The sequence below is a fragment of the Gossypium raimondii genome, chromosome 11, assembly GCF_025698545.1.
Source record: "Gossypium raimondii isolate GPD5lz chromosome 11, ASM2569854v1, whole genome shotgun sequence".
Classification (NCBI taxonomy): Eukaryota; Viridiplantae; Streptophyta; class Magnoliopsida; order Malvales; family Malvaceae; genus Gossypium; species Gossypium raimondii.
In genome coordinates this window covers 50,028,784-50,100,872 of record NC_068575.1, presented here as the reverse complement: position 1 = coordinate 50,100,872, position 72,089 = coordinate 50,028,784, and the positions used below count along the sequence as shown (strand labels likewise).

General features: G+C 33.7%; 3 protein-coding genes across 3 annotated transcripts; 1 reads left to right on the top strand and 2 right to left on the bottom strand.

Moving 5' to 3' along the window:
• Positions 1 to 10,414: 10,414 nt before the first annotated feature.
• On the bottom strand, positions 10,415 to 12,619 carry LOC105803313 (uncharacterized). The gene is made up of 2 exons (XM_012635433.2): positions 11,598 to 12,619; positions 10,415 to 11,182 (listed from the first exon to the last, which is right to left on the bottom strand). Exons 1-2 carry the CDS (start codon positions 12,262 to 12,264, stop codon positions 10,632 to 10,634), a joined length of 1,218 nt encoding a protein of 405 aa, XP_012490887.1. The 5' UTR covers positions 12,265 to 12,619; the 3' UTR covers positions 10,415 to 10,631.
• Positions 12,620 to 42,986: 30,367 nt separating this feature from the next.
• LOC105803314 (cytochrome P450 CYP82D47) lies at positions 42,987 to 44,977 on the bottom strand. Its single transcript, XM_012635434.2, has 2 exons — positions 43,948 to 44,977; positions 42,987 to 43,825 (listed from the first exon to the last, which is right to left on the bottom strand). The coding sequence occupies exons 1-2, from the start codon at positions 44,899 to 44,901 to the stop codon at positions 43,193 to 43,195; spliced, it is 1,587 nt and encodes a 528-aa protein (XP_012490888.1). The 5' UTR covers positions 44,902 to 44,977; the 3' UTR covers positions 42,987 to 43,192.
• A 24,727-nt stretch (positions 44,978 to 69,704) lies between these two features.
• LOC128034832 (uncharacterized) lies at positions 69,705 to 70,446 on the top strand. The gene is made up of 2 exons (XM_052623686.1): positions 69,705 to 70,340; positions 70,438 to 70,446. Exons 1-2 carry the CDS (start codon positions 69,705 to 69,707, stop codon positions 70,444 to 70,446), a joined length of 645 nt encoding a protein of 214 aa, XP_052479646.1.
• The last annotated feature ends 1,643 nt before the right edge of the window (positions 70,447 to 72,089 follow it).

The following is a 72,089-nucleotide window of genomic DNA, read 5'->3' as shown; positions in this document are numbered from 1 at the left end:
CTTGATGCATTTCCATTGTAATCTCGTGAAATAAGACTGATGCGATCTACTCTCTGTAACTTCAGAGAGATAAGATCCTTTATTTTAATCTGCTCCACTGTAATCTCAGGGAGATAGGATTACTAGCTTCAATCTGTTCCGCTGTAATCTCAGGGAGATAAGATCTGAAATTCTTCGGTCTGTTCCACTGTAATCTCAGGGAAATAAGACCTGACACGATCTACTCTGCTGTAACTTCAGAGAGATAAGATCCTTCATTTTAATCCACTCCACTGTAATCTCAGGGAGATAGGATTACTAACTTCAATTTGCTTCGCTGTAATCTCAAGGAGATAAGATCTGACATTCTTCGGTCTGTTCTACTGTAATCTCAGGGAAATAAGACCTGACGCGATCTACTCTGCTGTAACTTCAGAGAGATAAGATCCTTCATTTTAATCCACTCCACTGTAATCTCAGGAAGATAGGATTACTAACTTCAATCTGCTCCGCTGTAATCTCAAGGAGATAAGATCTGACACAATCTACTCTACTGTAACTTCAGAGAGATAAGATCTTTCATTTTAATCCACTCCACTGTAATCTCAGGGAGATAGGATTACTAGCTTCAATCTGCTCCGCTGTAATCTTAGGGAGATAAAATCTGAAATTCTTCGGTCTGTTCCACTATAATCTCAGGGAAATAAGACTTGACGTGATCTACTCTGCTGTAACTTCAGAGAGATAAGATCATTGGTTTTAATCCGCTCCACTGTAATCTCAGGGAGTTAGGATTACTAACTTCAATCTGCTCCGCTGTAATTTCAGGGAGATAAGATCTGACATTCTTCGGTCTGTTCCACTGTAATCTCAGGAAAATAAGACCTGGTGCGATCTACTCTCTCGTAACCCGGAGAGATAAGATCCTTGGTTTTAATCCGCTCCACTGTAATCTCAGGGAGATAGGATTACTAGCTTCAATCTACTCCGCTGTAATCTCAGGGAGATAAGATTTCTGGCTTCAATCTGATGCGATCTACTCTGCTGTAACTTCAGAGAGATAAGATCTTTTATTTCAATCCACTCCACTGTAACTTCAGGGAGATAGGATAGTGTCTTTGATCTCGCTCATTGTAATCTCGGGAGATAAGATCTCCGCTTCAATCGCTCCACTGTAACCTCAGGGAGATAAGATCTGAAATTCTTCAGTCTACTCCACTGTAACCTCAAGGAGATAAGACCTGATGCGATCTACTCTGCTGTAACTTCAGAGAGATAAGATCATTTATTTTAATCCACTCCACTGTAACTTCAGGAAGATAGGATAGTGTCTTCGATCTGCTCCGCTGTAATCTCAGGGAGATAAGATCTCTAGCTTCAATCTGCTCCACTGCAACCGATGGAGGCAAGGCTTTGTTTTCGATCTGCTTCGTTGTTAACGCAGGAAGGCAAGATCTGCTATCTTCAACTAGCTTCACTGCAACCGATGGAGGCAAGGTTTGTGTCTTCGACCTGTTTCGCTGTCAATGTAGGAAGGCAAGATCTTTTGTCTTCAACCAGCTCCATCACAACCGAGAGAGGCAATGTTTGTGTCTTCGACCTGCTTCGCTGTCAATGCAGGAAGGCAAGATCTGTTATCTTCACTGATCTGTTCTCTAGGGAACATGACCTGTATAATGAACCTAATTATGCCTAATGATTAGGATGGCATGATCAAAATGAATCAAATACTCCTAACTAGACATGTATGGATGGTGTTTGCATGAATGCAGAATTTTATTCTTCGAAAATGATCCCTCTTAGGTTATCATTACTCAAAGTTTATTAAGGCTTTGTGACTAACGTGCTACGATGCCTTCTTGCTTGATTGGCTTTTCTGAAGAAACATTTAATCTGATTGCCCCCACTGTGAACGTCAAAGTTCAATCCACTGTGACATAAAATTTGTACCATCAATCTCCCACTGTAACCTAAGGGTAGAAAGATATGGCTTTTCTCAATCTTCTCCTATCACAATTCAAGGATACAGAATGTAAAGCTCTTTGGTCCTTTACCCCATTCCCAAGGTGTCATACCAAATGCTCATGTACAATTGCAAAATTTTCTTCTCCCAGAAGACCTTTTCTTTTTGCCTGGTGAACATCACTTGTTGGTTCATTGAAGCTTTGCTACCAACACGACATCTTGTCATTTTGCTCAATCAATGTTTGGACAACAAAATCTGAAAGGATAGTCTTTAACTTAGACCCTTCCTTCTTAGATATTTCACTCTTTAAAGAAACAATAGTCCTGTTTCAGGTTCCTATATTATTTAGAAACTTCTAGAGTAATATGCAAAACTTTCATTGTGAAAGTATCATCATTCCAATGCAACATACTAGTAAAAAAGAATATAACGATGGATGAAATAGAATTGATTTGAGAGAAAGTTCGAAATGAATGAATTATCAAGGGTAGCAAGAATAAAAAAGGAATTGATTGGAACACGTATCTTGAAAAAGAATGAAGTATTCCAAGAACAACAACAAATTCAATATATAAATAGTATGAAGGTTAGGTGCCCCAGATATCGCAGCTTGAACTTCTCTGTACAAACTTTCTGAAGACTTTCCTAAGTTTAACATGTGTTTAGGAGATCTATAGGACTCTGTCGATGCCCCAAGATGTCGCATTACCCTTTCAGGTATAGTAAGATCACTACATGCCCCTAATCTGATCACTTTATGCCCCATTCTGATCAATATTTGAGCCGCCCTTCGGGTTTTCAACTCAAATCCCCTTTGGCCTAAGGTGCCCTTTGCGGGTTTTCCCCTTAGCCTCTCCATTTTTACTTTTTCATTTTTTTCATTTTTCATTCATTTTTTTATTTTTTTTGTTTGACTCAAAGTGCCCTTTGCAGGTTTTCACGTTGGTCCTTCCTTCTTCTTTAAACGAAGTGTTTCTTAATTGGATCCGAGTTTATAGGATTGGCAATCTCACTCAGGATCAGTGCTCCTCTGAAAATGGTCTTCTTTACAACATAGGGACATTCCTGGTTTGGCATTCATTTCCCTTTAGAATCATTTCGTTAAGGAAGAATCTTTTTCAACATTCAGCCCTCTCGTGGAATTATCTGAGACGAGCCTATTTATTATGGGCTCATATTATTTATTTATGGTACATCCGACCTTGATGAATAGCTTTTAACCCTTTTCCTAGGGCCAACTGATCACATCGCGATTGGATCCCTCCAACAAGCAATAAGGGGATTTTAATAGGTAAAACTACCTCAATCCTATAGACCAAAAAGAGAGGTGTTGCCCCAGTACAGATGTTCGACAAACAATGAGGGCAAATGGTAATTTCTCATGCCAGTCCTTGTTCACCTCTAGGTAATTCGGTGACAAAACATGGTGTCTGATTCTGAATTGATTTCAGACCCTAGTTATCGTGCTATCATTTAAGTTCAATACATTTTCCAATACCATCCTCTCTGAAATTCTGTATCGGTATAGGATAACCTTGATCCATGAAGTAGCCTCTCAAAATGAAGCAATGCCCATTAGAAGTCTTCGATAATGGTGATGTCTATGCCCCATTTTGCTCAAAATTTGAGTCGCCCTTTTTCGGGTTTTCAACTCAGATCCACCTTTGGTCAAAGCGCCCTTTGCGGGTTTTCGCCTTGACCTCTCCTTTTTCTTTTTCTTCTTTTTCCTTTTTCTCTTTTTTTTCTATTTTGACTTTGATTTTTTTTTGATTTTTTTGATTTTTTTTGATTTTTTTGATTTTTTTTGTCTGAACTCATGAGATTAGGCAAGTCCTGGTCATACTTTTCGACCAGAATCAATGTTATTCTAAAGTCTTCCACATAAGATATTCCACTTTTATCTTGTATGTGAAAAACCTTCTTTGGTACCAGATTTCTTTCATAGAGCCTTTTTGGGACGCAACTACGACAGAAAACTTTGGATCTTTCTCTTTAATCAGGATAAAATCCAACAACATCTTGAAGGGATGGAAACCCGACTTCAAATGGGCAAAGCTATGCTGACTCAACGAGAGAGCATTGCCCGATAAAAGAATTACATCGTTCAGACCGTAAATTTCGACATCGTCTTTGTTGTGCGTGGTTTTATTATAAGAATCGAGGCATACCCCGGTATGATCATACAAAGACATCTTTGAACTCTAGAGGTAACTCAATAAGGTCTTGCTTCGTCTCTGTGGTCAGGTCAATTCTAGTCTTCATCAAGCTCACAATTTCTAATGATTCCTTGAGAGGTAGGATCTGTTTGTCCTCTTGTTCTACCATCCTCAACAAGTCCGGAGATAGGCTACAATCTATGTCATCTTCAAAGGCGTGAGATCCCTCTAAACACATGTCTCGCTCAAAAGAAGATTCTAAGTCTGTAGCAGAGTCATTCACGTAATTGATATTTGGGGACTCATAACAAGTACCAAAGAATATGCAAAAGAATATATAAATTTATGAATAATTATTTATACAATATGATTATGAATGAATGATGGCTTGGAAAAAAAAATCCAAAAGAATGAAAGAATGTAGAATTATTCGTAAAGAATGAAAATATTGGCTCAAAAATAATCGCAAAGATGTATTTCATTAAAATAATAACGTTCAGACATAAGCCTATTTCACAAAGGAATTTCTATCATTTCTAGGCTAAAACAACAAAATATTCTGAACATTACTCTAGATAAGCCCTAAAAACTATAGGGATTTCTTCCGCAGTCTAATTGCTTAGAACACTCCAGATTTATAAGGGCAGATATCTAAAAAGGTTCCTTTTCATTTGTGTCTTCAAATATGTCATTGGTGTGAACACTTGCCAACATTGAGCATATGTTTTCCTCCTCTTTAATTTCCTCACGAAGCTTCATCCCCTTATCGTCCATCATGTCCTGAACCAAGGCCTTGAATTCCACACTCTCTTGGGTCTCGAACCCCCTCTCGTGATGGAAATCGCAATGGTTCCGTGTCTTTCCCTTATTTCCTCCTAAATCAGAAATAACTGATCCCCTTCCTACCTTCATGTCTACCCCATTATCAATATGACTAGGTAGTAGATTTTCTGCGCTAGACGAGTCATCAAATCTGACAACATCCATATTAATGAGTTTTTCAACCAATTTCTTGAAGGCAATGCAATTCTCTATTGAATGCCCCGTAATTCCCGCATGGTAGTCGTATTGTACGTTCGTGTCATACCATTTGGGATACAGAGGCTGTATGGGTTTTAAGTAGAAGGGGGACACCACATGTGCATCAAATAAGCTTCGGTATAACTCACTATATGACATCGAAATTGGTATGAACTGGAGCTTCTCAATACCTGGCTTCACTACAGATTCTTGCTTTGAAGACCTCTGATGGCTGGTGGTTTCTGTCTTTGGTCGGCCCGCAGTGATTGGTTTTGAGTGGCCCTTGTTATACCTGCCCGCATTATCCCATTTATTCCCCTCCTTCTTTGGGGCCTTTGTGGTACTTAGGTATTCCACCTTCGCCTGCTTTGTTTCAGCCAGGTTGTCGAGAGCAACAGGAAAATTGTTCCTCACTTTGGACCTTGGGTCCGTCAAGCAACCCACTGGTGTTGTTGTACCAGTCTGATACCGTTGTGATCTGATAGTAAATGGTGCCCCGTGTGAACGCCCATCTGGTTGGATCTGTGCACTTATCGGAGTACAATCTAGGGAATAAGCAAAATCCTCATTATCAACCCCCGAGTGGTCCATCGGGTCCTTCCTTTTTTCTCCAGCTAGCAATCAGTTGAACTGACTTATCATGGTTCTCTGTAATCCTAGAATCTGATCTCTCATCTCTTGTTGAAATTCAGTCAATTGCTGCTGCATCTGAATCTGCATTCGCTCTAATTTTTCCAATCTTCGTTCCATTTCTCTAGTCTTTACTTGGATATCGTAAAGGCGTTTGGTTGGTTGGTTTTCCAGGTTAGCTGAAATAAATTTACTCGTTTAGACTCTTTCAATGGATTTTAATGCATGTAATGCAATGTAATGCAAATGCATGAAATCAATGCCTAAAGAGACGTTGATTCTGATTCAATTACATTTAGGAAACTTTTCTAGAAAGTAAATTCCCTTACATAAAACGGATACATGTACGGCCTCACCCTCATATTCCAAGAAACAACATCGGTCTTTTTCTTCATCCGCATGTTTGAGGTAATCTCGCCGATAGATGCCATTGCTAGCTCATTTTCTTGATCTTGGTTGCGATCCATCATTTGCCCATCTTCATAAGGCTCGTCAGCTTGTCGAAGGCTTTTGGACAATCGTATCGAACCCTTAGGCCACGAAGTAAAGATCACGAACTCTTCCATCGCCCTTCTTGCGTTTCTCAGAATATATTTGGGAAGTCATATTGTTTTCCACTTTATCAAGGAATCCGTATTCCATGACAAGCCTTCTAATTTAGTAATCGGACTTGAATCAATATCTCTTTCCTAAGATGCAGATGCGATGCAATCATAATCAAAGCACAATAAGAGGGGTTAGTACAAAAATAAACAAGGAAAATGGAAAGTACCTATTCGGGTGACTACTAGGGGTTTGGAGTGGCTCTATCTAGGCTAAGTTCCTAAGTCCACTATATGAGGTTTGGCTCTAAAGATAAGGTACTCGAACCAGCAGATTCCTCGATCTTCACCCATTATAGGATCATACAGACTGAGTTCGGTTCAGGGGAATACATTTCCCTATGGCTGCACGGAGATGAAAATCTCACGAAGACATAGGTACGGATGTATCCCGAAAGTGATTCACTATCCTGCACGGAGGTGAAAACCTCACGAAGGACTAGTTTCTCACTCCCACTTAAAAGGTGTGACCAAAGGTCATGCAATGCAATGCAAAAGATACCAAAATTTAAACAAACAGAGCAATTATAAACCACAATGATGAAAATTATAATGAAGAATGAAATGTCATGAAAGGATCGTAAATTTAAACCAAATTTTCAATTTTCGACAAAAAGACAAAAAATAATCAACTCGTGGCTCGACTCACTTATTTTTTGTCCCCAGCGGAGTCGCCAAGCTGTTGACACCATTTTTTTGGATTGAAAACGGGGTCGACTTGGATTTTGAAAATAAAAACGGGAGTCGCCACCAATCCTTTTTGAGGTGTGATTGGGTCACCTTGAAAAAAGTTGTTTTTAATAAATAATTTGATTTTATGAAAACAACGATTTTGGTCCACGAAATTTAGAAAACGGGTTCGGAGTCGATTCACATACGAGGAAGGATTAGCACCTCGATCGCCCAAAATTGGTACCTTAGTTGATTACTTAATGTTTTAATGTCGAAAATTGAGAATTTTGGAAAATTTTAAAAATACGATCCTTGTTAAAACGTTGAAAATTTTTAGAAAAAGAAGCATGTTTCACGTTATTCGAGAAAGAGGATCATATCCAGTAAGTTAGGACACAATGTCTCGAATTCCCGATACGCGAATGAAAAATGCTGAAATTTACTTATTTAGAAGATTTTTTAGCCATCTCGGATTTAAAAATAAGGTCACGACCAGTAAGTTAGGACGTGATCTATTTTAAATCCCGAGATCATTTAAAACTTGAGTTTAAAAAGATTCGTATATTTAGATTTATTGCGAAAATCGAAACCCAGTAAGTTAGGGTACGATTCTCTCAAATCTAAACACGAAATAGTATTTATTCAAAACAAATTTTGTTATATCGAGTAAAATAAAACACGAAGTCGTAGTAAACAATGTGAAAACAAATTACATTGTTATTATGCATGACGGAACCATAATGAATACGAAAGTATAAAAATGATACGAGCAATAGCACAATATAAGATAAATAAAAGATCAAATTTACAACATACCAAATAACAACGTATATAAACGAATAAAATTAAAACATTCATTCAAGATAATAAATGAAAATGAAATAAATAAAAATGAATACAATTAAAAATATAAAGGGACATATATGTATATAGATATAAATTAAAATATGTATGCATATGTGAATTATAATATATATATATATATATATATATATATATATATAAAATACCTATGTATAAAATATATTATAAAATATAAAGAATATAAACAAATTGTATATTTTGAAAGTATAAAGTATAAGTAAGTATATATATTATAAAGATGTATGAAAGCATATTTTATGTACATGTATTTTAAAAATATATATATATATATATATATATATATATATATATATATATATATATATATATATGGGTGCGCAAATATATGTATATAAATTATAGAATACAAAAATATTTATATATATGTTTGTATGTATATAAAATAAGTTACTATAAAGACATGTAAATGCATGATGTATATGTGTGTGTATATGTATATATAGAGAATAAAATAAAGCTAAAAATAATATGCAACTAATTAACAAACAAAATAGTAACTTGAATACGTATAGGGAAAATAAAACTAATAATATTTAATAGTAATAATAATAATAATAATAATAATAATAATAATTATCATAATACAAAAATAACGAACAAAATAGCAAAAGTACTAAAAAGAGGACCAAATCGAAATAAAATAAAAAAATTGGGCAGATTCGAAATAAAAAGACTAAAAAGACTAAATTGTAACACGCACTGAAAGAGGAGGGACCAAAATGGAAATATTCCCTCGCTGACCAAACGACGCCGTTCCAGTGAAATGCACGCACATGGTCGAGGGACCAAATGGAAACAGACGCGAAAATTCATGGCCAAAATTGAAAATATGCGAAAAACTTCCTTGAAAGCGCCACAAAATCGGAGGGACCAATTGCGCAAATAACCCGAGAGTCAAAAACACGCGGATCCTCCCCTAGGGTCGGGTCACCGCGCGGGTCAAGGCCAAAACGGCGTCGTTTTGGCGCCTGACCCTAATGGCAAAACGGCGTCGTTTTCTATTGCTATTTAAACACCTTTTTTATTTTTTCATTTGAGCCACTGTTTTAAAAAAAAATTCAAAAACCTTTCTTTTTTTCTCTCAAAAACCTGACCCTTGGGTTCTCTTAGCGCCGACTTTGCGCTCGCCGCACCGCCACCACCTCCGACGGCCGACGAAGCACCGGATCGGCATTTGAAACTCCGTCACGGTGAGTTTTGTCTTCTTTTTTTTTCGTTAAGTAAAAATAAAAAGTAAAAATAGTGATAAAAATAAAAAGGAAAGATTGAAATCAGAAACAAAACTTGAAAATCACCTTTGACTTTTGCTTTTTATTTCTGTGAATATGTTACAAGAAAGAAAAGAAAAAAAAGAACCCCCCTTTTTTTACATTTGTTTCGGCTTTTTAAAGCCTTCTTATTCTTTATCATCTTGTTCATTTCTCTCTTTGCGTGTTTCTGTTGTTTGCGTGTTTGCAGGTGGCGATAGGACGTGCGCGGCGCAAGTGGATGATGGGACGTCCGGCGAGGCAACGGCGGCGCTGGCAGAAGACCAAAAGTCATCAAATGCGGCGCCTAGGGTTTTAGTTTCTGAAACCCTAGGCAGATAATTTTTTAAAGAAGTTGGGCCTATTGGGTTATGGGGCTCGGTCTGTTTAATTTTGGGTCTGCTGGTATGGGGTTTGATGAATTTGTTGGGTTGTATTTGTAAATGGGCTAATTGGGTTTAGTTTGTTGGGGCTGATTGGGTTTAGTTTGTTTGGGTTATGTTGTATGGGTTTTGGGTATTGGTTTTTGGGCTGGGCAAATGTTGGGTTGTACAATGATGATTTAACGTGCCACGTCAACTTATCGTTACACCATTAGCGACAATTAATAGCTCAGTGACTAAAATGTTACAACACGATAACATAAGTGACAAAAACGTAACATTTCAAACATAAGTGACTAAAATGTAGCCTAAGGTAAACAAAAGTGACCATGGGTGTAGTTTACCCTAAAATGAATTAGTTAAAATTTTAAAATTTTATTTTAAAAGGCGAAACTAACCTCATGTACTTAAGAAAAAGACCAAGCTTAACCATATTTACTTAAAAAATTAAGAGATGATATTATAAAATTAAATTAAAATGACATTTGTACCCATAGTTATTCTGATGGCTCCAAAAAGAGTTAGTATCAGGAGTTAATCGATACCAGCTCAGTTAGAAAATTACGTTTATACTATTAATAAAATTTTGATATCACAGGTTAACTAGGTACAAACTCGCGTAAATTAAATTAGTAAAATTTTAAATTTATCATTCAACCAAAATTCTATTTTTTGATATTTTTTATTCATTTCATTGTAATTATTTTAAATGCTTTAGTAATGGTATTCGACAAATTTAAGAAAACTTCCGTTATCAGTACATTCCGAACATGAAACCTATTCAAAGACCAAAAAAAAAAACCTTAGGAAAAATATTTAAGCAAGCGATTAAGCATGCCGCGTAACGATTAGTAAAATATATAAAAGAAACCAGTTAAACAAATGACCTAAAATATTCTTGTCAGTTAATAATTGGAGTTGAACCCTTTCGCAAGGAAAGGAAACGACGAGTCTCATCCATTCAGCTTCGGGAGAAAAAGCTCATTCACAAGTATACACCCATAATTTTCAGCCCTCTGCAACTCCCAAGCTCTAACAAAGTTTAAAGAAAAAAAAAACACTAGAGAGAGCAGACAAAGAATTAGATATGGCTACATTTGTTGTATAGCGGGATGAATCACGGTAATGTGTCTCAGAGGATGCGATACATCACTACCTCCAGCATGCTGCACAAACTCGGCCGGTGAGAATAAGCTTCCATGGCACACACAAATGATGCTCACCTCTGATTTCGTATATCTGTACAGAAAACCGTTTATGGTTTTGCCATCGGGGCCATTGCCCGTCGTCGAAACGCAAGGCATGTTACGAAGGGAAACGATGCCGTCGTGAATAGGAGGAGCTGGAGGCTTGGGAGGTTTTCCCATCTCCCCCTTGTTGGTATCTTTGGTTGAATTGATGGTTTTAATTTCGGGTTTCGGTGGTGCTTTCTTAAGGTTCAATGAAGTGGATTCCAAGGATGGCGTCTTTTCGATGCCGCCTTTGCTACATTTGTCCATGCTTTGGGCGGAGTCGTTTTGGTGGGAGGTACAACTTTGTTCAGACCGCCCCTTTTGATTGCTTCCAGCAGAACAATTTATTTGAGTATGTTCGGCCGGTTGACAAGGACTTGTGTTGGTCCCTGATTCACTGCTTCGACCACCTAAATAACACAAGGAAATCGATATTTGGACGACAGAGTATCAAATGTAATTAACACGAAAAAACAAGCTGAGAGAAGCAATTTACATTTATTCGACACCCGAGTTTCATTATTGTTCAATTAATCAATACATTATTCAAAAAAACACATTTCTGAAATCAAAATCAAGCAAGCGAACCCTTATTTACATACAAATTAATTACTAGACCCTAACTTTAAGGTTTTAATAGAGATATGAATCAGATTGATAAAAAAAGTGGGTGATGCAAGCTACGATTTCCATTCTAGGGAGCCACATCAAACAATTCTACCGTATTTTCATGACTCTTCAAAACTTGCATGAATTTGCAGGATTGATATATGAAAGAGAATTAGTGGTACAAGACAAAAAGGAAAACTTGCAAGTATATGTTACCTTGATTAGAAGAGCTTTGAAGATCCGAAACCACAGAGGAACTATACATGGGAGACTCGTTTGATCCAGTTTTCCTATTCCTTTCATCTTTGCTGCTATTCTGCTCAGAATCATATCCATTATTTCCATCATGCACACGACCCGTCTGAAACCCGCCATTCATCGCCACGCCCTTCTCACCCCAACAAGGCACCGTATTTACGCAAGGATAGGGGAAGCCATTGGCGAGTGGCACAAACTGGAGATGAGGGTAGGGACACGGGACCCGCACCGGAAGAACTGGGTACGCCGCCGGCGGATTATTTAGTTCGGTGCTCAGATTAAGGTTTACACCACCAAAAAATTCTTCAACTTTGTTCTTCTTACATTCTCTTTCCTCTGTTACATCGTCGCGGCATCTTGATGGTATTGTTGTCCCTCTTTTCTGCTGCTTCTCTTCTCGTTTCTTCTTCGCTTCTTGTCTCCTTAAAGCTTGAATCTTGCGTTTCATTTGTGGATCAAAAACCAAGTTTTCCCCGAGATCTACAACCGGCACATCATTGGGTTTTGTTTCTTTCTTGATGGGCTTTAAATTCTCGGCTTTTCCAAAGCTTCCTCCGATTGATAATCTCAGCTCCAGCTCAATCTCGTCCTCTCTTAACCCCATAATCCCACTGTTATTTTCCATTTTAAAAAAAAGAGAGAGTTCAAAAGCACCGTCTTCCGGCTAAAACCTCATGTTACTAATAAAGAAACAATAAATAAAATAAGATAAATGCAAGGGGGAAAAATGTACTGTCTTTTGTACGGGTACTGGCTTTTGTAGACTGTTTGGATTCAGATTTTGAGGGGAGAGAAAAAGGGTAGGGGAAGAGGAAGAGAAGAGGAGAGGAAAGGCCACGTGTCGAGCTGGGAGAAGAGGAGAAAATCGGTTGGTGTTGACACGTAAGAGATTTTTTTTGTGAACATATTTAACGGGAGGGTTAAGTAGCATTAAGGTCGGCATAGCACTAATTTTTTTAAACGTCCTCAAGGGCCTCAAATTAAATCCTCATTGGCTTCCCTTTTTATTCCCCAACAAAGTTAAATTTAGCGGGAAATCGCTGGTTTAGTTATAATCAAGATGAGGATGACACGTGTTCCACGTGCATGGAGAGGTGAGGGACACGCCACGTTTTTTGGCTTGGTGGTGTGAGTTGATGAAACAAAACAGGGGAAGCTTTCTGACACTCTGGCAGATACTGCCACGTGGGGGGAGATTTCGCTGTCCCGAGGATCTCGACCGTCTCATTCACTTTACGAATCCCCAGGAATCGGAAAACTACGTCGCGGCTTCTGGGGAATACGAAACGTGTAAAATCTCGTGAGGGTAGAACCGGTTTTCCCTGCGTTACATAATCTATTATGAAGACACGTGGCTGAAGGTTGTCACGTTGTTGCGTTTTCGCAGCTTTTGGGAGGGATGTGGGTCATATGACACACGTGGTGAGAGATCTCTCGATAGAAACACCGACACCTGTTAAGCTTAAAAGCCGGTTGGGTTTGAAAAACAAGGGGGACGTACGCGGCCAGACGTGGGGCCGGTCTACAGCGAAAGTGGAGGAAGTGGGCGCATGAAGGCCACGTGGCAATGTCGATGAAGGAGCAGAGCAAATGACATGTGTTTAGTTTATTTTTTATCTCATGCTACAATATCGTTATAGTGTCTAATCTTACCGTCACCATTATTTTTACACAAATCACAGGTAAACGCATCGCCCATCCAAACTCAGCTTAAGGTACTAAGCTTTCCACACTTGTCTTTCTTTCTTTTTCTTTTTACATGAAAATGTTTATTTTTTTAAATTATAAAATATTAAATTTTAATTTCATTTTTATATTTCGTTCCAATTTAAGATTTAATTTATACATATTTTAATTTTGACATAATTTAATATTTTAATTTTTATAATACCATTAGTTAGTTTTAAATACTTAATTCTAATTAAAATGATAAATATAAATTTTAAGAATTGTTAGCATAGTTAAAATCATTTGTTAAATTTAAGTCTATTACAATGATTTTTGTTACATAAATATTATTTTTTAAAATATCACACCAATATAAAAATATTTTAACAATATTGCAAATGAACTTAAATTTGAAAATTTGAAAATTAAAAGGTCTAAATTCTTAAAATAAAATATAAAATTAAATTTTAAATATACAAACACAACAAAAACTTATAAAAAAAAGTTATAATATTTAAATTTCACACCATAATTTAATTAAAAGAGAAGTAGGAAATCATACACGAAACATGAAAACCATAATAATTAGGGAGAACAGCTTTGTTGGTATTGTGATGGGACATGTCATCTGACGGAGGAGCAAAATGCTAACACCAACATCGTTTTTTTTTTCTTCATTTGACACTAAACACCATAAAATATTATAATATTTCTATTAACAATAATTTTTTTAGGGTAATTGATCACTCAATTTGTAGAATATTTTTATTTTGGTAGTTTAAAATGAAATTTTGTAAGTGTTTTTGTTTTAGTCATTTAAGTATTAAATTTCTAACGATAATTAACTATACACACCACATCATGTTTATACTTTTATTTTAGTCTCTTAACTTTCAATTTCCTTTCATTTTGGTCATCCAAAATATATTTTTAAGTAATGATTAGGAAAATAAAATCAAGGATTAAAGTAAAAGCGATTGAACTAAAATAATATACAAAATTGTCAAAATTTCAAAACATCAAAATAAATTGAATAAAAATTTTTATCTATTGAAAATATAAACTGATTTGTTACTATAATATTATAATAAATTAATTTAATCTCATTTTAAAATTTAAAATTTTATTTTATGTAACATCACTAACCCGAATTTGTCGCCGAAACGGGGTTACAAAATATTACAGGAGTTAACAGATCAATCAATCAAACATTTCATATAATATAGCAATCATATCAGAAATGAATTGAAATCAAACATAATGTCCCTTATATGAGCCATCGGGGCCCAAAATACATGTTAGAAACAAGTCGAGACTAGATTGGGTACTTAAAGAATTTTTTTGAAAACATGAAAAATTTTCAAAGATGCAGGGACACACGCTCGTGTGGCCAGGCCGTGTGACTCACACGGTCAAAAGACACATTCGTGTGGCCAGGTCGTGTGACTCACATGGTCAAGAGACACGCCCGTGTCTCAGGCCGTGTGAGCATTTGAAATAGGGGCACACGATCGTGTCCCAGCCCGTGTCCATACCTGTGTAACTCCCTGACTTGGGTCACACGGCCAAGCTACATGCCCGTGTGCTAGGTCGCATTGACCATACTAACTTATGCAATTAAAAGATACAGGGGATACACGACCGTGTCACCTGGCCGTGTGTCACATATGGCTAAGACATGCGCCTGTGTCTCTGTCCGTGTAGACAAAAATAGGTCATTTCCAAGCCACAATTCTCACCCAATTTGGTACCTACCTAAACACAACAATTTTGGACATAAAAAAATATAATAAAGCATTCAAAACAAGCCAAAATTATGTCTTAAACATGAAATATTACCACATACAACCAATATGCCCTTAGGCACCTCAAATACCAATTTAAGAACATGTCAACCAAGTATCGTAAGTTACCCAGATGACCAAATTCATGTATGCATATTTAAACCACATTTTACTTTCTTTCATTCTACCATATCACTCACACATTAAACATGACAAGTCACTAATATATATACATCAAAATATACCAACACAAGCCATTCAAATGACTTGTCTCAACAAAACATTTATATACCAACATTGACCAAAATAACTTATACATGTCATTATATCCGATATTGATTTACTAAAAGTACCAAAAGAGTCGATGGATAGTATGAAATAGCTTCGACTAGCTTCCAACCTGAATAAGCTTTCAAATTACTATGAAATATGGAAAATGACACAGAGTAAGCATTTAAGTTTAGTAAGTTCGTATAATACAGAATTTAACTTACCATTTAATCACATTTAAGGTAAGCATACAAACATATCCAAACCAATTTGGCCAAAAGCCTAAACACATATTCTCAACATGTTAGCCATGTAAATTACATATAAGATCCAACACACATGGATGAATTAATCAAGTAATCACATTTCATGAATTTCATGTATATACCGGTAATAGTTCATATCGAACATCATATAATTTCATAATAGAATTGTGCTCGCTGAATTATTTAGAATATCGTTGGATACACGGGTGGTACACACGGGGTGTACTGAACTGTAATCTGTCAATTCATATTCATATATGCTCATACGAGCTGTAAATGGGAAGCTCTTCTGAGTTGAATAACGGGAAGCTCATGAGAGCTGTGGTGTGCCTGCAATGCATGCAAGACTCCAACCAAATCGGTAACCCTAATGACATTGTCATTTGTATCCTACGAATTCCTACGGTTCAAACAGGACTCGGTAATTGTTAAATATACAATCGGTATTTATTCATGGCAATTTATAATTCACAAACAATAAATCAATTAAGCATATATTAACGTACAATTTAATTACACGAACTTTCCTTGATAAATGTATGTAGATATGGAGGCAACTAATCTGATATTTTCTCTTTACCTCAATCTAGCCCTGTACGAGGTCTATCTGGATCTATACGAATGAATTTAACTCAATTCAATATAATTCACATTCAATTTAGTCCAGCACATATTTTTGGAAAAATTACTATTTTGCCCCTATACTTTTAATTTATTACAATTTAGTCCCTAGGCTCAGAAAATAACTACGATCTCAAAAACATAGAATTCATCAAAAACGAGACAAGAATGCATACCTAATTGAGCAAAATAAGTTTGCTAAAACTCAAACTTCCATGGCTAGGGTTTTCTTTTTATTTTTTTTGGTGGATGATGATGAAAATGATAATAGTTTATTTTATTTTATTTATTTATCACTTAAATCATTACTTTCCAAAATTACCCTTAATAATTCATTAAATTTCCAATGATGAATAGTTATGCTTAACCACTAAGCCTTTTAATGGTCTATTTACCATATAAGGACCTCTAATTTCAAGTTATTTAACTATTTAATACCTTTAGCTATTAGAACTCAACTTTTGCACTTAATGCAATTTTGTCCTTTTCATCAAATAAGGTATGTAAACTGTAAAATTTCTTAACGAAATTTTTATCATACAGTAGATTATATAATAATAAAATAAATTTTTCTCTGACTTCGAATTTGTGGTCACAAAATCACTATTTCGATTTCACTGAAAACAGGCTGTTACAACTCTTCCCCTTAAAGGAATTTTTGTCCTTGAAAATCTTATCAGTAAAGAGGTTCGGATATTACTTTCTCATAATTTCCTCGGGTTCCCAAGTAGCTTCTTCTATTCCGCTTTGCTACCAGACAACATTTACTAAAGCTACATTTTTATTTCTCAAATTTTTTACCTCTCGTGCTAGAATTCAGATCGATTCTTCACCGTATGTCATGTCCAGCTGGATCTCGACATCCATCAGGGAGATAACATGTGAAGGGTTAGATCAGTACCGTCGTAACATAGACACGTGAAAGATATTGTGAATCTTTTCTAGTTCTGATGGTAAAGCTAATCGATACGCAACAGGTCCGATTCTTTCAGTAATATGATATGGCCCAATAAATCGTGGACTCAACTTTCCTTCACGATCGAACCGAAGAACTTTCTTTCAGGGCGAAACTTTCAAAAATACTTTGTCACCAACTTGAAACTCTATATCTTTAAGTTTAAGATCCGAATAAGATTTCTGATGATCTGAAGCTGCTTTTAAGCTATCTCAAATCACTTTCACTTTTTTCTCAGTCTCGCGAATCAAATCAACCCCATGTATCTTTTTCTCACTGAGCTCAGTCCAATATAACGGAGTTCGGTATTTGCGACCATACAGAGCCTGATACGGTGCCATTTTTATGCTTGACTAAAAACTATTATTATATGCGAATTCGACTAATGGTAAATGTTTTTCCCAATTGCCTTCAAACTCTAACACACAACATCGCAACATATTTTCAAGAATCTGGATCACACCTTCGGACTGACCATCAGTCTGAGGGTGAAATGTGGTGCTAAAATGCAATCACATCCCAGAGCTTTCTATAACTTTTTCCAGAATCGTGATGTAAACCGCGGAACTCTATCCGAAATAATGGAGACTAGCACTCCGAACAACCTGACAATCTCCGAAACATATAACTCTGCTAATCTGTCAAGTGAGAAATTTGTACATACCGAAATAAAATGTCCAGACTTCTTTAAACAATCAACGATTATCTAAATGACATCTTTTTTTTCGGAGATAGGGGTAACCCCGATATAAAATCCATAGTAACTTTATCCCATTTCCACTCCGGCATCATCACTGGCTGTAACAATCATGGAGGTACCTGATGTTCAGCTTTAACTTGCTGACATATTAAACATCTAGATACAAAATTAGAAATATCACGTTTCATTTGGCCACCAGTACATTTGTTTCAAATCATTGTTGTAACACCCCTAACCCGTATCCGTAACCGAATTAGGGTTAAGAGACATTTCTAATCAAAACACAACTTAGAACAAACATTCAATATAGTTTAATAATTTTAACTGTTACATATAAATAGCTAGGTCTAATATTAAACATCCAAAATTTTAAACTTCTCTTTTGACCATTTAAAATAACACAAAAATATTACAATCCAGCTAAAGCATAAGAGTATAAGCCATTTTCGTATGGCTATTAATTTCATATACAATATATCAAAGTACGACTTTCCAAAACATTTATCTAACCTGTACATGCCATAGTTAAAATTTAAACAGTTTAATACCAGGACAGTAGATAGAGTGATGAACTTGCTGATGATCGCCGAGCTTGAAGCTTGATCTTTAAGTCTATAAAACAAAAAGACATAAACAAACAAAGTAAGCTTTTATAGCTTAGTGAGTCTATAGCATAACAGAAATTATATAAATAATTATGTAATTTCCTGGTACATTTAATGAATTCGCAAATACTATATATGTTAACTATTACATATAGTCAAATGCATACTTAATTATCAACTCTTAAAACTGAATGTATATTCACTATAAACATGAATAGCCGAATGCTTATATACATATATGCTTAATGATATTAGCTCCAAATGTATATACACTTTGAACATGAATAACCGAATGCATATATATACATATACTTAACAAATATTATAACCAAATGTATATATGTATTTATCACTGCATATATCCAAATGCATATATGTACTTAATATGTACATATAATCAAACCTATACAAAATACCAATCACATTTCATATTTGTGGATATATATACCAATCATAAACTTTTAACCTAACTCATATATAATGCATATAACCGAATGCATTCTTATTCAACATTTACTTATAAACAAATGTTTATACACATATACATATATATATCCCCAATTGGGTATATGGATACTCATCAATTTCATATGCCAAATGCATACATATATATATATATATATATACCTTTCAACTACATATAACAGATGCATATATATATACATTTATCAACCACCTATGTCGAATATATGCACAACTTCTTCAAACACATGAATCTGAACATTCACATAATTTAAACAGATTCACCGGCGCTTAGCTTGCTAGGCTTAAAACCTGATTCAGTATGCCGGTAATTAGCCTGTTAGACGTAAAGTCCGAAATATTTCACCGGCATCAAGCTTGCTAGACATAAAGTCTGAAACATTTCACCTGCATCAAGCCTGCTAGACATAAAGTCCGAAATATTTCACCGGCATCAAGCCTGCTAGATGTAAAGTCTGAAACATTTCACCAGCATCAAGCCTACTAGACGTAAAGTCTGAATCATCTTTATTTCAAACTATATATGTATATAAAATCCATGCATAAGGTTCAGCTCAAAATTCATAACTTATATCTTTAAAAAATATGGATATATAAATCTTAATCACCAAATCTAACCTGATAATTCAATAATTCAACCAAAACATATTTTTATATATAACCTCATACTTTAGATTCTACTACTAATATCATAAGATTTAATTTATAATATACTATGTACCTTTAACATTCGAATACCACATATACCTATATAATTTTATATACCATTTCAATACAAGATCCTATACATGTACATATATACATATTCGAATCTAACAAATATATATACATATATATAATTCTATACTTATATTCAAACAAGAACTTATACCTGTATACACATACATATTCAATTTAACATATATATATAAGTATAATTTCATACTTATACTCAATATAAGTATTTATTCATAAGTATACATGCTTATTTGATCCAACTTATACAAATATTTTATACACACATATATATCTATTCGGACATCTTGTAAACATATATAACAAACAACATTAACTAAATTCAAATATTATTTACACATATACATACATATGTTCAAATATATCACACATACCTATGTAATTCCATAACAAAATTCAGTACAACAAAATTTACATGTATATACATGTTTATTCAAATATAATTTATACATATATATATTCATACCTAAATTTATTACAAGGATATTTATATGCATATTTGCATATTCATAGTCATTCGAACCTAACACACATATATGTACATAATTTCATACTTTCAATTCAATTTATATACTTTTAATTTTAACTCAATAAAAATACAATTGATATACATACATATATACTGATTTAATAAAATTAAATAGCTAATAGACTTACCTCGGGCAGTGTCAAATCGAAATCGGACGATTAGTCGACGACTTTAGCTTTTCCCCGATCTAACTCCAATTTCTTTGGTTCTTGATCTAAATATATTCAAAATGAGCTAGTTTAAATATTATGACATTCAATTTAGTCCAAACACACATAAATGGGCAAATTACTATTTTGCCCCTGATATTTACACTTTTTACAATTAGTCCCTATTGCATAAAACACAAAATACACAAAATTTGTCCACACTATACAAGGGCCGAATATCCCTAGTGCTTATACAAGTCCACATATTTCATTTATTTCACATTTTAGTTCCTCAAAAATTTAATTTCACAATTTAGCTCTAATTACTCAATTTTACCAAAAATTCAAAAACAAAACATGTTAATCTTTCACATATCTTTCATATTTCATCATCAACTATCACAAAGCTCAAGCATTCGTCAATGGCATATCACAAAATCAACACCAAATTCAAAAATTAAAGCATGGGTCTTGTAGTACACAAAACAACGATCTCAAAAACATAAAAATTATCAAAAACCGAACAAAGACTAACCTTAAATTAGCTCAACAATGGCCGAATGTTTCAAGCTTCTAAACCTTGTTTTTCTTTTCTAAATTCGGTGAATAAGATGATAACTAGCCTAATTTTATGTAGTTTTAATTAACATATTATGTAATACAAGGCTATTTACTTAACTAACCTTATTTACTAAATATAATATATATAAACATTAAGGTTAGTCTTGTCCATAACCATCTACTATCCATATAGTGGTTTAATTTCTCTTTTAAACCTCCTAATGAAAAAGACATCTACAAATATATGCTTTTAAATTAAATCCCTAAGTTTTCATTTTACGCATTAAGCCATTTTTATCAAATTGAGCACTCAAACGATCAAATTTTCATACAAAATTTTCACACTGTAATTCACATACTACAAATACTAATAATAATTTTAAAATTTTTTTGACTCAAATTTGTGGTCTCGAAACCACTTTGTCCGATTAGGGTCAAAATCGGGCTGTTACAATTGTACAATGACAATGACTCATTTAGCTCGCACTGTACTCGTTTAGCTTGCAACTCATTATCACATTTTTGAGCTTCACAAATCTGCTGTAGAAACATCGGTTTATCTTTTAACTCAGCTAAAATTAAGCCATCATCAGACAATGACAATTGGCTATTCATCGTTCGCAAAGCAAATAAAGGCTTCCTACTTAGAGTATCCGCAAATACATTTTACTTTTCTCAGATGACAATCAATGATAAATTCATAATCTTTCAACAGTTCGAGCCATCTACACTTCTTAGATTCAGATCTTTTTAAGGCAGATACTTTAAACTTTTATGATTAGTAAATATATGACATTTTTCACTGAACAAATAATGTCCCCAAATTTTTAACGCAAATACAATACCTGCCAATTCTAAGTCATGTGTCGGATAGTTCTTTTCATATGGCTTTAACTGTCTGGAAGCATAAGCTATTACTTTACCTTCTTGCATCAAAATACAGCCTACTCCGTTTAATGACACGCCACTGAAAATCACAAATTTCGTACCCAATTCAGGCTGAACCAGAATTGGTGCTTCGATCAACAGGGCTTTCAACTAATCAAAAATTTGTTGACATTTGTCAGACTATTCAAACTTCACATATTTCTGTAATAGCCGTGTCATCGGTGTAGCTATCATCGAAAATCCTTTTACAAATCTCTGGTAATAACATGCTAACCCCAGAAAACCTCTAACTTTAGATACGTTTTTTGGTGGTTTATAGTTAACAATTGCTGTAATTTTATTTGGATCAACTCTGATGCCTTCAACCGATACTATGTGTCCCAAAAAACCAACTTCCCGAAGCTAAAACTTACATTTGCTAAATTTAGCAAATAATTGTTTATCTCACAAAGGTTTCAGAACAATTCTCAGATGCTTGGCATGTTCAGTCTTATCTCGAGAATATATCAGAATATCATCAATAAATACCACAACAAATTTGTCTAAATACAGTCTGAAAATTCTGTTCATCAAGTCCATAAATACTGCAGGTGCATTTGTTAAACCAAACAGCATCACAATAAATTCATAATGTTCGTACCTGGTTCTGCATGTCATTTTCTGTACATCTGAATCTTTCATTCGTAACTGATAATAGCCCGAACGAAGATCAATCTTCGAGAACACTGTGGAACCGTTCAATTGTTCAAACAAATTGTCAATGCGAGGCAGTGGATATTTATTCTTGATTGTAACTTTGTTGAGCTGACGATAATAACTGCATAATCTTATCGATTCATCCTTTTTCTTAACAAACAGAACCGGTGCACACCAAGGTGAAAAATTGGATCGAGCAAAACCCCTATCAATCAATTCCTGCAACTGTGATTTCAACTCTTTTAGCTCTGTAGGAGCCATTCTATATGGTGCTATCAATATTGGTGTTGTCCTCGGTACAAGATTTATAGCAAATTCAACTTTTTTGACCGGCTGTAATCTGGGTAACTCCTCTAGAAACACGTCAGGATACTCACAGACCACTGACACTAATTCAAGCTTTGACTCAGACACTTTAGTGTCCAATACATAAGCAAGGTAAGCATTACAACTTTTTCTCACATATTTCTGTGTTGACAAAGTTGATATCACAAGAGGCAACCCATTCAATTTATCTGATTCAATATGAAACATCTCACCATTTTGATATTTCAATATGATATGCTTTTGTTTACAATTTACTACAGTATCATGCAGAGTTAGCCAATCTATGCCCAATGTCACATCAAATTCATCAAACGGTAAAAATATCAAATCAGCCAAAAAATAGTAACCTTGACTCATTAATGGCGATTTTTGCAAATCTTATCAACTAACACGTATTAGCCTATAGGGTTCGATACTTTAACCACGAATTTAGTAGACTCAACTGGTAAATTTTTAATAGACACTAAATTAGTACAAACAAATAAATGAGTCGATCCAGGATCAATTAAAACAGTTACATCAGTATCAATAAGAGAGAAAGTGCCAGTAATAACATCTGGCGCAGAAGCATCTTCGTGTGCACAAATAACATAAGCCCTAACTGGTGTTTGTGCCTCAGATTTTACAGTAGAGTCTTTACCATGGCTACCACTCATATTACCAGGATTACGAGGTGGTCTACCTCTCGTCGATGTGTTGCTCAGTCTCGAAGTTTGAATATTATCTGTTTCAGATTTCTCTGGGAAATCTCTAAGGTAGTGGTCAAAGGAACCACATCTAAAATAAGCTCCACTCTTCATTCCACACTCACCAAAATGTAGCTTGTTACAGTGCTTGCACTTGGGTCTGGTGTTTCTAACATTACCCACACTCGCTACAGATGTAGCCTGAGATTTAAGATTAGAACGTCGGGTACCTCTATCTCTACTGGAGTATCCCGCAAAAATAGTAGAACGACCATGATATTTTTTTTGATTTCTCCGATACTGACTGATATGACTTTCCCGTCAATCTTCTACTTGAATCTCTGGCTTCAATTTCAGCTTGTTTTTCTCTTTACTCAGCTCTTCAGCTTTGTATGCTAGTACAACAAATTCTTTCAATTCGAGGTTTTATATCTTCATTCAAACCATCTTCAAACTGCTTACACATTACAGTTACATTCGGAGTACATTCTCTAGCATATTTTTTCAGTTGAACAAATTCCCGTTCATATTCGAACACTATTGTCGAAACCATTTTTTGAAAAAAACCAAAAATTTTAGGTTGTTGACTTTTTAAAAAAAAAATAAAATTGGGAGTCGCCACCAATCTTTTATTGAGGTGTGATTGGATCATCTAAAAAAACGGCTTTGGTCTACGAGTTTTAGAAAAACGGATCCGGGAGTCGGTTACGTACGAGGAAAGATTAGCACCCTCGTACGCCCAAAATTGGTACCTAGTTAATTAATTAATGTCTTAATGTCGAAAATTTGAAGAAATATAATCCTTAGAAAAAACTTAAAAACGTTACGTATTAAAACCTTTATCATTTCAGAGAAAGAAAATGCCACACCCAATACGTTAGGGCACGGCATTCTAATTTTCCCCAAAAAGGAATTAGGCCAAAATACTAGTGTAATAAAAATTTAAAAGAATATCCATTTATTCAAGATTTAAGAAATCGCGCCCAATCGTTAGGGCACAATTCCTTTAGAATCCCAAACTCGAATATTTCCTTTATTATTTTTAAAATATTCATTTCGAGAAATCAATGCGTCACATCCAATACGTTAGGACACAACGTGTTGAATTCCCAATAATGGGTTCTTTATTTTTTATTAAAGAGAAATGCTAGATTGTTAGATTTAACGAAGAAAATCGGAACCCAATACGTTAGGGCTCAATTTCCTTGAAAATCCTAAATCGAGCATTATCTCAATTTTGAAAAGTTTGAAATCGAGTAAAAAATGATGTGATGCTACATTAAATATACCATGCAATAATAAATATTACGATTGTCGAAGAAATAATATACATAAATGAATAAATAGAATCAATATACATAATAAAAATAATCACATACAAAATATCAAATGAATGATCAAAATAAAAAAATGAATTTTAACATATAAACGAAAACATGAATTAATAATCGAATGAAGAAAATAAACAAAATATAAAGAATAAAAGGCACATAGTATATATGCATTGAAATTAAAAGTCATACACATAATTTACATATGAAATCTTGGGCTATGAAACTTATACATACATGATGCATTTATGAAAATAAAGGGAAAAAAATTATAAAGTATATAAAAAATATATTTGCATTTAAAAAAATGTTCATATATATAAAAATTAGTTAAAAATATTAATATGTGTACATACATATGTATACTAAAATAAATATATACATTTAGATAAAAATAATAATTACATATAAATAAATAAAATATAATTATATTATACTACAAAAAAATATATGTATATGAAAAATATATATACATATATTTTTAAAAAATAATTAAATATAAAAAAGAATAAAAAACTAATTAATAAAATAATAAAGAAAATGAAAAAAAGACTAATTTGAACTGTAAATAAAAACTCTGAGGCAAATCTATACATAAATGGAAACTGAAGGACCAAATTGAACGCGCATTTTACATGGAGGGACCGAAAGGGAAATTTTCCCTATTTCCCTAAACGGCGTCGTCCAATCAGGATCGAATTGAAATCGAAAATAAATAAAGGCGTAAATTTAAAAAATAAAAAAACTTAATTACAAAAACATTAAATGGCGGAGGGGCTAAATAAATAAATAAAATTCGCAGTGGTATCACCTTCTCCCTTTTTTAAAATCGTAAATAAGTAAAAAAATAATCGAAAGAAAAAAAATAGTAAGCCACCTTTAAAAAACTGTCAATCGTTCTCTTTTTTATTCCTCATTCTCTTCTTCTCATTTTTTTTCTACAATGAAGGGAGAGGCCTCTATTTATAGTTGAGCCTCCCCAAATCCAACGGTACAGATCAATTTCATCAACGGTTGAGATTAAAGGGTATCTACAAATTAAATCTCTAAGATTACAAAATCATATCTTCTAAGATTACATATCATATCTAAGATTGCATATATCATATCTAAGATTGCATATCATATCTAAGATAAAAAATTATGTTTCCATATGTGAGCCTGGGCTAAAATTGGGTATTATAGCTGCCCCTCTTTGCTCGTTGTCGTGTAACAGGAACGGAGCAAAGACTTTAAAAATGCCCAATTTTACCCGGTCTTGCTGGAACATGAAACTCTTCTTTTTCAAGTAGCGTCATTGCTTCCTACTGCATCTTCAGAAGTATAGGAGCTAGTGCTTCAATCTATTCCACTGTAACTTCAGGGAGATAAGACTTATAGCTTTAATCTGCTCCACTGCAACTTCAGGAGGATAAGACTTGCTGGCTTAAATCTGCTTCCCACTATCTTGGAAAGATAAGATTTGCCGTCTTCGATCTGCTCCACTACTGCTTAGGGAGATAAGATCTACAATCTTTAGCTTACTCCGCTGCTGCTCAGGGAGGCAAGGCTTGGTGGCTTAAATCTGCTTCCCACTATCTTGGAAATATAAGATTTGCCGTCTTTGATCTGTTCCACTACTGCTTAGGGAGATAAGATCTACAATCTTCAACCTACTCTGCTGCTGCTCAGGGAGACAAGGCTTGATGGCTTAAATCTACTTTCCACTATCTTGGAAAGATAAGATTTGCCGTCTTTGATCTGCTCCACTATTGCTTAGGAAGATAAGATCTACAATCTTCAGCCTACTCCGCTGTTGCTCAGGGAGACAAGGCTTGGTGCCTTAAATCTGCTTCCCACTATCTTGGAAAGATAAGATTTGCCGTCTTCGATCTTCTCCACTACTGCTTAGGGAGATAAGATCTACAATCTTCAACCTACTCAGCTGCTGCTCAGGGAGACAAGGCTTGGTGGCTTAAATCTGCTTCCCATTATCTTGGCAAGATAAGATTTGCCATCTTTGATCTGCTCTACTACTGCTTAGGGAGATAAGATCTACAATCTTCAGCCTACTCCACTGCTGCTCAGGGAGACAAGGCTTGGTGGCTTACCGGTTTGTTCTCTGGGGAACATGACCTGTATAATTCATTTTATGAACCTAATTATGCCTAGCGATTAGGATGTCGTGTTTAGAATGAGTCAAATGCTTCTAACTAAGTATGTATGAATGATGTTTGCATGAATGCATAATGTCATTTTTTCATTTTTTTATATAACGATCTTTCTTTATCGCTTAAGTTATCATTGCTCGACATTTATTAAGGTTTTATCACTTACGCGCTATAACGCCTTCGCTCAGTTGACGTCTTTATTTAGTCAGATTGCCCCCATTGTAAACCTCAAAGTTCAATCCACTAGGACGCAAAATTTGTACCATCATTCTCCCACTATAACCCGAGGTTGGATATATATAGCTTTTTCTCAATCCACTCCTATCACAATTCAAGGATACAAGATCTAAATCTTTCTAGTCTCTTACACCATTCTCAGGGTGTCGTACCAAAGGCTCATGCGTAAATGAAAGCTCTCTTCCCCGAGGTAGCCTCTTTCTATTGCCTGGTGATCATTACTTGCTTGTTGATTTAAGCTTTGTCATCAACACGACATCTTATCATTTGGTTCAACCAATGTTTTTGACAACAAAATCCAAAGAGAAAGTCCTAGTTTAGACTCTTCCTTTTCAGATTTCCAACCTTTAAACCTGGTGCGTTCTAAATAATAGTCATGTTTCAGGCTCATGTATTATTTAGAAACTTATAGAGTAATATGCAAAAATTTCATTGTGAAAGTTTTATTAGTCCATTAATCATTATTCTAATGCAACATGCTTGCGAAAAAAGGTCATAACAATGGATAAGAATAAAGTTAGCTCTGAGCATAGCTCGAAAGGAATAAATTATCAAAAATAGTAAAGAAGGATAAAGAAATTGATTGGGAATGCGTATCTTGGAAAAGAATGAAGTATTCTAAGAACAACAAATTCAAAATAAATAGTATTAAGACGAGGTGCCCCAGATATCGCAGCTTGAACTTCTCTGTACAAACTTCCTGAAGACCATTCTGAGTTTGACATGTATTTAGGAGATCTATATTACTCTCTCAATGCCCCAAGATGTTGCGTACCCTTTCCTGCTGACCAAGGCATAGCAAGATCACAGCATGCCCCATTCTAACCAACATTTGAGCTGCTCTAATTACCTCATGCCCATTCTGATCAATATTTGAGTCGCCATTTTTAGGTTTTCAACTCAAATCCCCTTTTGTCTAAGGCGCCCTTTGCGGGTTTTCACCTTAGCCTCTCCATTTTACTTTTTCATTTTTCACTTTTTCATTTTTTTCATTTCATCATTTTTTTTCGACTCAACGTGCCCTTTGCGGGTTTCTTACCTTGATCATCTCTTTCCTTATGCGGAATATTTCCTGACTGAATCTAAGTTTACAGGACTTTGCAGGTTTATCATCCATCTCGCTCAAAATCAAAGCTCATTTGAAAAACAAACCTTCTCTATAACATAAGGTTCTTTCTAATCCGTTTCCCTCCAAAATATATTTTTGTAGAGGGAGGATCTTCAACATTAGGTCACCCTCGTGGAATTCTCCGGGCTGAACCTTTTGTTAGCTCGTATTATCTTCTTCTGGCGCATTTGACCGTGATGGATAACTTTGAATATTCCTCTTCAATTAGAATTGGATCCAAAAACTCAGAGAGAAAGAATCTTGTCTTCAATAGGCAAAAACCGCGATAGGCCCAAGAAAAAGGCAAAGCCCCGACAGAGACAAGCCATTGTCATCCCTTTCGATCAGAATCAATGTCATTCCAGATAAGTTTTTGCACATAAAAATATTCCACTTTCATTTTGTATGCGAAAGATCTTCTTCAGTATCAAGTTTCTCTCGTAGAGCCTTTTGGGACGAAATTTAACTATGACGAAAAAACTTTAGATCTTCCTTTTCAATACGAAGAAATGGTAACTTGACTTTAACGGGCAAAACTATGATAAGCCAAAAAAAGAAAGCATTGCCCCAACAAAGAATTCTAACTGCATTGTTCGTGTTGTTTATCTTGAACATACTGCAAATTTTTGATGTTGTACTGCTGTTCAGATTACAATGACAATGCTTAACCTGGGCATATCTTGGTATGGCTATGTGAGGACATCTTTGAACTCTTGAGGTAACTCAACAAGGTCTTTTTTTGTTTCTCCGGTTATGTACATTCCTTTAAGGTCACAATCTTCACTGTCTCCTCTAGAAGTAAAATTTCCTTCATGCTCTACCATCCTCAACAAGTCCGGAGATAGGCTACAATCTATGTCATTTTCAAAGTCATGAGATCTCCCTAAACACATGCCTCGCTCAAAAAGAAAATTCTGAGTCTATCACAGCGTCACTCAGTCATTGATATCTGGGGACCTATAGCAAGTACCAACGAATATACAAAAGAATGTATGAATTTATGAATAATTATTCGTACAATATAATTATGAATGAAAGAATGATGTGGAAGAGAATCCAAAAGAATGAAAGAATAATAACTCGCAAAGAATGAAACAATATTGGCTCAAAAATAAATGCAAAGATGTATTTTATTAGAATAACGACGTTCAGACATGAGCCTATTTCATAAAGGAATTCTTATTGCCTCTAGGCTGAAGGCAACAAGTGTGTTTTGAACATTACTCTAAGTAATCTCTAAATACTACAGGGGTTCCTTCTGCAGTCTAATTATTTAGAACACTCCCAAGTCTATAAGGGCGAAAATCTGACAAGGTCCCTTTTCATTTGTGTCCTCATATATGTCATTGATGTGGACGTTTCTTTTAACTCTTTCATAGAACTTCATTTTTTTATTATCCATCATATTTTGTTGGACTTAGCTAACGCTCTTGCAGCAGTAGCTGGTCCTACCTCTCCCTTTGGAGTTGTTCAGGTCTTTCCAATCATTGGTCCATTACTTAGTTTTTGATCGAGTACCGTAGCGGTGTTTGGTAGGTTGGTTGGTTTCCAAGTTAACTGAGGAATGGTTTTAATCAATTAGGCTCTTTTAGTAGACTTTAATGTTTATGATGTCATGCAATGCTAATGCATGCAATGAATGCATAAAGAGATGTTGATTCTGATTCAATTCCATTTAGAAAACTTTACTAGAAAACAAATATCTTTACATAAAATGGATATTTATACGGCCTTGCCCTCATAGGCGGAGATATTCAATCCTCTTCTTCATTCAAGCGTTAAGATAAATCTCACGAAATTTTTAAAAAAACGTCTCTTCTATCTCCTTTTTGCTCGATCCGGGCCGTAACTTGTTGCTCACTCATCCTCGTGATGCTCGTTGGCTTCTCTTTAAGAAGGTTCAGCAGCTCTCGAATAATTTTTGTCATCTTAAATCCTTGGGCAACGGAGCCATAGTCGTGTAGTCCTCCATTAAATTATCATCCTTTTCTTATCGCGTTTTCTTGGGTCATATTCGGACAACCATATTGTCATCCACTTTATCAAGAAACCCATTTCCTTATGACAAGCTCTCTATTTAGCAATTGAACATGAATCAACACCTCCTTTTTTTATGATGAAATGAAATGTCATGTCATGCAATCAAAATAAAACACAAAAGGTCAGTAACATAGAAAATAATCAGGAAATAATAAAACATCTATTCGGATATCTACCAGGGTTTAGTGCGGTTCTACCTAAGGTAAGCTCCTAAGGCTCATTATATGCGGTTCGGTTCTAAAGTAAAGGTACCCGAACCAGCAGATTCCTCAATCCTCACCCATTATAGGCTCATATGGACCGAGTTCAGTTCAGGGGAATACATTTCCCTATGGCTGCACGGAGATGAAAATCTCACGAAGACATAGGGACGGATGTATCCCGGAAGCGGTCCACTACCCTGGACGGAGGTGAAAACCTCACGAAGGCATAGCTTCTCACTCCACTTAAAAGGGTAAAATTGTTCAACTCATGAGATGCATAATGCAAACAATATTTAAACAAGAAGATAATGAATGCAAAAGGATGTCATGAGTTTTAAAAATATATTTTCTCGACCATAAGACAAAAATTAATAAACTTTGTGGCTCGATTCTCTTATTTAAAAAAAAAATCCCCAGTGGAGTCGCCAAGCTGTCGAAACCATTTTTTGAAAAAAACAAAAATTTTAGGTTGTCGACTTTTTAAAAAAAAATTAAAATTGGGAGTCGCCACCAATCTTTTATTGAGGTGTGATTGGATCACCTAAAAAAAACGGCTTTGGTCTATGAGTTTTAGAAAATGGATCCGAGAGTCGGTTACGTACGAGGAAAGATTAGCACCCTCGTACGCCCAAAATTGGTACCTAGTTAATTAATTAATGTCTTAATGTCGAAAATTTGAAGAAATATAATCCTTAGAAAAAACTTAAAAACGTTACGTATTAAAACCTTTATCATTTCAGAGAAAGAAAATGCCACACCCAATACGTTAGGGCACGACATTCTAATTTTCCCCAAAAAGGAATTAGGCCAAAATACTAGTGTAATAAAAATTTAAAAGAATATCCATTTATTCAAGATTTAAGAAATCGCGGCCCAATACGTTAGGGCACAATTCCTTTAGAATCCCAAACTCGGAATATTTCCTTTATTATTTTTTAAAAATATTCATTTCGAGAAATCAATGCGTCACATCCAATACGTTAGGACACAACGTGTTGAATTCCCAATAATGGGTTCTTTATTTTTTTATTAAAGAGAAATGCTAGATTGTTAGATTTAACGAAGAAAATCGGAACCCAATACGTTAGGGCTCAATTTCCTTGAAAATCCTAAATACGAGCATTATCTCAATTTTGAAAAGTTTGAAATCGAGTAAAAAAATGATGTGATGCTACATTAAATATACCATGCAATAATAAATATTACAGTGTCGAAGAAATAATATACATAAATGAATAAATAGAATCAATATACATAATAAAAAATAATCACATACAAAATATCAAATGAATGATCAAAATAAAAATTGAATTTTAACATATAAACGAAAACATGAATTAATAATCGAATGAAGAAAATAAACAAAATATAAAGAATAAAAGGCACATAGTATATATGCATTGAAATTAAAAGTCATACACATAATTTACATATGAAATCTTGGGCTATGAAACTTATACATACATGATGCATTTATGAAAATAAAGGAAAAAAACTATAAAGTATATAAAAAATATATTTGCATTTTAAAAAAAATGTTCATATATATAAAAATTAGTTAAAAATATTAATATGTGTACATACATATGTATACTAAAATAAATATATACATATAGATAAAAATAATAATTACATATAAATAAATAAAAAATAATTATATTATACTACAAAAAATAAATATGCGTATATGAAAATATACATACATATTTTTTAAAATAATTAAATATAAAAAGAATAAAAACTAATTAATAAAAAAATAAAGAAAATGAAAAAAGACTAATTTGAACTGTAAATAAAAACTCGAGGCAAATCTATACATAAATGGAAATCAAGGACCAAATTGAACGCGCATTTTACATAGAGGGACCGGAGGAAATTTTCCTATTTCCCTAACGGCGTCGTCAATCGAGATCGAATTGAAATCGAAAATAAATAAAGGGTAAATTTAAAAATAAAAAAACTTAATTACAAAAACATTAAATGGTGGAGGGGCTAAATAAATAAATAAAATTCGCAGTGGTATCACCTTCTCCCTTTTTTAAAATCGTAAATAAGTAAAAAATAATCGAAAGAAAAAAATAGTAAGCCACCTTTAAAAAACTGCCAATCGTTCTCTTTTTTATTCCTCCTTCTCCTCTTCTCCTTTTTTTTCTACAATGAAGGGAGAGGCCTCTGTTTATAGTTGAGCCTCCCCAAATCCAACGGTACAGATCAATTACATCAACGGCTGAGATTAAAGGGTATTTGCAAATTAAATCTCTAAGATTACAAAATCATATCTTCTAAGATTATATATCATATCTAAGATTGCATATATCATATCTAAGATTGCATATCATATCTAAGATTGCATATCCTCAAAAATTATGTTTCCATATGTGAGTCCGGGCTAAAATTGGGTATTACAACTATCATACGACCCTGCTTAAGTTTTAAAAATTCTTTATGTTTCCGGTCGAGAAACCTCTGACTGATGTATTTATTTTAGAATTTTGTTTGAAAGAATTCCCAAGTAATATTCTCTTTCGACACAGAAGGAATTAATGTATTCCACCACTGGTAAGCTGAATCTTTTAACAAAGATACTGCACATTTAAGACATTCAGCCGGTGAACAAGGTAATTCATCAAGAACTTTAATTGTATTTCTAACCAGAACTCAGCTCTTTCAGGATAATCCTCAGCTGTAGCTTAGAATTCTTCAGCACTGTACTTACGGATCTTATCAATAGGAGGCTTACCAACTCTGATAGGTTCTGTACCTTGAGAAATAACGAGAGCCGATTGAGGAACAGGAAGGGGTGAAGGTTGTTGACCAACCGGGTTCGTTCGTTCAAACTCAGTGAACCACTCATGCATCATTTGGAAGAATGTCTCTTTAGCCTCTCTTCATCGGCCCTCAGATACGACCCTTGTAGCACTCGAAGCTACTCCTTGAACGAAGGTTTGAGCGTTTCTTTCAGCTTCTTTAGAATCAGCTCGGTTGGATGACATTGCTATATGAAAACATGCTTTAAAACGGTCAGGAGATATCACACTATCACAAATTATATAATGGCATGTATAGCTAGACTCGTATATGCCATGTTAGTATGAAAATTGACTAAACCGTAGCTCTGACACCAATAAATGTAACACCCCTAACCCGAATTCGTCACTAAAACAGGGTTACGAAGTATTTCCAGACTTTATAGATCAACTAATCGGACATTTCATATACTATAACATTCATATCAGAAATGAATTGAAATCAAACATATTGTCCCTTATATGAGCCATTGCGCCCAAAATACACGTTAGAAACAAGTTAGGACTAGATCGGGTAATCAAAGAATTTTTCTGAAAACATGAAAATTTTTCAAAGATGCAAGGGACACACGCCCGTGTGGCCAAGTCGTGTGACTCACACGGTCAAGAGACATGCCCGTGTGTCAGGCAGTGTGGGCATTTGAAATAGGGGCACACGATCGTGTCCCAGCCCGTGTCCATACCCGTGTAACTCTCTGACTTGGGTTACAGAGCCAAGTCACACGCTCGTGTGCTAGGCAGTGTTGGCTATACTGACTTATGCAGTTAAAATATACAGGAGACACATGACCGTGTCACCTAGCTGTGTGTCACACACGGCTGAGACACGCGCCTGTGTCTCAACCCGTGTAGACAAAAATAGGCCGTTTTTAAGCCACATTTCTCACCTAATTTGGTACCTACCTAAACACAACAATTTTGCACATCAACAAAACATAATAAAGCATTCAAAACAAGCCAAAATCATGTCTTAAACATGAAATATTACCACATACAACCAATATGCCATTAAGCACCTCAAATAACAATTTAAGAACATGTCAACCAAGTATCTCAAGTTACCTAGATGACCAAATTCATGTATGCATATTTAAACCACATTTTATATCACTCACACGTTAAACATAACAAGTCACTTATATATATACATCAAAATATACCAACACAAGTCATTCAAATGACTTGTCTCAACAAAACATTTATATACCAACATTGACCAAAATAACCTATATATGCCATTATATCTGATATTGATTTACTAAAAGTACCAAAAGAGCCAATGGATAGTGTGAAATAGCTCCGAATAGCTTCCAACCCGAACAAGCTTCTGAATTACTTTAAAACATGGAAATTAACACAAAGTAAGCATTTAAGCTTAATAAGTTCGTATAGTACAGAATTTAACTTACCATTTAATCACATTTAAGGTAAGCATACAAACATATCCAAACCAATTTGGCCAAAAGCCTAAACACATATTCTTAACATGTTAGGCATGTAAATCACATATAAGATCCAACACACATGGATAAATTCATCAAGTAATCATATTTCATGAATTTCATGTATATATCGGTAATAGTTCATATCGAACATAATATAATTTCATAACAAAATTGTGCCCGTTTAACCATTTAGAATATCGTTGGATACACGGGTGGTACACACAGGGTGTACTAAACTGTAATCCGTCAATTCATATTCATATATGCTCATACGAGTTGTAAACGGGAAGCTCTGCTGAGCTGAATAACGGGAAGCTCATGCGAGCTGTATAACGGGAAGCTCATGCGAGTTGTATAATAGGAAGCTCATGCCAGCTAAATAATGGGAAGCTCATGAGAGCTGTGGTGTGTCTGTAACGTATGCAGGACTCCAACCAAATCGATAACCCTAATGACATTGTCTGTTGTATCTTACGAATTCTTACGATTCAAATGAGACTTGATAATTGTCAGATGTACAATCGGTATTTATTCATGGCAATTTTATAATTCACAAACAATAAATCAATTAAGCACATATTAACGCACAATTTAATTACACGAACTTTTCTTGATAAATGTATGTAGATATGGAGGCAACTAATCTGATATTTTCTCTTTACCTCGATTTAGCTTTGTACGAGGTCTATCTGGATCTATACGAATGAATTTTACTCAATTCAATATAATTCATATTCAATGTAGTCCAGCACATATTTTTGGTAAAATTACTATTTTTCCCTATACTTTTAATTTATTACAATTAGGTCCTAGGCTCGAAAATAACTTTCATGCAAATTAATCCTTACTCAAGCCTAGGTAATTTTTATGCCTATTAATAGTAGCCCATATAATTTCATAAAATTCACAAATTTACCACAAATTTATCATTTTTTCAATTTATTCCCTAATTGATAATTTTATCAAAATTCTCTTTACAAAAGTTGTTTATCTAACAATAACCTTTGATTTTCTATCATAAAACTTCATAATTAAAGTATACTCATCAATGGCAAAACCCTAATGCTTTAACAATTTTGCAAATTAATTCCCGAGTTAGCTAGATTAAGGTACTACGATCTCAAAAACATAGAAATAATCAAAAACAGGACAAGAATACATACCTAATTGAGCAAAATAAATTTGCTAAAACTCAAACTTCCATGGCTAGAGTTTTTTTTTTGTGTATGATGATGAAAATGATAATAATTTATTTTATTTTATTTTATTTATCACTTAAATCATTAATTTCCAAAATTACCCTTAATAATTCATTAAATTTCTAATGATGAATAGTCATGCTTAACCACTAAGCATTTTAATGGTCTATTTACCATATAAGGACCTCCAATTTCAAGTTCTTTAGCTATTTAACACATTTAGCTATTGGAACTCAACTTTTTCACTTAATGCAATTTAGTCCTTTTCATTAAATTAGGTATGTAAACAGTAAAATTTCTTAACGAATTTTTTATCATACAGAGAGACCATATAATAATAATAAAATAAATTTTTCCCTGAATTGGATTTGTGGTCCTGAAACTACTATTCTGATTTCACTTGAAAGCAGGTTGTTACATTTTATGTTTTAAATTACCCTTAATGAAATCAACTCAAATAACTCATATTTAATAATTATCTATGAAAGTTAAATTTCTTTTGATTATATAATCTTGAATCTTTCTATCCTAAACTAAAAGGAAAGGAAAAAAATATTTGTAATTAATTAAATTAATTGCTTGTTTTTGTTTAGGTAAAGAATTGATGAAAAAGTATGCATTTTGTTTGGAATGGAAGATAAAATTAATTAATTGAATTAATTGCAATGAATTTTCTTTACTTTTAGCTTAGTATGGAAGATTCAATATCATATAATCAAAAGAAATTTGGGTTTTGTAGACAACTATTAAAGATAATCATGTTAATTGATAATTTTTAAAATAATTCTAATACATCAAAATAAATTAAATAAATTTTTGAAAAATTTTATCCATTGATAATGTTAACCGATTTGCTACTATAATTGTGAAAATTGAACGTTAGTAATGACAATGTAGAAAGATTGCAAAAAAAGAAAAGAAAAGAAAAAAATAAAACACACAGATTTTACGTGGAAACCCTTTCGGGAAAAATCACTAGCAGAGGAGAAGAAAATTCACTAATGTAAAATATATTATACTAATAAATGCTAAACATATTATACTACTAAATCTTTTAGAAAGAAAATATATTTTGTTTAAATTGACTTGCAAGCAATCTCTTAGAATTTCTATCACACAACTCTAACAATCTCCCCATTGACATGAATTCTCAACGAAAAAGTACTCCAGCTCTTTCATGAAACTCCTAAAGGTTTTATCTTCAACAATGAACACTAACCAAGTTTGTGCATTACTTGGTTATAGGAAGTGACTTATTCATCATACCTGCAGGATTTTCATGAATACTAATTTTGCTCACAACAATATCACGACGAGTAATAATATTATTAACAAAATGATACCGGACGTTAATGTGTTTTGTTCTCTCATGAAACATTTGATCATCTGTAAGAAAGATGACACTTTGACGGTCACAAAATATTGTATTGATTTGAAGGTCTTCATTGAGTTCACTAAAGAGTCCCTTTAACCAAATACCTTCTTTACAAGCCCTAGTAATTGTTATGTACTCAGCTTCAGTGGTAGACAAAACGACAATAGTTTGCAAAGTGGCTTTCCAACTGATTGTACAACCCCCAATTGTAAAGACATAACTTGTGAGAAATCTTCTTTTATCAAGGTCTCCAGCAAAATCAACATCAATATACCAAATGACTCTATCTCTATTTCTTCCAAACGGTAACCAAACATCAATAGTACCTTGTAAGTATCTCAAAATCCACTAAATTACTTTCCAGTGTTCTTTACCAGGATTTGCCATGTATCTTCTAACTGCACTGATTGCATATGATAAATCTGGACGTGAATAAACCATAACATACATAAGAGATCCCACTACACTAGAATATGGAACATGTGACATGTAGTCAATCTCATCATCTGATTGTGGAGACAAAGCCAATGAAAGTTTGAAATGGGTTGTTAAAGGAGTACTAATAGGCTTAGCACTCTGCATATTGAACCTGCAAAGAACTTTCTTAATGTACCATTTCAGACTTAGGTACAATTTACTTACTTTTCTATCTCTGAGAATCTCCATACCAAGTATCTCTTTTGTTGCTCCCAAATCCTTCATCCCAAATTCTACACTGAGCTAGGCTTTGACCTTTCATATCTTTACTTCATCTTTCGCTGCTATCAAATGTCATCAACATAGATGAGTAGATACACAAAAGAACTATTACTATTTTTTTAAAAATAAACACAACTGTCAAAGCTACTTCTTTTGAAATCATGAGTAATTATAAAAGAATCGAATCTCTTGCACCATTGCCTTGGTGATTGTTTCAAACCATAAAGAGACTTTTTTAGCAAGCAAACATAGTCCTCTTTTTTTGAGAGTATAAAGCCCTTCGGTTGTTGCATGCAAATGTCCTCAAGTTCTCCATGCAAGAATATTATTTTTACATCTACCTGTTCGAGCTCTAAATCATACATGGCAACAATACCAAGCAAGGCTCGAATCGAAATGTGCTTCACAACTGGAGAAAACACATATGTGAAGTCCACACCTGGAACCTGAATATAACCCTTTGCAATAAGTCTTGCTTTATATTTGGGCCCTTCAACTCTTGGAGTCATTTCTTTCCTCTTGAACACCCATTTACAACGAACATCATTCTTACCTTTAGGAAGCTTTACAAGATCCCATATTCTGTTCTTGTGAAATGATTCCATATCTTCTTATATAGCAAACATCCACTTTTCTGAGTCTTCACAGCTAACTGCCTCGAAATAAGTTAATGAATTTTAATTTGCATCTATATCTTCAACCACATTTAAAACATAAGCAACTAGATCAACCTCGACATACCTCTTTGGAGGTTTAATTTCTCTTCTAGTTTTGTTTTTGGCAATAGAATATTGTGGTGAACAAATGACTCTATTTTGAATTTTTGTACTAACTTGAGGAGTCGACTCTGTTGTAGATACTGGTTCAATCTAAAGCTCTATCTGCTTTTGTTGTTATTTATTTAAAGATTCTTTAAGAGATAAGTTAGACAGTATAATAGTTTTATAAAAAATAACATCTTTGCTAATCACAATTTTTCTATTTTCAGGACACCATAGCTTATACCCTTTTACACCAACCTTATAACCAGGAAAAATACATTTAATTGATCTTGATTCCAATTTTCCATTATCAGCATGAGCATATGTAGGACACTAAAAAATCTTTAAATTAGAATAATTACCAAGATTACCAAACCATACCTCTTGTGGAGTCTTTTTCTCAATGTCAAATGATGAAGATCAGTTAATAAAAAAACATGTAGTAGAGGCTACTTCAGCCTAAAACGACTTCAGTAAATTAACATTTGACAACATACATCGAACATTCTCCATGATCATTTTTTTCATTCGTTCTGTAACACTGTTTTGCTGTGGAGTATGACGATCTGTCAAGTGTCTAACGATCCCTTTTAATTTGCACAATCGTTAAACTCATTAGGACAAAACTCCAAGCTATTATATATGTTGAGGTGTTTTATCTATTTTCCTATTTGTTTCTCAAGCATAGTTTTTCAAGGCTTGAATGCAAAAAATACATCGCTTTTCTGATTTAGGAAGAACACTTAAACTTTTCCGGAAAAATCATCAAAAAGTGTTAGCATATAATTAGCTTCACCTCTTGAAGGCACTCTAGATGATCCCCAAAGATCAGAATGAATATAATCCAACGTTTCCTTCGTGTTATGGATTCTTCTCATGAATCAAACTCTCTTTTGTTTCCCAAAAATACAGTGCTCATATAACTTGAGTTTTTAATTTCCCTGCCTATGAAGAAGTCCTCTTTTATCAATTTTGTCATGTCATTCTCACTCATATGCCCTAAACGCATATGCCAAATTCTAGTAACATCATAATCTAACAAGGAAGAGAAAGCGATGGTTGCATCATTAGTAATAGTAGACCCTTACAAAACATATAACTTGGCAATTTTTCTTTGCCCCTTCATCACAATGAGGGAACTCTTGCTAATTTTTAGAACCTCACTTTTAGCTATGTATTTGTGTCATTTTTAATAAAAAGTATTTAACGAAATCAAATTCCTCTTCAATTATGGTACATGTCGTATGCCACAAGTGTTCTAACGACTCTATTGAACATCTTGATTTTGATTGTGCCAACACCTGCGATTTTACATGAAACATTATTTCCCATCAAAATAACACATTTAGATACTGTTTTATAAGTTGTAAATCAATCCCGATTGGGGCTCATATAGAAAGTGCAACCAGAATAAAAAATCCACTCCTCGCTCACTTTAGAATTGTTCGTAAAAGCAACTAGGAGTCCACCATCACTGTAGTCTTCTACAACATCAACTTCACCGGATTTTTCTGGTTGTTTTCCCTTTTGATTCGCAGCCTCCGTTTTAATCTTGTTCTACAACTTATAACACTCAGATTTAATGTGCCCTTTCTTCTTGTAGAAGTTACATGTTTTATCTCTGTTTAAAGATCTTGATCTACCCTTAGATTTACTGCGAGGATTTTGATCTTTTGTCTTGCCACGATCATCATCGGTATCTCATTCTTGTCTCTCACGAACAGTGATACCCTCTCTTTGAAAGTCAAATCTAATCATAAGATGTTTCATCTTGTCATACGAGGTCAAAAAAGCATAGACCTCATCAACTGTAAGAGATTTGCAGTTATACAAAATCGTGTCTCTAAAGGTTGAATAAGACGGGGGCAACGAATAAAGTAAAATAAACTCTAGATCTTCTTTATCATATTGAACCTCCATGGCCTCCAAGTTCAAGAGAATTTCTTTAAACACAATTAAGTGTTCGTGCACAGACACATCTTTCTTCAAACGATGAATATAAAAACGCTACTTCATATGTAACTTACTGGTCAGGGTTTTCGACATGAATAGCTGTTGCAGTTTCGCCCATAATACAGCGACAATATTCTCCTTCATCATATTCTGCAAAAATTCGTTAGAAAAATGAAAATATAATTGCATCAAAACTTTTTGATCTTTACGCTTATGTTCTTCCATCGTCAACGTCGAAAGCATCTTATATATCCCTAACAGGGCATCCTCCAAATCTATTTGCGCAAGAATTACCTGTATCTTTATCTGCCACAACGCGAATCTAGAGTTGCGATCCAACAATGAAATTTCATACTTTAGTGATCTCATTATCGTGATTGAGATAAGCAACTCGAAAAACTCTGATACCAATTTGTGATAATTGAACGTCGATAATGTCAATATAGAAAAATCGCAAAGAAAAAAAAGGAAAAGAAATAGAACACAGATTTTACGTGGAAACTTTTTCGGGAAAAACCACGGGCAAAGGAGAAGAAAATTCACTAATGTCGAATTCGAATAATACAAGAAGAGTTTTGATTACATCTATTTATAGGTTGAAAAAGCCTAATTCTAATCAATGTAAAATATATTATGCTAAAAAATGTTAAATATATTATACTAAATCTTCTAGAAAGAAAATATATTTTGTTTAACTTAGCTTGCAAGCAATCTCTTAGATTTTGTTTAACTTGACTTGCAAACAATCTCTTAAAATTTGGGTTACACAACTCTAACAATAATTTTGAATCTTAATATTTAAAAATTTATATTTCAAAACCTAAATTTAGAATTTTCAATAATGGGATAAATAAGTACAATTTAATAAATTGTGTGTATTATTTTAATTTCTACCCCTTTTCACTTTAATTCTTGAGTTTTTTTTACACCAATCAATACTTAAAAAAGATAGTTGTTGAGTGACCAAAATGAAAGCGACCTAAAAGTTGGGTGACCAAAATAAAAGTGCAAACATAATGTGACATGTACAATTGCTCGCTGCTAAAAATTTAACGCTTGGGTGACTAAAATGAAAACATCCTGGTGAACAAAAGTAGATTGTTGATTTTAATTCGGGATCCGTATATTGTTTGACACTGTATTGGTGGTAGTTGATGTAATAATATTTATGATGATTCTTAAATTTTTTGCCCAATTAATTGAGTTTTATCTTTTGAAGTCTATTTTAGTAATTGTGTCAATTACTCATTAGGTCACTTAAATTATGATTTTGTGGAGTTTTAGTCTTCGATGTTATTAATTTAGTTTTAATTTTAGAAAATAAAAATCTCTAAGATTTTAAAAGAAAATTTACATTTGATCAAAAAAGGTGGCAAGAGCTTATAATAATTTTAAAATTATTATAATCTAAGTGAATAAAACTCTAAGAAATAATCTAAGTAAATATAATATTTTTATTAATTAATCTACATCTTGTAGTGTACGTTATAATAATTTTAAAATTATTCCATATATTAAAAGTAAAATCTTTTAAAATCAAATTAAATTTATTACGTCAAACTATAATAATTAAATTTTCTTTAAGGGATGAAGTTGGAAAATTAGAGACGGACCAAATTAGTTTTACAAGGTGGTTAATATATACGGAGGTGTTTAAATTTAGTAATTTGTAGTAATTTAGACTAAATTAATATTTTTGGGTCACTAAAATTTAATTGGGTACGTTTTATTTTATAAGGGTTTAATTAAATTTTTATTTTTTATCGAGAACTTTTTAACTCTTTAACCTTAAATAAATAAGATATGGAACGATTTTAAACTTTTATGAGAGTAAAAAAAAAACTCTCTCATACATGGTAATAATTATAATTAATATTTAATATATTAAATAAATTAAATTATATTTATTTTAAGTTCTTCAATATTTTTTTATTTTATACCGGGTAATGTGTCATTTTATTATTAACTAATAGTGCATAAGATTTATACACGGTGATGCATCAAATATTAATCCATATTTTATAATCTAAGTTATTTTATATTTTCTACCTTAATACTTTAATTCTTTCGCAAATAAATATTTGAAAATTGATAAATTTTACACTTATATAAGAAATTTATTTCACATAAATTAGGTTTATATTATAGTTATAAGTAGATATACGAAAAGTTGGATTTACATAGCAAATAATATTTGTTTCCCCATAACCGAACCTAAACCAAGTCAATGGATTGCTCGGCTCTGATTTATTTTCTCTCTTTATCTAAGTATTAGGGTTTAGGATTTTATATATTGTATTTATTTATTTGCATGTACTGCATCTAGAGGTGATAAAGATGAGGAGGAAGGCGAGGTGCGAGGACAAGTTCAAGAGGAGTGGCTTTAGGCATGGTTGCACTTGCACCTTGGGATTCAGTCATATCAACGGGAGCATCTAAGGGTGTAGTTAAGTCAAAACCTTGAAGCAACCGAGCCATTGTCAAATGTACAGCCTGCAACGTCCACTTAATTCCCGGGCATGATCGTCTACCAGAACCAAATGGAGTCAGCTCAAAGTTCCGTCCCAAAACATTCACGTTTCGATGGCTCGTGAGAAATCTTTCCGGCTCAAACTCCTCGGGGTTCGACCAAACCCGTGGGTCTCGGTGCAACTTCCAGGCATTCACAAATAAACGAGTGCCCTGTGGAATGTGGTAGCCGCTGACACAACAATCTTCCCTGAGGACATGAGGCATTAACATTGGCACTGGTGGATAGAGACGAAATGTTTCCTTAATAATGGCTTGGAGATAGTTTAATTTCTCCATATCAGAGTCTTCTGCCCATCTGTCTCGACCGATTTTGAGGTCTAGCTCTTGTTGAGCACGCTTCAAAGCGTGCCTATTGTTCATCAAGTTGGACAATATCCATGTCATTGCAATGGCCGTGGTGTCAATCCCTGCTATGATTAACATCTAGATAATACATAAAAGAATAAACCCAGCTTAGGATCATTGAACTATGGTCCAAACATGGATGCATTAATGGTTAAACCATCAACAAATGAAGATTCCACAGTGTAAAAACATATATATACCGTTATCGTTGCCTTGATAATCTTCTCGCGTGTATGACCGGACATGGCATGACCATCCTTTATCGTAGAGAGCATCACGTCGATGAAATCTTGGTTGCTGTTGTTTTCTTCTGTTTTAAGCTTCTTTAGTTTGTGTTCATCGACCCAAGTTTCGATAAGCGACTCCATCTCCTTTGAAATACGCTTCATGGATTTCACTTGGTTGCTCCATTTATCCATCCATTTTAGAAACGGAAACACTTCTGAAACTGCAGTAGTGGCTAAAACTGAAGCAAATTCTTTAATCAACTTGATGAGATGCTTTGCTTCTTCATGGACTTCGCCATCAGCACCCGTGAAATATCTCTTCCCAGCAATCATTCTCACCATCATGTTTACAACCAAAACTTCAAGCCTCGGACCGACCGAGATATTCTGGTTTGGAACCTGCTCATTTTTCTTGCAAAACAAGTACAAATTTTTAATAAATGCATTCACCTCCGAGGCCCGTACCTGCTTTAATAACGCTAATCTATGGACCGAGAAGAGTTCAACCACGGCTAGCTTACGAATCTCAAGCCAATACGTTCCGTAAGAAGCAAACCCAAAGCCTGCATGGTCGTAAGCCAGGTATGTCCCTGCATTCGATCTTGGCCGATCGGCAAAGACCTTATCATTAATGGTGAAACAGTCTTTGACAGCTTCCGGGCTGCTGACGACACAGGCGTGGGATCTACCGAGCCGGATTGTGAAGACGGGTCCATATTTATCCGCCAGGGCCGCAAGGGTTCGAGCACCTGTTTGTTGGGCACGAAGCAGGTGAAGGTGGCCTATGAAAGGTAAGGCACCAGGGGGTTGTCGGACAAGTAATTTGCCCTCCGTCTTGTGGCTACAAATAGTCCACCATAGATTGTACAATATGAACAATCCTAAAGAGCCTACAACAATTGCTGGGAGACCAGAGGCTAAATCCATGATAATTGAAGAAGACTGAATTACCCTGACTTGTTGCTCTTTTTATAAAGCAATAGTGTTGAATAGGCAAGGCACTAATTTGTAAGACCAACACAAATTTGTTTTTGTTTTTCTGATTTATAAAAGTATACCAAGCTTCAATAAATAGGGAATCTAAAATGAGGGGTTTTACTAACCATCTGCCTGCTGTAAATTATATTTACTAAAAACAGGTAATTAATGGCTTTTTTTTTTTAATCAAAGTAGTGCTTTTATTCCATTACTAATCACCTACCCTTATTATAAAACCCATCAACTAACTAAATCATGTGGCATTTTAATTAAATAAACTTTAATAAAAATATTTTAGAGTTTCTTCATTTAAAAAATTATGAAAAGGATGGTATAGTTTAAATTTTTTATATATTATTTTTACATAATATATAGTAATATATTGTATGCAAAAGAAACACTTACATTATAAATGTCACTTTTGTTAGTATTTATATAGTTGTTTAGAGTTACTTCATTTGAGAAAAAGAATTATAGGTACATAAGTATATATGAAATCTGTGAATTCTAAGTTCAAAAGATTTCCTATTTAATTATATTTAAAGTAAGCTCCATTTTTATAATTAAGTTTTAAATATGATTTTCTTACAAATTATTAAATATTCTAAATAACTCCTCAATATATTTTTAATTCTAATTTACTACTAACACAATTTACGACTAAATCGATTAAGTACCATGTAGTGAATATATTTACTACTTCATTTCATATTAAACTTTATTTGTTATATCTATCTTTGAAAGCAGTCAGATATTCATTTTTTAAGTAAAATAATGTTATATGCAACAAACAACTTTTTATATGTGAAAAACAATTATATAACAATCATCAAATTTAAAATTATATAATAATGATTCAATTTCAAAGAGTTCTACCTTAAGATTTGGTTCCTTAATTATATATTAAATTCTAATATTATAAAATTAAATAATTATTTCAAATATTATTATTTTTATCTACATCGTAGGTATGATATTTCAAATATTTTATATGTGAAATATTTCAATTAGTTATTTCAAACGCATACAAAAAAATATATAAGATGCCAATTTACTACACTCATTATATGGATTGAAAGATAAATATTACACATATAAAAATTATATTTACTAAAAATAATGATATTTGTAATAATTATTTGATTTTATAAACAAAAGAATTATTAATTAAAAATATGAATTAAAAATAAAAATGTGAAAACAAATATATTTATTAATTATAAAAATTAATTAAAAATAATAAAAAAGCTTGAAATAACATGAAATAAAAATACATATTAAAATAGTTATAAGGAGAATTAAACTTGAGACTCAAGGATGAAATTACAATTATCTAACCATCTAACCCAAAGAGTTAATGTATCAAAATATTAATTAAAAAAACTTAAAACAACATGAAATAAAAAATTCATACATGAGTAGGAAGCAAATCAAATCCAAGACTTAAGGATAAAAGCACTAACATTTAATTATCGACAAAGAATTAAATTGTCAATTTTGAGTAAAAATACTTTTGTAAAACACATTTCTTTTATATATATATATATATATATATATATATATACATATATATGCACATAAATTAGCTCTATTAAGACTGTTTGAAAAATGATAGGTGTACTAATTATACTATAATGTTCGGCAATTTTTTAGGCCAATAACCAATAAAAGCCCTTTTATTTTTAAAATTACCGAAATGGGTCAGGTCCTGCTTTAATTACCGAAATGGACCATTTCCCCCAAAAACGCATCTACGTCAGGCGTTGTCAGGGGATAAAGCAGGAAAACGCTTCCTCAAGGAAGCGCTTTGTCCTCGTGGACAAAAAATGCTTCCTTGAGGGCGCGCTTTGTGTCCACGTGGACAAAGCGCTTCCTTGAGGAAGCACTTCCCCCGTTTTTTAGGATTTAGAGTTTTTTTGCAATTAGAGTTAGGGTTTTAGGGTTTTTGAGTTTTTAGATTTTAGGGTTTTAAGGAAAAAATTAAATAAATAAAGGTTTAGAGTTTAGGGTTTCTTAATTAAATTAATTATAAATTTTAAAAAATTATAAATTATTTATTAAGTCTAACTTTATTTAAATATAGTTAAAGATTGCAGAGAGCTGGATCGGGTGATATTGTTAGTAGAGGTAGACCACCGAGGAATACTGGGAGCAAAGTCAGTGGTAAGAGTGTGGCGAAAGATACAGCTGAGAGATCAGAAACTAGAGCGCCTGCCAGAACTTATGCCATACGTGCTCGTGATGATGCATCATCTCCTGACGTAATTACTGGTACATTTTCTCTTCATGATATTGATTTTGTTGCTTTGATTGACCCTGGGTCTACTCATTCATATGTATGTGTGAAGTTAGTATCTAGTAAAAATTTGCCTGTTGAAAATATTGAATTTGTTGTTAAAGTATCAAATCCTTTAGGCAAATATGTCTTAGTCGATAAGGTTTGTAAGAATTGTCCTCTGATGATTCACGGTCACTATTTCCCGGCTAATTTGATGTTGTTACCTTTTGATGAGTTTGATGTTATTTTGGGGATAGGTTGGTTGATATCGCACGATGTCAAGGTAAATTGTAGACAGAAAATCCTGGAATTGAAATGTTAAAATGGTGAAATTTTTTGGGTTGAGGCAGAGGAGCCGAATAAATTACCTATGGTGATTTCGCACATTCTGCTCAGAAATACTTGAGAAAAGGATGTGAAGCCTATCTTGCTATGGTGTTGAATATTGGTATAACTGGGTTGAAGCTTGAATCAGTGCCGGTAGTTTGTGAATTTTCGGATGTATTTCCAGAGGAATTACCTGGGTTACCTCCGATTAGAGAAGTAGAGTTTGCTATTGACTTGTTACCTGGTACTGCACCGATTTCTATTGCTCCGTATCAGATGGCTCCGACTGAGTTGAAAGAATTAAAAGCTCAGTTACAAGAGTTGACAGATAAAGGATTTGTGAGACCGAGTTTTTCTCCCTGGGGTGCTCCTGTATTATTTGTGAAAAAGAAAGACGGCTCTATGAGACTTTGTATTGACTATCGTCAGCTTAACAAAGTGACTATAAAGAACAAGTATTCTTTGCCGAGAATTGATGATTTGTTTGACCAACTAAAAGGAGCAATAGTGTTTTCAAAGATTGATCTGAGATCTGGTTACTATTAGTTGAGAGTTAGGGAGTCCGATGTGCCAAAGACCGCTTTTAGAACGAGGTATGGACACTATGAATTTCTGGTAATGCCTTTTGGGTTAACTAATGCTCCGACTATTTTTATGGACTTGATAAACTAAATTTGTCGGCCGTATCTGGATAAGTTCGTGGTGGTGTTTATAGATGATATTTTAATTTATTCTCGGGATGAATCCGAGCATGCCGAACATTTGAGAATTGTGTTGCAGATTTTGAGAGAGAAGAAATTGTATGCTAAATTCAGCAAAAGTGAGTTTTGGCTTCGTGAGGTCGGATTCTTGGGACATATAGTTTCAAGTGAAGGTATTCGGGTAGATCCAAGTAAAATTTCAGCAATTGTTGATTGGAAGCCACCAAAAAATGTGACTGAAGTTATAAGCTTTCTAGGCTTAGCTAGGTATTACTGACAATTTGTCAAGGGATTCTCGATGATTGCTTCTCCTATGACTAAGTTACTACAGAAGAATGTCAAATTTGAATGGATCGATAAATGTCAACAAAGTTTCAAGAAATTGAAGGCTTTATTGACTGAGGCACCAGTGTTGGTACAACCTGAGTTAGGGAAGGAGATTATAATTTAAAGTGATGCATCATTGAATGATCTTAGGTGTGTGTTAATGCAAGAGGGCAAAGTAATAGCTTATGCTTCGAGACAGTTGAAACCGCACGAGAAGAATTATCCAACACATGATTTAGAATTGGCTGTCATTGTTTTTGCTTTAAAAATTTGGTGTCATTATCTGTATGGTGAGAAATGCCGAATCTTCACTGATCATAAGAGTTTGAAGTATTTAATGAATCAAAAAGACTTGAATTTGTGACAACGAAGATGGCTCGAGTTAATAAAAGATTATGAGCTAGTGATTGATTATCATCCTGGAAAAGCTAATGTTGTTGCTGATGCCTTGAGCAGAAAATCTTTATTTTCTTTGAGAGCTATGAGTACGAGATTAATTTTATCTGATGATGGTTCAATTTTGGCTGAATTGAGGGCCAGACCGTTATTCCTTCAGCAAATTCAGGTAGCACAAAAGAATGACAGTGAATTGCAAGCCAAGAGAGTTCAGTGTGAAGCAGGTGTTGATTTAGATTTTTGAATTAGATCAGATGATTGTCTAATGTTTCGAGATAGGGTATCTGTACCGAAAAATGATGAGTTGATTCGGACCATTTTATGTGAGGCACATAATGGTGATTTGTCAGTTCATCCAGGTAGTGTGAAAATGTATAATGATTTGAAGAAATTATATTGGTGGCTGGGCATGAAAAAAGATATCTCGGAATTTGTATCAAAGTGTTTAAATTGTCAACAAGTGACAGCTGAGCATCAAGTACCATCGGGTTTACTTCAGCCGGTAATGATTCCAGAGTGGAAGTGGGACAGTATCACGGTGGATTTGGTGACAGGATTGCCTTTGACTCCAAAAAAAGAAGGATGCTATTTGGGTAATCATTGATAGATTGACAAAGTCAGCCCATTTCATTCCAGTACGCATTGATTACTCACTTGACAAGTTAGGAGAGTTATGTGTTGCTGAAATAGTGAGATTACACGGGGTGCCTAAGTCTATTATATCGGATAGAGATCTGAGGTTCACATCGAGGTTTTGGATAAAGTTGTAGGAAGCTTTGGGTACAAAATTGAACTTTAGTACTGCGTTCCATCCGCAAACTGAGGGGCAATCAGAAAGAGTGATTCAAGTTCTTGAAGACATGCTCCGGTGTTGTATTTTAGAATTTAAAGGCAGTTGGGAGCAATATCTACCATTGGTTGAATTGCTTACAACAATAGCTATCAGTCAAGTATACGAATGGCACCGTATGAAGCATTATATGGGCGTAAGTGTAGAACTCCTTTATATTGGACTGAACTCAGTGAAAACAGGATTCATGGAGTTGACTTGGTGAAAGAAACTGAAGAAAAAGTGAAAATAATCCATGACTGTTTAAAGGCTGCTTCAGACCGGTAAAAGTCATAAGCGGATTTAAAGAGGAAAGAAATTTAGTTTCAAGTGGGCGATAGAGTGTTTTTGAAAGTATCTCCATGGAAGAAGATTTTGAGGTTTGGTCGTAAAGGCAAATTGAGTCCACACTTTATTGGACCATATGAAGTTATTGAAAGAATTGGACCTGTAGCTTATCGGTTAGCTTTGCCGGCAGAGTTTGAAAAAATACATAATGTATTTAATGTATCGATGTTACGATGCTATTGTTCTGATCCATCACATATAGTTTCTCCTACAGAAATTGAAGTTCGACCGGATATGACTTATGAGGAGGAACCGATAAAGATTCTGGCTCGAGAGGTCAAATAGTTAAGAAATAAAAGTGCAGTCTTAGTGAAAGTGTTGTGGCAAAAACATGGAATGGAAGAGGCTACGTGGGAACCGGAGGAAGTTATGAGGAAACAGTACCCAAACCTCTTTTCTGGTAAGATTTTCGAGGACGAAAATCTCTAAGGGGGAGATTTGTAACAGCCTGATTTTGGGCCTAGTCGGAACAGTGGTTTCGAGACCACAAATTCGACGAGGGAAAATATTATTGTTATTGTATTTTTATCGTCTAAAATTTCATGGAAAAATTTCGTGAAAATTTCGTCCGAAAATTTCGACATTTGGGCACTTAATTTAGTCAAAAGGACTAAATTGTAAAAAGTGCAAAAGTTGAGTTCTCCATGTTAGAAGTGTCTAATTGTTGTGAAATTATAAATTGGGGGTCCTTATATGGTAATTATACCATTATTTAATTGATGGACAAAAATAGACTTAAGAAATGGGTGAAATAGATTTTTTTAATGGGGGCATTTTAGTCATTTGGAAATAAAAAGAATAAAAAGGGAAAAAGATGGCAAAAGTCATCATCTTCTCCATAGCTTGCTGCAAATTTAGAAGGACTCCATAGCTAGGGTTTCTTCACTATCTCAAGCTCATAGTAAGTGCATCCTAGCCCCGTTTTTAATGTTCTTCGCATTTTTGAAATCCTCGTAGCTCGGTTTAGCTTATTCTACTGTTAATTCATGTTAGGGTTTATATTTGGAAAAATACCCATAGGTGAAAAGTGTTTATTTTTCTGTTTCATGGTCGAATATGAAGCTAGAAATTATGTTAAACAACTTTTGTTAAGCGATTTTAAGCGAAAACGGGTAAATAGACATAATCGGTAAAAATAATTAATGTTCAAAAGTATGTGTTAGAGTAGGAATTTGATGTTTCCATAGAAGGAAAAAATGTTCAGCATGTCATAAAACATAAGAATAAGTGATGAACTTTAATTTTCGAGTTGTAATTATGCAAAAGTTTGGGGGCAAAATTGTAATTTTTCAAAAAGTTAGGTGGTGGATTATTTTAATAAATGTGGACATTAAATGAGTTAAATTTGCCATTATAGATCAAGAAAGACGTGAAGACCAGTTAAAACGGGGAAAAGAGAAGATAGTGGAGTAAATTGCAAAATTTCGATATTTTGCACCGAGGTAAGTAAACATGTGATTTAATGTATTATTTGATATTGTTCAATATATGCTGGGATTTAATAGAACATAGAATAAATATTCGGCAAGATCCTAAAGATGTGGTTAAGTTAGGAAAGGTGGTAAAATGTTGAAAACATGGGTTCCGGTTGAACACTCGGAATAAGCTGGAGTACACTGAGTGCTGATTCCCCCAAGGGGTTGCTAAGTGCTGATTCCCCGATTCATTGGTGGTTGCTAAGTGCTAATTTCACCGTATTTTAAATGTGAAAGGGGTTGCTAAGTGCTGATTCCCCGATTCATTGGTGGTTGCTAAATACTGAACCCACCGTATCTTAAATGTGAAAGGGGTTGCTAAGTGCTGATTCCCCGAATCACTGGTGGTTGCTAAGTGCTGAATCCACCGATAACGGATAACATTCCGATTGTTCAACGGGAAAATTGGAAAGGTGAATAGGTGAATATATATATATATATATATATATATATATATATATAGTGGACAAGGTTATGTGAGCAATATTGGGTTCGACACTTAATCAACCCATGTGTAAGGTGGAAGGAAATACCAAAACTTCAAAAGAGCAAATTTAAATATAAAACTGTTTTGTATAACAACAGCTAGGAAACTTTGAAAAATCACAATAAATGGTAGAAAATGAATTAGAGGCTGAATAATATATGAAATTGAAGCTGAATGAGTCTATTTTCATATCAAAGAAACAAAGCAAGCAAAGGAGCTGTATATTTGGGGATATTTAAATTTTATTGAGACAGGGTTGGATTGATTTCGAAATCCCCTGTTCCAAATTTAGAAAATCACCAAAAATTGTAAAAAAATAATTATGGCTTGAAATTTGCATGCTTGAATTCCTTAATAAGTCTATTTTTAAGAGAAAGAAACAAGAACATTGTTTGAATTTTTTACCGAGAGTCAAATAAATTTTAGTAAGGAGAGGTCAGAACTGTCGAGCAGTGAAACAGGGGAATCTTTAGAGAATAAACTGTACTAATTGGATAAACCAAAAATTATGAAAATTTTATGGTAGAAATATATAAGAGTTTAGTTTCGGGGAAAATTTAAGGAACTTAATTTGGATCCTTGTAGCTCCAGATAAAAATAAATTGGTGACAGCGACACAGAAAAACAGCTTGCTGGAACTTGAGCAAAGAATGAAATTTATGTGTGGTTAAATTACGTTACTTTGTAATCATGTGAGAAATTTATTTATTTGTCATGTGTTTACTTACTAAGCTAACTCTTCTTTATTTTCCCTTGATTATAGTGACATCGATCAGCCCGAAAATTGGTCGAAGTCAGAACATCATCCACACTATCATCAACTTTTTGGGTATTTTGGCAATCAACACTTTTGAAACATGGCATGTATAGATGACTATATGTAATGTGGTATAAATATATATATAGTATTGTTCGGTTTAATATGTTGGTGTTTATTAATGGATAGATTATGTCTGAATATATATAACTGTAATTGGTTGGAAATATTGAAGTTGGTTGAAATTGTCTTTGAAAATCTGCAGGGGGTTGTGTAAAAATAAGCAGAAATGCTGCCGAAATTTTTATTAAAAAATAAAAATATATATATTTTAAGTGTTTGAGTTCTAGTAATACCTCATACTCTGTTTCGGTAAGGAACACGAGTAAGGGGTGTTACAACGCACTTTGTGTCCACGTGGACAAAGCGCTTCCTTGAGGAGGCACTTTCCCCGTTTTTAGGATTTAGAGTTTTTTGCAATTAGAGTTAGGGTTTTGGGTTTTGGGGGGTTTTTGAGTTTTTAGATTTTAGGGTTTTAAGGAAAAAATTAAATAAATAAGGGTTTAGAGTTTAGGGTTTAGGGTTTCTTAATTAAATTAATTATAAATTTTAAAAAATTATAAATTATTTATTAAGTCTAACTTTATTTAAATATAGTTAAATATTAATTACAATTATTATATTTTTTCTCTAATTTTGAATTTAAACTTCTACAATTTAAAAATATATTAAATATTAAAATATTAAAATTTATGTTAAATTCCATTAAATAAAATTATTAATACTTATTTATAAATCATTCACTAACAATCAATAAAATATTTACCCATGATCTTAAGACCTTAAGAAATTATTACCCTAAAATATTCTATTATTAATATGATTGTATTATATTAAATTTCATGTATTTTTGCATATTATATTATATTAATATTTTAAATTTATTATAAATTTAAAATTACAGCAAAAGATAAATTTAATATATATATAAAATTTTAACTCTTTTCTATTTTTCATAAAAAACTCTTTTCTATTTTAAAATTTAAAAATACAAAATTCATTATATATTTTATTTTAATTTATTATTAAAAATTCTTTTAATAAATTTAATTTTTACTAAAAACATTTAATTTTATTAGTTTATTTTTTTAGAAGAGTTTAAAAAATAGGGTAAACTATCAAAATAATCATTTTTGTTTGCCTTAGGTTACATTTTGTTCACCGGATTTTTCTAGTTGTTTTCCCTTTTGATTCGCAACCTCCCTTTTAATCTTGTTCTACAGCTTATGACACTCAGATTTAATGTGCCCTTTCTTCTTGTAGAAGTTTCAGATTTTATCTCTGTTTAAAGATCTTGATCTACCCTTAGATTTACTGCGAGGATTTCGATCATTTGTCCTGCCACGATCATCATCGGTATCTCGTTCTTGTCTCCCACGAACAATGAGACCCTCTCTTTGAAAGTTAGATCTAATCATAAGATGTTTCGTCTTGTCATACGAGGTCAAAAAAGCATAGACCTCATCAACTGTAAGAGATTTGCGGTTATACAAAACCGTGTCTCTAAAGGTTGAATAAGACGGGGGCAACGGATAAAGTAGAATAAACTCTAAATCTTCTTTATCATACTGAACCTCCATGGCCTTCAAGTTCAAGAGAATTTCTTTAAACACAATTAAGTGCTCGTGCACAGACACATCTTCCTCCAAACGATGAATATAAAAACGCTACTTCATATGTAACTTACTGGTCAGGGTTTTCGACATGAATAGCTGCTGCAGTTTCGCCCATAATACAGCGACAATATTCTCCTTCATCATATCCTGCAGAAATTCGTTAGAAAAATGAAAATATAATTGCATCAAAGTTTTTTGATCTTTACGCTTATGTTCTTCCATCATCAACGTCGAAGGCATCTTATATATCCCTAGCAGGGCATCCTCCAAATCTATTTGCGCAAGAATTGCCTGCATCTTTATCTGCCACAACGCGAATCTAGAGTTGCGATCTAGCAACGAAATTTCATACTTCAATGATGTCATTATCGTGATTGAGATAAGCAACTCGGAAAGCTCAGATACCAATTAGTTTATTTTTTTAGAAGAGTTTAAAATATAGGGTAAACTAGCAAAATAGTCACTTTTGTTTGCCTTAGGTTACATTTTAGTCACTTATGTTTGAAATGTTACGTTTTAGCCACTTACGTTATCGTGTTGTAACATTTTAGTCACTGAGTCGTTAATTGTCAACAATGGTGTAACGGTAAGTTGATGTGGCACGTTAAACCATCATTTCAATCGAAAATTTTAGGTTAAATTCTACAATTGGTCCCTATATTTTTTCGTTTTCAACAATTTAAAAAATTTCTTTTATGTTCTTCTAACTTTTTTTTCCATTCTCTTATGCTTTTCCCTCTATTTTCCTCCCTTCTTCATTTCTTTTAACATAGTTTTTCTATGCTTTCCATTTGTAACTAGTCCACAAGCTCGCCTCACTCGAAAAAAATGAAATTGTTCAAAAAAAATAAAACATAGAAAAACTGCGTTGAAAGAAATGGAGAAGGGAGGAAAACAAAAGGAGAAGCATAAGAGAATGAAAAAGAAAGAAAGTTAAAAAAACATAAAAGAAAAAAATTAAATTGCTCCAAACGAAAAAATATAGGGACCGATTGTATAAATTAACCTAGAATTTTGTTTGAAATGATGATTTAACGTACACATCATTCTTATAACTGCTAATGTAAACTAACGGCTGAGTGACTAAAATGTTACAACGTGATAACATAAGTGACTAAAACGTAACATTTCAAACATAAGTGAGTAAAATGCAACCTGAGGCAAACAAAAGTGACTATTTTTGTAGTTTACCCTAAAATATATAACGAATAACAACTAGCTTTATTTGATTTTTCCATAAAATCCTAAATACTAAACCCTAATCTAATTTTTAAAATTTATAATTAATTTACTCAAGTAACCCTAAACCCTAATTTATTTGATTTTTTCCTTAAAAACCATAAGCACTAAACCCTAATCTAATTTTTAAAATTTATAATTAATTTAATTAAGAAACCCTAAACCCTTATTTATTTAATTTTTTCCTTAAAACCCTAAAATCTAAAAACTCAAAAACTCCAAAACCCTAACCCTAATTGCAAAAAACCCTAAACCCTAACAAACGGGGAAAGTGCTTCCTCAAGGAAGCGCTTTGTCCACGTGGACACAAAGCGCGCCCTCAAGGAAGCGTTTTCTGTCCACGTGGACAAAGCGCTTCCTTGAGGAAGCGTCTTCCTGCTTTATCCCCTAACAACGCGCTGACATGGACACGTTTTTGGGAGAAATGGTCCATTTCGGTAATTAATTCAGGACTTGGCCCATTGCTGTAATTTTAAAAATAAAGGAGCTTTCATTGGTTATTTGCCCCATTTTTTGCTAGAACAATTTTCTTTCTAAAGTAAAAAACAATTAAATAAAACCAATAGTTTCTATACTTTGAACTACAATCTTTATCTATATATCAATTATACTAAAACATCTCTTTTCTTTTTCCTTTTCCGGTTATATACCAAAGCGGTCAAACCTCAATTTTAGTCCCTAAGCTATCTATATAAATATATGAAGGAAAATGGTCAAATATTAATTTTAATCCTTAGGCTGTACTCAAATTTAAAATTATATAATAATAGTCAAATTTCAAAAAGTCTACTCTAAGTTTTGGTTAGTTAATTTTATGTATAGATAGATATATGAAATTTTGGTATCTAAACATTTTAATTTTTCATTAGTATTTAAATTTTATTTTCATTTCAATTTATTTAAAAAATAAAAAGTTGCAATAAGAACTAGACAGGTGAATTTTTTTATTAAATGCTAGTAATTTTAAATAACTTATTAATGATGAATTTAACTATATTTTTACGAATAAATTAGTATAATTTAATAGATATGTATAGGGATAAAAATTGATATATAAATATAAATATAAATATATTATATATTACAAGGAACATAGAAAATTAAGAAAACAATATGAAATAAGAAAACAAACGTGGGTGATCTTGGATTTCATAATTACAATAAAATCTTTAATGATAAACCAAAAGTCAAATAAATCTGTTTTATTTAGTAACCCATATCTATTACACTACAATCTATATCTATATAGAATTCCATTGTTGGCTTGATTGCAACCTTTTAGCATTTTCATGTCGTGCTTGTCTTGGATTTTACACCTCATTTTTAATTCCACAATCTATATGTCTATCTTAATTTTTTTTAATAGCATCTAAGAACTTGTGGTTGTGTTTTACATTTGCTTGTGGAAATTTCTTTAGTTTCACTAATAGTTAATTAAATAATTTTTATATAATGTGTAATAATACGGTAGTAATTCTTTTAAATAAATAAATTTGAAGTTAAAAAATAATAACTCACTACATCACATAGAAACATGTTTAGAAAAAAACCAACATATTAAAATTTAGATAAAATAAATTATTAATTTGTAACAATTCATATAAGTTTACGAAATGAACACAAATTATTTTTTTTAAAATGAATCACTATGATCAAGTACACTTATTGAGGATAAAATGAGGAAATAGGTCGAAGTGATAGTTTACATAGTAGCATGTGAAGAGCCATGAATTAAAGGTTGTGGTGTCTTTTGATTTGGTTTTTTAGGTGGAAAGAGTTGAAGAAAAAAAAACCCTTTCCCCATACTAGAGTGAGGTATTTATAAGTGTGGATGGCCTTCTCTTGACCTGGGGTCTTAACACGTGTATGGTACATGTCCCGTCATAGTCAACCATTGGAGAGGCACGATAGTTTCTAGGTGAGTGGCAATGGGTTGGAGATAGGTTAGGCGAGATTCATGTGTGAGTTATGCAAGGAAAGACCTAACACATGTTCCTGGCAATGTAAACTAAACGAGTTCCAAATAGGCTGATATCAGTTAGATTTGATTTAGTTTTTCGGATTTTCCGAACCAACCATCGACTAAGCCATCCTTATTTTATGAGATAGAAGTTGAATGAATTACTTAAAAGTTTTTCTAAATATGAACTTTTGGTTCAAAATTGTAAAAAGTTGTATAAAGATATAATAATTATTTGTATGATACTTATTGCGACACGTATTTTTTAAAGTTTAGATCTTTTAGATCAATATAATGCACTTCTAATTTTACTTCATTTGAAAACATATAATAGACTCTTATGGAGTTTTCAATTACATTAGCAAAACTAAATATTATATTAATTTTAATTTTAAAAATATTTTCAACCATGAAGAATTGTTTCAGTATATGTCACTTCCATAATATTAAATTGCATATTTTTTTTGGTGTATTACAATAACAAGATAAAGCCCGAACAACAAACGTGACTAACGAGACTCAAACTCAGGCCACATCTGGGGTGGTGAACACTGTTGACCATCAAGCCATCGCATTAAAAAATGATAAACAAAAAATATGCATGACATATTAAATCATATAATATATGATAGCACAAGCATAATGATATTTTTATCTCCAAAAGATGAGTATCAATTTTTTAACAATTCTCCATAAAACAGGATTAGAAACATCAAAATAAACATCCAAATGGGATTTATTATCACTTAAGAATTTTCTCTTCTTCTTTTAGTAAAATAAACTAAATATTTTAGAGTGAAACATATTCTAGACCAATGGCATTTGGTACCACATTTATGACAAATAGTTTCATTGGTTTGCATACTATAATAATTTGGAAATAACATACTAATATATTTTTTATTCAATGAAATAACATACTAGTAAATAAGTTTAGAAATAACAACATACGTAACATGGTACATTGGAAATTAGTATAGAGAGTATAGTAATGAAAGAAAGGGTTGGCAACTAGAAGAAAAGAAAGCAAATGTGACTATTGTTATTTTAGTAAAAAAAAATGAAAGAAAGAAAATGTGAAAACAAATATGTTGGATTTGTTGCATTGTTCAGAAGAAAATATATTTTGCTGATATCTAGTCACATCCTAACTAACTCTTAAAATCATGTTACAAACTAAAAACTTCCTAAAGATTTGGTCTACATACTTATTATTCAGTGAGTCTAAGGAGCATTCTCAACACTCCTCTTTGCCTTAGTAATTATAGAGGCCTAATTTATTTCTTAAAACTTCAACTCTAAATTTTGAAAGAGCCTTGGTTAACACATCTCCACTTTGATCTTCAACCTTGAAATAAATTAGCTTGATTTCAACAATCTTCTTTTATTCTCTCAAATGATAAAATTTGATCTTGAAATGTTTTGTTCTTCCATGGAAAACAAGATCATTTGAAATTGCAATAGCAGTTTGAAAATGCACTTCACTACACAATGCATAAATCTTGAGAGTAAACTTACTGCAAACAATATGTTTGGTCTTGTGGCTATGATATATATGAAACAACCGTTTAGACCTCTATATTGACTTTCGTCAACTTTTTCAACTCCATGTGAAATTTCTTGAGGATTTCTTTTGCATAGTTCTTTTGGCATATGAAGACTCCATCATGATCTTGCTTCACCTCCATGCCCAAAAAATAGGACATCAAACCAAGGTATGTCATCTTAAATGCTTCAAGCATTATAGCTTTAAACTCTTCCACTAATTCTTGTTGCTTCTTGTTACAAGAAGATCATCAACATAAACATACACTATAATTAAATTAATATATGTTTTCTTTACATATAGTGTATCTTCACCAGGACATTTAACAAATCCAAGGTTCTGAAGATATTCATCAATCTTGCTGTACCAAGCCATAAGAGCCTTTATAAGACCATATAAGGCCTTGTTTAACATGTAGACTTTCTTCTCCTGTCCCTTGACTTGGAATCCCTCAGATTGTTCTACATAGATTTCTTCTTGAAGATAATCATTTAAAAATACAGATTTTACATCCAACTGATAAATCTTCCACCCCATTTGTGCAGCCAAAGCAAGTAACATCATGACTATATCTAAGCATGCTATAAGAGCGAAAGTTTCTGAAAAATCCACTCCAAACACTTAACTGTACCCTTTCACAATTAGTCTGGCTTTGTTTTTATTTATAGAACCATATGTATTAAGCTTGATTCTGTAAACCCATTTAACTCCAATGACCTTTATATGTTGAGGCCTGTCCACCAATTCCCAAGTGTCATTCTTCTCGATCATCTTTAGCTCTTCTCTCATTGCTTCAATCCACTTGTTATACTTCTCAACTTTTTTAAACTCGACAGGCTCAAATACAACAACATTTCACCTTTCATAAATTTTAGAATAAGATCTTGTGCCTCGAACTGGAACATCATCTATGTTGTCATCAAGGTACTGTTGAGTCTCTAGCAATTCTTTTGTTGTTGGCTCCTACTCCATTAGATTTAGAGCAAAGCCTTTTAATTTCATTTTCGGACGTTTTTTGTTCCCAACTTTCAACCAAACGATTTTCTTCGCTATTCTCATACCATGAACTGCTTCAAGTGTGGGTTCGAACCAATTGAATCGAGACACAGAACTAGAAAAAGTTTTCTCTCCTTTTAGGTTGAAAACGAAATTCTCTCTTCTTTAATAGAAATCGATAAAACTGTTATTCTGAAAAATATGTTTATAAGTTGAGAATAAATTCTCTCTATTTTTTGGCAGAACAACAATCTCTCAATGTTGTGCTAATAACTCCACCGTTGTTATCTATTTATAGGAAGATAGAGTAGAACCCTTGAAGAATTGTAAAGTTTTATTTTAAATAAAAAACATCCTACTTAGAGTAGGAAAGGGGTGAACGACTCACCATTGTATTTTTACTAGGGTTGTTGCCCCCTTCATGTTATATGAGGGGTTTTGAGCCTCTTTCAGGTCCAATCACGAGTACTTCCTGGGCCTTTTTAACCCAATACTCCGTAATATGATACAACCCGTTTCATTTTTTTATTTCCTAAAATAAACTTTAATATTTACATATTAAATAATTTTCTCATCCCAAATTTACCTCAGTAAATTTTTTGACAATTTTACCCATGGTAAAAGTTCGAGAAAATTCATTCAATATGTCACAACTCAACATTTTCACTACGAACGAATGGTTTATTTTCATTTTCGGGCTTCAAAACAGTCCAAAAAACATAAACTCATTCTTCTATCATTTGTAAGTAATCCTATATAGGATTATAAATTTCCGTTTCCATTTTTTGAAACCTACATCATTTCTAAATGATTCCACTTCTCCATTTCGGAGAAAACCATAAAAACCTCTGAATGTTTCCCATTTTTTTTTCTATTCATTCCATTCATTTATATTCAAACACGCAATTCATTTCTGGTTTCAACAAGCTAGCGGAGTGACCGATTGGACATATATAATTGAGGCTTAAATAATTTATAATTAAGTTTCGGCTTTTCACCTATTAATTATAAACTCATTTAGTCACGAAGTCATTCCACTATAGTATCATGACTGAGCTCTCCTTAACAATATATCATTACAAAAGTAACTACTTAGTGCTCATCTAATGACCTTGTTATAAGTGTGTTACTCTTATAGGATATCCTTGATCTCTTTGGGATAATATCCGCTCTTTCAATATAATTCTATTCTATCTCATGGTAATCATTATATCTTCCTTCATAAAAAGTCAATCACTATCAAATAATAATCAAGTCATCCATCACAAAGATGGACGGCACGTGGCTATGTTTACTTTTCATCGACCATGTAATGCCAATGAAAGTATATCATTTACCTATGTTTTGGGCTATGAATTCCACTATTGTGAATGATGCTACATGCTACAGAATATGTACAGCCAACGCGTCCACGCCAGCGTGTTGTCAGGTGATAAAGTAGGAAAACGCTTCCTTGAGGGCGCGTGTAATAGCCCGATTTTGGGCCTAGTCAGAACAGTGGTTTCGAGACCACAAATCCAATGAGGGAAAATATTATTGTTATTATATTTTTATGGTCTACAATTTCATGGAAAAATTTCATGAAAATTTTGTTCAAAAATTTCGACGTTTGGGCACTTAATTTAGTCAAAAGGACTAAATTATAAAAAGTGCAAAAGTTGAGTTCTCCATGTTAGAAGTGTCTAATTGTTGTGAAATTATAAATTGGGGGTCCTTATATGGTAATTATACCATTATTTAATTGATGGACAAAAATAGACTTAAGAAATGGGTGAAATAGATTTTTTTAATGGGGGCATTTTAGTCATTTGGAAATAAAAAGAATAAAAAGGGAAAAAGATGGCAAAAGTCATCATCTTCTCCATAGCTTGCTGCCAAATTTAGAAGGACTCCATAGCTAGGGTTTCTTCACTTTCTCAAGCTCATAGTAAGTGCATCCTAGCCCCGTTTTTAATGTTCTTCGCATTTTTGAAATCCTCGTAGCTCGGTTTAGCTTATTCTACTGTTAATTCATGTTAGGGTTTATATTTGGAAAAATACCCATAGGTGAAAAGTTTTTATTTTGCTGTTTCATGGTAGAATATGAAGCTAGAAATTATGTTAAACAACTTTTGTTAAGCGATTTTAAGCGAAAACGGGTAAATAGACATAATCGGTAAAAATAATTAATGTTCAAAAGTATGTGTTAGAGTAGGAATTTGATGTTTCCATAGAAGGGAAAATGTTCAGCATGTCATAAAACATAAGAATAAGTGATGAAGTTTAATTTCCGAGCTTAGGGACAAAAGTGTAATTATGCAAAAGTTTGGGGGCAAAATTGTAATTTTTCAAAAAGTTAGGTGGTGGATTATTTTAATAAATGTGGACATTAAATGAGTTAAATTTGCCATTATAGATCAAGAAAGACGTGAAGACCAGTTAAAACGGGGAAAAGAGAAGATAGTGGAGTAAATTGCAAAATTTTGATATTTTGCACCGAGGTAAGTAAACATGTGATTTAATGTATTATTTGATATTATTCAATATATGTTGGGATTTAATAGAACATAGAATAAATATTCGGCAAGATCCTAAAAATGTGGTTAAGTTAGGAAAGGTGGTAAAATGTTAAAAATATGGGTTCCAGTTGAACACTCGGAATAAACCGGAGTACATTGAATATAAATGGGGTTGCTAAGTGCTGATTTCCCGATTTATTGGCGGTTGCTAAGTGCTGATTCCACCGTATTTTAAATGTGAAGGGGGTTGCTAAGTGCTGATTCCCCGATTCATTGGTGGTTGCTAAGTGCTGATCCCACCGTATCTTAAATGTGAAAGGGGTTGCTAAGTGCTGATTCCCTGAATCACTGGTGGTTGCTAAGTGCTGAATTCACCGATAACGGATAACATTCCGAGTGTTCAACGGAAAAATTGGAAAGGTGAATAGGTGAATATATATATATATGGTGGACAAGGTTATGTGAGGAATATTAGGTTCGACACTTAATCAACCCATGTGTAAGGTGGAAGGAAATACCAAAACTTCAAAAGAGCAAATTTAAATATAAAACTGTTTTGTATAACAACAGCTGGGAAACTTTGAAAAATCACCATAAATGGTGGAAAATTAATTAGAGGCTGAATAATATATGAAATTGAAGATGAATGAGTCTATTTTCATATGAAAGAAATAGAGCAAGCAAAGGAGCTGTATATTTGGGGATATTTAAATTTTATTGAGACAGGGTTGGATTGATTTCGAAATCCCCTGTTCCAACTTTATAAAATCACCAAAAATTGTACAAAAATAATTATGGCTTGAAATTTACATGATTAAATTCCTTAATGAGTCTATTTTTAAGAGAAAGAAACGATAACATTTTTTGAATTTTTTACCAATATTCAAATAAATTTTAGTAAGGAAAGGTCAGAACTGTCGAGCAATGAAACAGGGGAATCTTTAGAGAATAAACTGTACTAATTGGATGAACCAAAAATTGTAAAAATTTTATGGTAGAAATATATATGAGTCTAGTTTTGGGGAAAATTGACAGAACTTAATTTTGAGCCGTGTAGCTCCAGATAAAAATAAATTGGTGACAGCGACACAAAAAAATAGCTTGCTGGAACTTGAACAAACAATGAAATTTATGTGTGGTTAAATTATGTTACTTTGTAATCATGTTAGATTATGTTACTTTGTTCATGCAAATCCAAATCTTCTACCTCCTCCACCCCCTCCTATTCCTCAAACGGTCCCCGTAGCTCCATAAAGTATTGATTTGGTAAGATCAAGTAAACCTCCCGTTGAAAAAATCCGAAAGCCTGGGGATGAAGATTTTAGGGCTAATGTTGATGATGGTCTAGAAAAAGCAGAGTTTTGGCTTGAAAACACTATTCAGGTATTTGATGAACTATCTTGTACTCTTGATGAGTGTTTGAAATGTGATGTGTTTTTACTGAATGATTCAGCATACCGTTGGTGGAAAACATTAATATCGGTGGTTCCGAAAGAAAAAGTTACTTGGGACTTCTTCCAGGAGGAATTCAGAAAGAAATATATAAGCCAGCAGTTTATTGATCAGAAACGCAAGGAGTTTCTTGAGTTGAAGTGGGGCTGAATGTCTGTAGCAGAGTATGAAAGAGAGTTTGTTAGGCTCAGCAAATATGCCCAGGAATGTGTGCCCACGGAGGCCATTATGTGTAAAAGATTTGAAGAGGGGTTAAATGAAGATATCAAATTGTATATTGGGGTTTTAGAGTTGAAAGAATTTGTAGTACTGGTTGACCGAGCCTGAAAAGCATAAGAACTGAATAAAGAAAAGAGAAGAGCGGAGATTGAAGCTCGAGATGTAAAAAAAAGGTCAATGAGCAGGACATTTCAATCCCAACCAAAGAAGCTTAAAGGGATGGATCCACGATCAACTAGTTCAGCTGGGTATTCACGTAGAGATCGAGGGAAATCATACCCCGGAGCTAAAACTCAAGCTACCTCGATGGCAAGTGTGGGCAATGTAGGGAATAATAGACCTGAGTGTCGACAGTGTGGCCGGCGACATTGTTGGTGAGTGTTGGGGATTTAGACGAGCCTGTTTTAGATGTGGTTCTCAAGAACACTATATAAAAGATTGCCCTGAGAGAATAGAGGAAGAAAGATTGCAGAGAGCTGGATCGGGTGATATTGTTAGTAGAGGTAGACCACCGAGGAATACTGGGAGCAAAGTCAGTGGTAAGAGTGTGGTGAAAGATACAGCTGAGAGATCAGAAACTAGAGCGCCTGCCAAAACTTATGCCATACGTGCTCGTGATGATGCATCATCTCCTGACGTAATTACTGGTTTTCTCTTCATGATATTGATTTTGTTGCTTTGATTGACCCTGGGCCTACTCATTCATATGTATGTGTGAAGTTAGTATCTAGTAAAAATTTGCCCGTTGAAAATACTGAATTTGTTGTTAAAGTATCAAATCCTTTAGGCAAATATGTCTTAGTCGATAAGGTTTGTAAGAATTGTCCTCTGATGATTCACGGTCACTGTTTCCCGGCTAATTTGATGTTGTTACCATTTGATGAGTTTGATGTTATTTTGGGGATAGGTTGGTTGATATTGCACGATGCCAAGGTAAATTGTAGATAGAAAATCCTGGAATTGAAATGTGAAAATGGTGAAATTTTTTGGGTTGAGGCAGAGGAGCCGAATAAATTACCCATGGTGATTTCGCACATTCTGCTCAGAAATACTTGAGAAAAGGATGTGAAGCCTATCTTGCTATGGTGTTGAATATTGGTATAACTGGGTTGAAGCTTGAATCAGTGCCGGTAGTTTGTGAAAAAAACCAACATATTAAAATTTAGATAAAATAAATTATTAATTTGTAACAATTCATATAAGTTTACGAAATGAACACAAATTATTTTTTTTAAAATGAATCACTATGATCAAGTACACTTATTGAGGATAAAATGAGGAAATAGGTCGAAGTGATAGTTTACATAGTAGCATGTGAAGAGCCATGAATTAAAGGTTGTGGTGTCTTTTGATTTGGTTTTTAGGTGGAAAGAGTTGAAGAAAAAAACCCTTTCCCCATACTAGAGTGAGGTATTTATAAGTGTGGATGGCCTTCTCTTGACCAGGGGTCTTAACACGTGTATGGTACATGTCCGTCATAGTCAACCATTGGAGAGGCACGATAGTTTCTAGGTGAGTGGCAATGGGTTGGAGATAGGTTAGGCGAGATTCATGTGTGAGTTATGCAAGGAAAGACCTAACACATGTTCCGGCAATGTAAACTAAACGAGTTCCAAATAGGTGATATCGTTAGATTTTATTTAGTTTTTGGATTTTCAGAACCAACCATCGACTAAGCCATCCTTATTTTATGAGATAGAAGTTGAATGAATTACTTAAAAGTTTTTCTAAATATGAACTTTTGGTTCAAAATTGTAAAAAGTTGTATAAAGATATAATAATTATTTGTATGATACTTATTAAACACGTATTTTTAAAGTTTAGATCTTTTAGATCAATATAATGCACTTTTAATTTTACTTCATTTGAAAACATATATTAGACTCTTATGGAGTTTTCAATTACAATAGCAAAACTAAATATTATATTAATATTAATTTTAAAAAATATTTTCAACCATGAAGAATTGTTTCAGTATATGTCACTTCCATAATATTAAATTGCATATTTTTTTTTGGTGTATTACAATAACAAGATAAAGCCCGAACAACAAACGTGACTAACGAGACTCAAACTCAGGCCACATCTGGGGTGGTGAACACTGTTGACCATCAAGCCATCGCATTAAAAATAATAATCAAGTCATCCATCACAAAGACGGACGGCACGTGGCTATGTTTACTTTTCATCGACCATGTAATGCCAATGAGAGTATATCATTTACCTATGTTTTGGGCTATGAATTCCACTATTGTGAATGATGCTACATGCTACAGAATATGTACAGCCAACGCGTCCACGCCAGCGTGTTGTCAGGAGATAAAGTAGGAAAACGCTTCCTTGAGGGCGCGTGTAATAGCCCGATTTTAGGCCTAGTCGGAACAGTGGTTTCGAGACCACAAATCCAATGAGGGAAAATATTATTGTTATTATATTTTTATGGTCTACAATTTCATGGAAAAATTTCATGAAAATTTTGTTCAAAAATTTCGACGTTTGGGCACTTAATTTAGTCAAAAGGACTAAATTATAAAAAGTGCAAAAGTTGAGTTCTCCATGTTAGAAGTGTCTAATTGTTGTGAAATTATAAATTGGGGGTCCTTATATGGTAATTATACCATTATTTAATTGATGGACAAAAATAGACTTAAGAAATGGGTGAAATAGATTTTTTTTTAATGGGGGCATTTTAGTCTTTTGGAAATAAAAAGAATAAAAGGGGAAAAAGATGGCAAAAGTCATCATCTTCTCCATAGCTTGCTGCCAAATTTAGAAGGACTCCATAGCTAGGGTTTCTTCACTTTCTCAAGCTCATAGTAAGTGCATCCTAGCCCCGTTTTTAATGTTCGCGTTTTTGAAATCCTCGTAGCTCGGTTTAGCTTATTCTACTGTTAATTCATGTTAGGGTTTATATTTGGAAAAATACCCATAGGTGAAAAGTTTCTATTTTGCTATTTCATGGTAGAATATGAAGCTAGAAATTATGTTAAACAACTTTTGTTAAGCGAAAACGGGTAAATAGACATAATCGGTAAAAATAATTAATGTTCAAAAGTATGTGTTAGAGTAGGAATTTGATGTTTCCATAGAAGGGAAAAATGCTCAGCATGTCATAAAACATAAGAATAAGTGATGAAGTTTAATTTTCGAGCTTAGGGACAAAAGTGTAATTATGCAAAAGTTTGGGGGCAAAATTGTAATTTTTCAAAAAGTTGGGTGGTGGATTATTTTAATAAATGTGGACATTAAATGAGTTAAATTTGCCATTATAGATCAAGAAAGATGTGAAGACCAGTTAAAACGGGGAAAAGAGAAGATAGTGGAGTAAATTGTAAAATTTCGATATTTTGCACCGAGGTAAGTAAACATGTGATTTAATGTATTATTTTATATTATTCAATATATGTTGGGATTTAATAGAACATAGAATAAATATTCGGCAAGATCCTAAAAATGTGGTTAAGTTAGGAAAGGTGGTAAAATGTTAAAAATATGGGTTCCAGTTGAACATTCGGAATAAGCCGGAGTACATTGAATATAAATGGGGTTGCTAAGTGTTGATTTCCCGATTTATTGGCGGTTGCTAAGTGCTGATTCCACCGTATTTTAAATGTGAAGGGGGTTGCTAAGTGCTGGTTCCCCCAAGGGGTTGCTAAGTGCTGATTCCCCGATTCATTGGTGGTTGCTAAGTGCTGATCCCACCGTATCTTAAATGTGAAAGGGGTTTCTAAGTGCTGATTCCCTGAATCACTGGTGGTTGCTAAGTGCTGAATTCACCGATAACGGATAACATTCCGAGTGTTCAACGGGAAAATTGGAAAGGTGAATAGGTGAATATATATATATATATGGTGGACAAGGTTATGTGAGGAATATTGGGTTCGACACTTAATCAACCCATGTGTAAGGTGGAAGGAAATACCAAAACTTCAAAAGAGCAAATTTAAATATAAAACTGTTTTGTATAACAATAGCTGGGAAACTTTGAAAAATCACCATAAATGGTGGAAAATGAATTAGAGGCTGAATAATATATGAAATTGAAGATGAATGAGTCTATTTTCATATGAAAGAAATAGAGCAAGCAAAGGAGCTGTATATTTGGGGATATTTAAATTTTATTGAGACAGGGTTGGATTGATTTCGAAATCCCCTGTTCCAACTTTATAAAATCACCAAAAATTGTACAAAAATAATTATGGCTTGAAATTTACATGATTAAATTCCTTAATGAGTCTATTTTTAAGAGAAAGAAACGATAACATTGTTTGAATTTTTTACCAAGATTCAAATAAATTTTAGTAAGGAGCGGTCAGAACTGTCAAGCAGTGAAACAGGGGAATCTTTAGAGAATAAACTGTACTAATTGGATAAACCAAAAATTCTGAAAATTTTATGGTAGAAATATATATGAGTCTAGTTTTGGGGAAAATTTACAGAACTTAATTTGGAGCCGTGTAGCTCGAGATAAAAATAAATTAGTGACAGTGACACAAAAAAATTACTTGCTGGAATTTGAACAAACAATGAAATTTATGTGTGGTTAAATTATGTTACTTTGTAATCATGTTACTTTGTTCGTGCAAATCCAAATTTTCTACCTCCTCCACCCCCTCCTATTCCTCAAACGGTCCCCGTAGCTCCACAAAGTATTGATTTGGTAAGATCAAGTAAACCTCCCGTTGACAAAATCCGAAAGCCTGGGGATGAAGATTTTAGGGCTAATGTTGATGATGGTCTAGAAAAAGCAGAGTTTTGGCTTGAAAACACTATTCAGGTATTTGATGAACTATCTTGTACTCCTGATGAGTGTTTGAAATGTGATGTGTCTTTACTGAATGATTCAGCATACCGTTGGTGGAAAACATTAATATCGGTGGTTCCGAAAGAAAAAGTTACTTGGGACTTCTTCTAGGAGGAATTCAGAAAGAAATATATAAGCCAGCAGTTTATTGATAGAAACGCAAGGAGTTTCTTGAGTTGAAGCAAGGCCGAATGTCTGTGGCAGAGTATGAAAGAGAGTTTGTTAGGCTCAACAAATATGCCCAGGAATGTGTGCCCACGGAGGCCATTATGTGTAAAAGATTTGAAGAGGGGTTAAATGAAGATACCAAATTGTATATTGGGGTTTTAGAGTTGAAAGGATTTGTAGTACTGGTTGACCGAGCCTGAAAAGCATAAGAACTGAATAAAGAAAAGAGAATAGCGGAGATTGAAGCTCGAGATGTAAGAAAAAGGTCAATGAGCAGGACATTTCAATCCCAACCAAAGAAGCTTAAAGGGATGGATCCACGATCAACTAGTTCAGTTGGGTATTCACGTAGAGATCGAGGGAAATCCTACCCCGGAGCTAAAACTCAAGCTACCTTGATGGCAAGTGTGGGCAATGTAGGGAATAATAGACCTGAGTGTCGACAGTGTGGCCGGCGACATGCTGGTGAGTGTTGGGGATTTAGACGAGCCTGTTTCAGGTGTGGTTCTCAAGAACACTATATAAAAGATTGCCCTGAGAGAATAGAGGAAGAAAGATTGCAGAGAGCTGGATCGGGTGATATTGTTAGTAGAGGTAGACCACCGAGGAATACTGGGAGCAAAGTCAGTGGTAAGAGTGTGGCGAAAGATACAGCTGAGAGATCAGAAACTAGAGCGCCTACCAGAACTTATGCCAAACGTGCTCGTGATGATGCATCATCTCCTGACGTAATTACTGGTACATTTTCCCTTCATGATATTGATTTTGTTACTTTAATTGACCCTGGGTCGACTCATTCATATGTATGTGTGAAGTTAGTATCTAGTAAAAATTTGCCTGTTGAAAATACTGAATTTGTTGTTAAAGTATTAAATCCTTTAGGCAAATATGTCTTAGTCGATAAGGTTTGTAAGAATTGTCCTCTGATGATTCACGGTCACTGTTTCCCGGCTAATTTGATGTTGTTACCATTTGATGAGATTGATGTTATTTTGGGGATAGGTTGGTTGATATTGCACGATGCCAAGGTAAATTCTAGATAGAAAATCCTAGAATTGAAATGTGAAAATGGTGAAATTTTTTGGGTTGAGGCAGAGGAGCCGAATAAATTACCTATGGTGATTTCACACATTCTGCTCAGAAATACTTGAGTAAAGGATGTGAAGCCTATCTTGCTATGGTGTTGAATATTGGTATAACTGGGTCGAAGCTTGAATCAGTGCCGGTAGTTTGTGAATTTTCGGATGTATTTCCAGAGGAATTACCTGGGTTACCTCCGATTAGAGTAGTGGAGTTTGCTATTGACTTGTTACCTGGTACTGTACCGATTTCTATTGCTCAGTATTAGATGGCTCCGACTGAGTTGAAAGAATTAAAAGCTCAGTTACAAGAGTTGACAGATAAAGGATTTGTGAGACCGAGTTTTTCTCCCTGGGGTGCTCCTGTATTATTTGTGAAAAAGAAATACGGCTCTATGAGACTTTGTATTAACTATCGCCAGCTCAACAAAGTGACTATAAAGAACAAGTATTCTTTGCCGAGAATTGATGATTTGTTTGACCAACTAAAAGGAGCAATAGTGTTTTCAAAGATTGATCTCAGATGTGGTTACTATCAGTTGAGAGTTAGGGAGCCCGATGTGCCAAAGACCGCTTTTAGAACGAGGTATGGACACTATGAATTTCTGGTAATGCCTTTTGGGTTAACTAATGCTCCGGCTATTTTTATGGACTTGATGAACTGAATTTGTCGGCTGTATCTGGATAAGTTCGTGGTGGTGTTTATAGATGATATTTTAATTTATTCTCGGGATGAATGCGAGCATGCCGAACATTTGAGAATTGTGTTGCAGATTTTGAGAGAGAAGAAATTGTATGCTAAATTCAACAAAAGTGAGTTTTGGCTTCGTGAAGTTGGATTCTTGGGACATATAGTTTCAAGTGAAGGTATTCGGGTTCCAAGTAAAATTTCAGCAATTGTTGATTGTGAGCCACCAAAGAATGTGACTGAAGTTAGAAGCTTTCTAGGCTTAGCCGGGTATTACAGACAATTTGCCAAGGGATTCTCGATGATTGCTTCTCCTATGACTAAGTTACTACAGAAGAATGTCAAATTTGAATGGACCGTTAAATGTCAACAAAGTTTCAAGAAATTGAAGGCTTTATTGACTGAGGCACCAGTGTTGGTACAACCTGAGTTAGGGAAGGAGATTATAATTTACAGTGATGCATCATTGAATGGTCTGGGGTGCGTGTTAATGCAAGAGGGCAAAGTAATAGCTTATGCTTCGAGACAGTTGAAACCGCACGAGAAGAATTATCCAACACATGATTTAGAATTGGCTGCCATTGTTTTTGCTTTAAAAATTTGGTGTCATTATCTGTATGGTGAGAAATGCCGAATCTTCACTGATCATAAGAGTTTGAAGTATTTAATGAATAAAAAAGACTTGAATTTGCGACAACGAAGATGCCTCGAGCTAATAAAAGATTATGAGCTAGTGATTGATTATCATCCTGGAAAAGCTAATGTTGTTACTGATGCCTTGAGCAGAAAATCTTTATTTGCTTTGAGAGCTATGAGTACGAGATTAATTTTATCTGATGATGATTCAATTTTGGCTGAATTGAGGGCTAGACCGTTATTCCTTCAGC

Excerpts from the sequence above, each read along its gene's own strand:
- LOC105803314 (XM_012635434.2), bottom strand. The coding sequence starts at position 44,901 with ATGGATTTAGCCTCTGGTCTCCCAGCAATTGTTGTAGGCTCTTTAGGA. Across the intron at positions 43,826-43,947 it reads TTATCAAGGCAACGATAACG|ATGTTAATCATAGCAGGGAT; the intron begins GTATATATATGT and ends TGTATTATCTAG.
- LOC105803313 (XM_012635433.2), bottom strand. The coding sequence starts at position 12,264 with ATGGAAAATAACAGTGGGATTATGGGGTTAAGAGAGGACGAGATTGAG. Across the intron at positions 11,183-11,597 it reads TCAAAGCTCTTCTAATCAAG|GTGGTCGAAGCAGTGAATCA; the intron begins GTAACATATACT and ends TGTGTTATTTAG.
- LOC128034832 (XM_052623686.1), top strand. The coding sequence starts at position 69,705 with ATGAGCAGGACATTTCAATCCCAACCAAAGAAGCTTAAAGGGATGGAT.